Below are 72,089 nucleotides of genomic sequence, written 5' to 3'. Positions count from 1 at the left end.
TCGACTATACGTTGTCGTTGTTACCAGTCTATAGTATGGTGCAATTTATCACATAATGCCTTAATATAAATCCAGTTTAAGGTAATTAGTACATCAGTAGTTCTTATAGCGCTACGATTTAGTACTACATTAATTTTCCCTGTACACATATTTAGTGATATTTTCACTTAAACTATAAATGTAAAAACTATATTTTGATAATGATAGTTACACTTGGGAAAAATTACACACTTTTACAAGAGACGAACATATGGAACAGTTAAGTCTTGGTAGAAAGACTACATAGAGAATCAGTTAAGTCTTGGTAGAAGACTCCCAGTTATAATAGTAGGAATCATAGGGATTCCTAGGGTTTTTCAAATGTTTACAGTTGTTTTACAAACATTTTCATACTTACAGTTCATATACAAATTGTTACATACAAATTCTTACTTACAAATTCTTACATACAAATTAAGACACTAAATACTTATGATCTCACTAGCTTCAAAGCTGATACTCGCTTTCAAAATTACTTGTATCCTCAGGTCATCATAGACAGGTACCGATGCAAGGAGAAAGGAAGATGGAGCTTGTTCAAGACTCATCTTTCATTTTGATTTATGCTTTAGTGTTTATTAAAAGTTGATAGAACATACTTGTATAATAATTCTATTATTAATGCAATGGATGATGTTGTTGCTTGTTTACTACTTTTCATTGTTGTGATACTGTACATGACGTCCTCCACCCCAGAACGTTTCCGCCGTTCTTGGTTTTGGGGTGTGACATACGATATTATCGTCTCATAATCACTCGTGATAGATTCCATGAAGTGATTCATGTGAGCGTGGGTTTAGTCCAATACTAAAATATTATTTCAAGAGCACTCATGAATGTTTGTAGCAAACTTTTGCAATGTCTAACTCCTTAGACAATCTTACAAAAACCCATTCATGACAGTCTACTTTCATAACCTACTTCCAAAGTATGATTGACTGTGGATAGTTTGAACAATATCATTATTCTAGAAGTCAAAACATGCAAAATGAAACAATATTAAGCAATTGACAGAAGATAGTAACTTTAGTTATAAATAAAAGCTCCTTTTATTCAATCATCAAACATCAATTACATTTAAACTATTACAAGTTTCTAAATATCTATCTAATCATTAAAACTAAGATCATCCTTCAGCCCGATAGTCCTAGCGTGATACAAATGCTTCACCCTACTCAGTCCCTTCGTAAGAGGATCTGCTGGGTTTTCATCTGACGATACCCTTTTCACTACGAGGAGTCCTTCTTCTAGTCGATGTCTTATGAAGTGAAATTTTTTGTCTATGTGCCTGGATCTAACATGATCCCTTGGTTCCTTGGCTCAGGCGACTGAACCCTCGTTGTCACATAAAATATCCATAGGCTCCTTTATAGCCGGTATAACTCCAAGGTCTCCAATGAAGTTCTTTAGCCATATTTCCTCCTTCGACGCTTCACTTGCTGCTATGTATTCTGATTCGCATGTTGAATCAACTACAGTCTCCTGTTTGGAACTTTTCCAAGTCACTGCACCTCCGTTTAAGGTAAATACCCAGCCCAACTGAGAGCGGAAATTATCTCTGTCGGTCTGACAGTTGGCGTCATTATACCCTATCACTCTCAAGTCATCACATCCACCGAGGGTAAGGACCCATGCCTTATTTATCCGCAAGTACTTAAGAATGTTCTTTACTGCAGTCCTGTTGGAACCTGAAAGTGAACCTCTAGCAATCCTAAGTACATATTCTAAAGGCTGTTGATTCTGAAGGAAGATGTGATCCGGAACCTGTCCGAAGCTGGACAAAAGGAGTGAAGTATTTTGAAGAGGAATACATTTCGGAGCTGATCATGAAGTCCGGAATGTATGTTGATCCGGACCGAACCTTCATCTCCGTAACATTACTTATACAGAATGTAGTGTCTATGTATTTTGTGCATTAATTACTTTTGTCTTTTATTGTGATTTAACGTTTCATAAGACTTAGTTTAAAGTCGATTTAGGACAATCAGAATGTCAGACTTGTGTCTTTTGTCCGGTCCTATGTAAACTCTTGGGTTAATTCACTGTAACATTCTCTCCTATTTATAGGAGCATTCAATACAAGTCAACAATGGATCTTTCTCTTACTTTTGGCATTTACTCTTATCACATTAAAAACATTCTTCTTTTTTTCATTAAATTGACGTTACCTTGATCATTATCTTCCTGTTCTTATTTAATGTCTTGATCATTTATTGAACTGATTATCTAAGACTTGACTAGTGTTTCCAGTCTCGACTTGAACATCCATTATTAAGAAGACATTGATCTCAAGCATTCACTCAAGGTTTGAGTTCTCAAACCTTGTCCCTGAGCAAAGATCTTGTTCTCACAATTGGTATCAGAGCTTGAGTGGTTGTCCTTTGAATCCATAAGATCATATTATAGTTGGTTTGAATTTACCTTGGTATTTCAACCATTTCTGTGTTAAGGATAAAAGTTCTTCTATATACCACATAAGCTTGAAGATATGTTGACTTCAATGGCTGCTACAAATCCTCAACAAATGATTTCAATGCAAATCACAAATAGCATGGGTGGCCCTACACGTGCCCCACTGCTAGTTGTGGAAGAATATGATCATTGGAAAGTTAGAATGGAAAGGTTTTTACTAGCCAAAGAGAAAGGTGAACAAATATATAGATCCGTCAATGAAGGCCCTCATGTTCCAGTAAGAACAGTTGTAAGAGATGTAGTTGCTCAACTAATTTGAGAGGATGAAGCTCGTCCAGCCCCTCTAACTGCAGATGATGTTAAAAAGCTACATGCTGATCAAGTTGCCTTCTCAGAAATGGTGTTTGGTGTTCCTCCATCACTCTTTGAGCACATCAAGCTATGCAAATCAGTCAAAGAAATTTGGGACACTCTTCAGGATCTGATTGAAGGTTCCGAAAATATGAAGGACAAACGGCTCACCTCGGTTGTCAATGACTTTGACTCATTCACTACTACTCCAGCTGAATCCGTCGCCTCAGCCTCCAACCGATATCTAATCGTTTTCAACAACATGACTGCTCATGGGATTGTTCGAACTCCTCTCTAGTACAATCTCAAGTTCAGTAACAGTCTTGGTAAAGGATAGGGAAATGTAAAGTCTTGTTTTCAAAGCAATGGTTCCTTAAAAAAATTGAAAATCTATCAACTTTTTGATGAGCTTCAAGGACATGAATCAAACGTTGCTCAAACCATAAGAGAACTTTCCGGAGGACCACTTGCTCTAGTCAGTTCTTTTGAATCAACCATTCCGAACCCATCTGCTCCGGAAGCTTACAAACCTACTGTTCCTTTGACTCAGTCATCCTTAACTTCTTTACCCACACACATCTATCCTGACAATGATTCTTAAACCTCGGATTCTGAACTCCATTTCCAACAAGAGTTTGCCTTACTGTCAATGAAATACAAATGTCCTTTCAATCCCTCTTACAAACCATACCAAAAAAGATTCAACGCTCCTCACCAAAACCATCCTCAGCCATATTCTGCTCCGGAGCCAAAACACACTTCCGAAAATCCTCCTGCATACTAGCCTAACCTCACCAAACCAAAATCAGCCCAGAATCTTCTCAAAATTCCAACTCAGAAAAACCAAAGATCTTGTGTTATAAATGTGGTCATGCAAACCATTTTGCAAAAGATTGTCTAGCTGATGCTCCACAAAAATCAAAAGTCAAAGACTCAGCTTATTATATCTGAAAAGCATAAGAAATGGCTGAAAGTGAGAAGACATTTGTCACTATAGTTTCAAGAGATATCGTAGGATATTGGTCATCTGGAGATGATGAAGATTTGGTGTCTGGAAGAAATATATGTTTGATGGCAAGACAAACAGTTGAATGTGATGAAGGTTATTGGTCTTCTTGGTCCGAAGATGAAGATGATGTTGCTAAACCTCACTACTACTACATGGCTACTAACGATCCACCAGGTCGAAGCATTGTTCAACAGGTAAAATCCATGATTTCCGATAACAATTTAGATTTGACTTTATGTGAACCTTATCTGACCCAAATCCAAACAGATATGAACACCATCTATAAAGACTATGAGTCTGCCATAGAAGCTAGTGAGAAGAAAGACTATGAACTAAGTCATCTTAGATTACATTTTGAGGATAAGAAATTGAAAATCGAGTCTCTAGAGCATGAACTTGTAATGTCAAAAGATAGATGTATCATTTTGAAAGATAAATTTGAAATCACTTATTCTGAACAAAATATTTTCATTTCTGATAACAAACGTCTCAATGCCAAAATAGATGCTTTGCATAACTCTGTAGACATGCTTGAAGCTGACACTCGGATGACTCATAATTTTCGTCATCCGTGGTCCAAAGCTTCTGGTCTCAGAAGCGAGTTTCCGAAACCAATCGTTAGTCCCCTGAAGGAATTGCAAAATTTGAAATTCATGGAAGAGGTTCCGAACATCAAAAATTCGGACACTCCTGTTTCTCCATTGTCACCCCTTCCGGAGGATAAAAGATCTTTTGAGTCCCTAATTCCTGTGTTCCAACCAATAGTTTTCAAATGTCCTGATTCCACGCCTCTTACGCCTCTGATAAACTTGGACTTGAATCAGACCAAGAAATATCATTATATTCTTCCAAATTGTGTAGACCATGTTCCTAAAAGCAATCACGTAAACAACTGTGTGATTGAGGAAATTATTCCTGAAGCAACTGAAGTCAATGCCTCGGAATTCGTATGGGCATATTTTTATGATAAAGTTGAAGTCTCAAGCAATGTGTCCTCTGATTCATGTGAATCGGAATCAATAGGTCTTTCAAAGACCAAATTGGTTCCCATTACTCCTAAGTTTACAAATCCATCTAAAGGACAAACTTCTGGATCCTCTCCTCATCCAAAGAAGAAACCAATGTTGAATAGAAAAGATATTGTAGATCCTAAGGTAGAAGCTAGAAATGCTTTCAAAAAGGAAGACAAGATTAGACAAAATTCCAGGTTCCTTGCCAACTCTAAACCAAATTCATTTCGGAATCCTCGTGTCTTCACTCATAGTCAAAACACTTTTCTTCCTACAAGGATCCTGAAAAGACCTTCCGAATCTTTTGCTCGTTCGGAATCTAAGGATGTCCTTTGCTCAATCTCAGCTCAAGCTCATGTTAATGTCAAAACCATTCAAAATACTTCGCCAGCACCTCCAAAAGTTTCATCTGTCTTTATTGCAAAATATGATGCAACAATTTTTAAACCGAGAATTTCAATGAACAATGTGTCATCAAAGAAATCCACAAGTTCAAAACCAATGTTTCAAAATCTTCAAACAAAAATCTTGTGTGGAAATTCAAAACATCTGTTAATAAAGCAACTGTCTCTGAGATAACAAAAAGTGTCAATCCTTGGATACCAAAGTTCCGAAGAAGTCAGCTCCTAACCCACAAGTAGTTGAATATGACTACTGGATAGATGAAAACACATTAGCATTCTGTATTTTTCCAAAGAACTCAAGTAATCTCACCAAGAAACACGTAGTTGTTCCAAAGTGAGAATTAAAGTCCAAAGTCCATGCCTACGTCCCAAACTCTAAATCGGAGCCTAAAAGCTCCATTGTTCACTAATTTTGCAGGCACTTTGTGCTTCAGAACAAGAAACAATATGGTATATTTATAGTGCTTGCTCCATGCACATGACGGGGCAGAAGGATTTTTCTGCGAGATTTAAAGCTTTCTCCAAATGCTGGTTATGTGACGTATGGAACCAACTCCAATTCTCAAATTCGTGGTTATGGAACTCTCACCAATGGAAATGTCTCTATCTCACAAGTTGCTTATGTAGCTGACATGAAACATAATTTGATAAGTGTTTCCCAGCTCACTGACTCAAGTCGACGTGTTGAATTTTACAAAAAATATAGGTATGTGATGATTGAAGATCGAAAGAATTTTTGATAAAGTCTCTTCGCAACAAAAACATGTACCCACTTGACATCAATATGATTATTGGCAAACCGCAACTCTGCCTTCTCTCCAAGGTTGTTTCTGAAGTCAGTTGGTTATGGCACCGAACGGTCGCAGATCTGAGCTTTCAGTACATGAATGATCTTGTATCAGGTGAAATGGTAAGAGGTTTACCTCTTCTCAAGTTCAAAAAAGATCATTTACGTGCTGCATGTGAGTGTGGTAAGCAATCGAAGAAGGGTCATCCTATTATCATCGAAAAATCCATTTCGGATCCATTAGAACTTTTAAACATTGATCTTTGTGGACCATCCATTGTAGAATGTCTTCATCATAATAAATACATTCTTGTGATTGTTGATGACTGTACAAGGTACACCTAGGTATTCTTCCTAAGGCTGAAATCTGAAACAGCCTCTGAGCTCATCAATTTTACGAAAGGAATAGAAGTTCTTATCAAACTCCCAGTTAGAAGAATCTGAAGTGATAATGGTTCGGAATTTGTTATTTCCACCATTGAGAAGTTTCTTACAGAAAGAGGAATCTATCACAACCTCTCAACTCCCTACACTCCACAACAAAATGATGTAGTTGAAAGACGTAATAGAACACTTGTTGAAGCCGCTCGATCAATCTTGAACTGTCACACCCCCAAACCAGAACGGCGGAAACGTCCGGTGGTGGATGACTTCATGTATAGTATCATAACAACGAATATAATAGTGAAGAAAGCAAACACAACCATCATCAATATAATTGAAAGAGTTACATCATAGAGTAAGTTTACATGTTTCATAATCAATTACATCATGATGACAAAATAAGTTTTGAGTTTAACGCCATAGCGTCCCGTCCTCGAAAGCAGTTGATTACTTGTTTAGTGATTTCCTGAGAATACAAGTTGTTTGAAAAAGTGTCAACACAAAGGTTGGTGAGTTCATAAGTGGTTTAATTGAGAAATAAACTGTTTTCCTTGTAAAAGCAATTAAGTTGTTCCAAAAAATCCGATATTTTCCTTAAAGACTGAATTTAAAGTTGCTATGTTATGAAATAGTGCATCCTAAAATTCCCTATAGTTTACTTCTATAATCTCCAAGTATATATAAGTTAAATAAAATTAAAGTTAGATAAAACGACGAATGTAATGGGTCTGCCCTAGGCCCACAAGCAAACAAGGAACAGGAAATAAAGCGGACCCACCAATTCTAAGTCAATCATGACTAGATTCTATATAACTCTAGCATATACACTTAGAAATTATAGCTAAAAACTAACAATTCTAGATGGGATGTAGTCTTAAAACCAAAGACCGAAACCAAATCCAAGGGTAGTGTATGAAATAGTAGTAGTGGCTGTGAACAAAAACTATATATATCATAGTTCATCGAATAGTGATAGTAGTAGTGAACATGAACTATGCATATTATAGTTTATCGAATGTGATGGTGATGGTGAACATAAACTATACATATCACAGTTCATCAAATAGCGATACTGGTAGTGAACATGAACTATGGATATTATAACTTATCAAAATTGGTGGTGATGGTGAAATCCCTTATTGTAATAAGTTCCTAGTGTAGATGAAACATAAACTACACCTATTATAGTTTATTATATTGTTTAGAATGTATATGCAACCTAATTATACCGTTTATAATTAGCGTACTTACTTGTGGGGGGTGTAATAGACTTATCTATAATTATTATAGTTTGTCATAGTTATTCGTAGTGGAAGTAACCCCCTTTTTGTATATGTGATACCTTTAGTAATGTGTTTATTAAGTAAATGAATCATAAATTATATTTGTTATAGTTTATCAAAATAAGGGTAGTTTGTAGTATTCATAAACTAGATTTGTCTTAGCTTACCAAATGTTTGTATGTAATGGATGTACATTTGTTTATAACAATTTATCAATTACTAGCCTTAATATAGCAAAAAACCATTTGTTAACTGATGTATGTCTATATAACAAGACAAAATGACATATATGGTAGTAACATATCATCACATGAAGGTTACACACCTTGCTCAACAAATTACAAGGTGTAAATGAAATTGAAAGCATTTTTCTAGTATTACCATTTCTATTAGGTTTTAGAAAATTCATTGAAAAATCATTAAAGGTCCAAATCAGAATCCGTAAATTCTGAGAGTTTGGAAAATGAGTCTAGTTTGGTCGTAAATTTTAACATGATTTTTAGAAACCTCCAACTAGGGTGAAACAGATTATAATCATAGACTGGTCCGGATGTTTTCTAGAAAATGATAGGTAGTTTTGTAAAAATCACCATAAATGGTAGAAAAATCGTGTGGAGATGTGAAAGTAGTCATTTTAAAGATAAGAACTGGAACTACTTGCACCTAAAACAGTTTTGAAAACTAAAATGTTTAAGTGGACCAAAATAGTCCCTGAATGGAGTTCAACTTTTCTGATGAAGGGTGTTAAATGAGTTTAGTTGTGTTTTTGGTGTTTTAACTTGTATCCCCCCCCCCCTTAAAACTTAAGAAAAACATGAAAAGATAGGGTTATGAACTCACCTTGTGTGATTTCAGTGGATAGATGTTGAAGGAGAGAAGTGTTCAACTCAAGAACACTTGAAGGTTGTCTTGAAGATTCGAGAATCTAACACAAATGTGATGGAATTTGTGTAACTAATCTATGATTTTGAGTAGGAGAATGTGTAATAATCATAGGAGATTGAATTATACTTACCAGGAGTGAAAGAAAACTTGATGATCAGCCTTGGAATCCCGAAATTGAATGAGAAAGTTTGAGAGAAAAGTTGTGTTTGATCTTTGTGGGAAAGGAGAGAAGTGTGTGAGAATGAGGAGAGAGAGGGGTTGTCCACCTATTAGGACGTGATTATGAGTGGGAAAAGTACCCTTGAATGACCAGGCATGGTGGGGAGGGGTGTGAGTTAGTCATGGAGTGGGGGTGGGTGGTTTCTTCTGTCATAAACTAAAGTGAAGTCAACACTCCACCTCAAGATTTTACATTAATAGATTTTATTCATAAATAAGGATTTTCCTAAAAATATGATGAATTTATTAATTTATGGGGTCTTATATGTCAAAATATGAGTTTGGGTGAAAATCCCCCGTTAAAATAATTAAAAACGTGCTAAAAACTGAGTCGTGGCTGAAAGCCGGTGAGAAATGAGAAATTCCGAAGTTCTTGGTGAGGGTGCGGTCATCAGTAGCCTTGGAACCGGAGTGGGTCGACTGCTGATGCGGATCCGTGGAGGAGGGATTGCAGTCCAAAGGGAAGACTCGATGCGGTTAGAAGGCGAGGCTCGCTGCGGCGCTTCAGGCTAGTCACTGCGCTTCGGCGCTGCGACTGGACGGCTGCGGTCCTAGGCTTGGTCTGGTCCGGTCCGACGGTTGCGGTCTCCTTGGCTACGGCTTCGGATGGTGACTTTCGCCTGACTCTTTGACCTCGGTGCAAGGACTTGGCCCCTATTGAGAGGTTTCAGCCCTAAGGGACTATTTTCCTATGTATCACTCCTCCTTGAGTGATTTTTCACCAAGATAAGTGCCAGGATGCCCTCAAATGATCAAAATAAATCAAAAGGGGTTTTGAGGGAGATTTGGGAGAGATTTCACGTATGGAGAGAGATTTGGGAGAGATTTCACGTACGGAGAGAGATTTGGGAGAGATTTGACATACTTGGAGAGATTTCTCATATAGAGAGAGATTTGGGAGAGATTCCATATTCTTGGAGAGATTTTACATATGGAGAGAGATTTGGGATAGATAGAGTGAAAGAGATTGAGAGAGACTTCTTTTGAGACCTTTTTGAGTGTTTGGCTCTGTAATTCAAGGTTCATAAACCTCGTTAAGTCTTGTTATGACTATCATATGCCCCCGTGGGTTAAGGAATAACGTTTTATCGAGTAGTTTCATCACTTCCCTGATTAGGGTTTAGAGTTTCCGAACACGTAAAAACTTTCAGCGATACCTTGCATTAAGGGTTCGAGTTGTTTAATAAGAAACATAATGAAAACCCTAGTATACAAGGGTTATATGAGTTGACCGATTTGACTTTGTTGACTTTAGTTGACTTTGACTTGACTGGAAATTGACGGTTGTCACATCATCCCCCCGTTAGAGGGAATTTTGTCCCGAAATTAGCACTTTGACTGGGACTTCCAAAATTTTGAGAAAAGATGGGGGAAACTTTTCGTAGTACCAAAAATTGATATGGCGGTGACCAATCCACCTGATGTTAAATGACGACCTTGGAATTTCTTACTATAACTTGAGCTAAGTCGATTAAAAGGAGTTTATTATTTTGGTATGATAGTGTATTCTTCGCATGCGTTTACACTCTCTATTTTATTCTCGTTATTACCACTATGAATATTTCAGGTTGTAGTTAGTGAGTACTAGTATTATGAATGCTTTAACAATTGGTGATGAAATTTGTATTGTAAGTCCTACCGATTTGTTTATAATCGCTAGGTGTAAACCGGTCGTATATAATTAAGATTGCAAGGGCAGTCGAATGAGTGACTCCGCCTTAAGCCCACAACCAAACAAGGAACAGGAAGTAAGGCGGAATTATACATTCCAAGTCCATAGAATCTTAATGATATATGGCCATAACATTTACACTAGCCATCGTAGATTCACTAGTGAAAACCCTATGTTTTTATATACGTGATACGACTTGCTTCGTTTCATCGCGTTTGGGAGATTTATGGTTGATAAACCCTAAATTGACCCTAGTTTTAGTAAAATTTAAATCCTACATGTGGTGGTCAGGAGTGCATACCATTATTCATGGGTGGTTCTGGGGAAGTTTCTCCATCGGTGATCATAAGTACCCTTCCACCGTTACCAACATTCCTTATCCTTGGACAGTCTTTCTTAAAGTGTCCTGTTTCACGACACTCGTAACAAGTTGGGCTTGCTCCAACGCCGGGGAACTGGTTGAGGGGTCGTACTGGTGCCCTACAGAAATGGGTAGTGTGTCCCTTTCTGTTGCAATTCATGAAATGCAATTCTTTACAAGCCCCAGTGTGATGGAAGCTAGACTTTTTACATTTCTGAAGGGTTCCGGCATATCGATTTATGGGTGTGGGAGTGGCACGGGTGGTGGCAGCATGAACAACAATGATCTGTTGCTTATTGGTGGGGGTCTTGGGCCGATCGATTCCTCTTGTTGTCCCAAGACTTCCTTTTATTGTTTCTTTGGCCATCTAGCTCAGGGGTGGCTGTCATAGTGCCATGGCTGGCCCTATGGTCGATGAGTTGTTGTGCCAACTCCTTGGCACTATCAAAGGTAGTTGGTCTTGAAGAAATCATGCTAACTTGAATTTGGGGGACACAATCCCCAGAGGTATCGTTCCACCTTATTTTCCTCAGGAGTGACCATCACGGGGCAAAGGAGTGCTAGATCACAGAATCGGTCGGTGTAAGTTGCAAGGTCAGAGCTTGTCATCTTGAGATTCCACAGTTCTTGCTCTAGTTTTTGTACTTCGCCTCTTGGGTAGTACTCTTTCAACATCAGTGTCTTCAAGTCTTCCCAGCTTAAAGACTTAGACACTGCAGGCGTTAGTGCCTTAACTTGGCTTTTCCACCAGGTAAGGGCTCGGCCAGAGAAAGTGCAAGCTGCAAATTTGACCTTGCTTGCTTCGGGGTATGCTCAGACCTCGAAGTATGATTCTGTCTTCTCGAACCATTGCATCAGAGTGATAACGGCCCCGCTTCCATTGAAAGAATCTGGTTTGCTATTGATGAATTCGTTATAGGAACATTCCCTCGTACGCCCCGTACTGTCCCCATGGTTAGAGTTCGTGGCACCAGATCCAGTACCACCAGTACCATTCGTACCAATTTGCGACATTGCGGCAGCTAGGGCCGCGGTTACAACAGCTTGAAACATTGTGGGATCAAACTGCTGAGGTGGTGGTGGAGGTGGTGGTGGTGCTACGCTGCTGGAAGGTCTGGACTTTTTCTTTGGCTGCATAGTCCTATCATAGTTTATAGAGACGAACAGATGGTAAGTTTCTAATAGTAGTGACAAGTCGGATGTTATCAAGCCAGACTTTTCTGTATTATGTACCGAATTAAAAGTATTTTGTATGTAATTCATAATAAAGCCCCTATGAATGAATTTAGTGGTAGTGACTAAAATGTAACTTGTGATTTGTTTCGTGCCTGATCCCCTCCTAAGATCACTTGGTATATACCAGTCGTGTATAATTAAGGTCCAATAGGCCGTCGAACTTAATGAGTCTGCCCTAAGCCCAGAACCAAACAAGGAACAAAACCCAAGGCGGAATCACCATTTCTATGTCGATTATCTTTTTATTACACTCGACCTTGAGGTATACATTAAGAATTATTGGAGTTACCATAAGTAAATTGTTTGTAATACTGAGTTATGAAATACGTGGAAAATTCCTAATGAATTTTAATACAAGCCAATTTCTTTAATATAATTTAGTGTATAGGGTTCGAGGAAATTTGTCCTTCTAATAGGTCTACATCTCATTAATGTAAGGAAAAATTTTGATAGTGCCACGATTCCCTTGAATAGTGTAGTCTCCGGATTTTGAAAGAATCGAATGTCTCTATACATTTATGGGGGTAGCCGTTAGATGCATTCTAGTAGATCAAGTCTATACCGATATGTCAATGGTGTACACCCTACTTGTGGCGAGTGATGCTCTGTGGGTCATAGAGTAAAGACATGAAAGTCTACATTGCTCTAACCTCTTCCTTGTTTTTTGTCATTCGATGATCTATCTTTATTACGCATTTTCTCTAACGCTGCTTGACGTCCGCGATACTCTTTAGTATCGGCTCGAGTCGCGGGTACTTCTCTCTGAAGGCTTGAATGTGGCTCCTGATTTTTTCATGGCCTCCATCCCGGTGACGAAGGAAAGTTGTGGTGATCCTGGTGGTAGTGCCTACCTTCATGATTCGGCTAACCGATGCTCGTATTTATATATTCCGACGAGCGATGCGGTACACTATGGAAAGAGGGCCCTGTCTACTGATCCTTCTCAATTGAGGTTGTAGAAGCCTCTTTCTATACTCCATAGGGGGTGTTTGATCTTGTTCCAGGTTCTATCTCTTAAGATCTATGGTTCATCAAAGTGTCTGACCATGGAAGTTTCGTCGGGGTGGGGGACACTGGAGGGTGTGTTGCAGACTTCGGGCTTTTCGCCTATTACTTATTTAGGATTCTCTTCAGGATTCTCTTTGTTCTAGCCACCATTGTCCCAGTTAGGAGAATAGAGGTCTCTCGGTAGTTGGGTTCCCTCCACGTTGTTCGTGCGAGAACAGGGGTCGAAGAGATAGTTAATAGACGTCTAATCCTATAATTACCTATAGGGGTGATCCTTATTAGTTACTTCTATAATCACATAGTGCATACCAGTTATACATAATCTAAGATAAAGTAGACCTTCAAATAAATGACTCTACTCTAAATCCACTACCAAACAAGGAACAGGAAGTAGAGAAATAGTCATTGATTCTGAGCCTATAATATCTTTCATTATGTATAACCTTAGCGTATGCACTTAGTCATTTTAGACATACTAATAGGGGTCTTTAGTTTTCACATAAGTTAGTTATAGTTCCAAAAAATACTCCTATAGTATTTTAAATGTTTGTCTTATGATCTCGATGTTTCTTCGTAGATAGAGCTGGTAAGTTTTTAGATTTTTTGCAACATCATGAGCATTCCTGGGCATATGCTAATCACTTCTGGGTGAGACATAGTTGATCAGGCTATGTCATTCTCAGACCTGACTATACATCCCCAAGCCTACTCGTACTGTTCAACAATCACCACTTTTGTTCCATCCCATCATGATACTGACCCTAGTACGTATGCCTGTGCTCCTACTTTTCAACGAGAAACTATTTGTTTCTAAAAGTGTAGTTATTTGGAAAATGTTAAATCAGAGACTTTTAGTCCCAATGTATTTATAGTTTGTATATTTTATATGGTTCAATATATTTAGTTCACTATAAACAATGCTCTGATACCAATTTGTCACACCCCCAAAACCAGAATGACGGAAACGTCCGGGGGTGGATGACTTCATGTATAGTATCATAATAACGAATATAATAGTGAAGAAAGCAAACACAACCATCATCAATATAATTGAAAGAGTTATATCATAGAGTAAGTTTACATGTTTCAAAATCAATTACATCATGATGACAAAATAAGTTTTGAATTTAACGCCTTAGTGTCCCGTCCTCGAAAGCAGTTGATTACCTGTTTAGTGATTTCCTGAGAATACAAGTTGTTTGAAAAAGTGTCAACACAAAGGTTGGTGAGTTCATAAGAGGTTTAATTGAGAAATAAATTGTTTTCCTTGTAAAAGCAATTAAGTTGTTCCAAAAAATCTGATATTTTTCTTAAAGATTGAATTTAATGTTTCTATGGTATGAAATAGTGCATCCTAAAATTCCCTATACTTTCCTTCTATAATCTCCAGGTATATATAAGTTATATAAAATTAAAGTTAGATAAAACATCGAATGTAATGGGTCTGCCCTAGGCCCACAACCAAACAAGGAACAGGAAATAAAGCGGACCTACCAATTCTAAGTCAATCACGACTAGATTCTATATAAGTCTAGCATATACACTTAGAAATGATAGCTAAAAACTAACAATTATAGATGGGATGTAGTCTTAAAACCAAAGACCGAAACCAAATCCAAGTGCAGTGTATGAAATAGTGGTAGTGGCTGTGAACAAAAACTATATATATCATAGTTCATCGAATAGTGATAGTGGTAGTGAACATGAACTAGGCATATTATAGTTTATCGAATGTGATGGTGATGGTGAACATAAACTATACATATCACAGTTCATCAAATAGCGATAGTGGTAGTGAACATGAACTATGCATATTATAGCTTATCAAAAGTGGTGGTGATGGTGAAATCCCTTATTGTAATAAGTTCGTAGTGTAGATGAAACATAAACTTTACCAATTATACTTTATTATATTGTTTGTAATTTATATGCAAACTAAATCAAAAGTGGTGATGATGGTGAAATCCCTTGTTATCATGATTTTTAGTAACCTCCAACTTGAGTGAAACAGACCATAATCACAGACTGGTACGGATGTTTTCTTGAAATGATAGGCAATTTGTAAAAATCACCATAAATGGTAGAAAAATTGCGTGGAGATGTGCAAGTAGTCATTTGAAAGCTAAGAACTGGAACTACTTGCACCTAAAACAGTTTTGAAAACTAAAATGTTTAAGTTGACCAAAACAGTCCCTGAATGAAGTTCAACTTTACTGATGAAGGCTGTTAAATGAGTTTAGTTGTGTTTTTTGTGTTTTAACTCGTATTCCCCCTCCCCTTTAAAACTTAAGAAAAACATGAGAAGATAGGGGTATGAACTCACCTTGTGTGATTTCAATGGATGGATGTTGAAGGAGAGAAGTGTTCAACTCAAGAACACTTGAAGGTTGTCTTGAAGATTCGAGAATCTAACACAAATGTGATGGAATTTGTGTAAGTAATCTATGATTTTGAGTTGGAGAATGTGTAATAATCATAGGAGGATGAATTATACTTACCAGGAGTGGAAGAAAACTTGATGATCAGCCTTGGAATCCCGAAACTAAAAGAGAAAGTTTGAGAGAAAAGTTGTGTTTGATCTTTGGTGGAAATGAGAGAAGTGTGTGAGAATGAGGAGAGAGAGGGGTTGTCCAGCTCTTAGGGCATTATTATGAGTGGGAAAAGTACCCTTGAATGACCAGGAATGGTGGGGAAGGGTGTGAGTTAGTCATGGAGTGGGGGTGGGTGGTTGCTTGTGTCATAAACTAAAGTGAAGTCAACACTCCACCTCAAGATTTTAGATTAATAGATTTTATTCTTAAATAAGGATTTTCCTAAAAATATGATGAATTTATTAATTTATGGGGTCTTATATGTCAAAATATGAGTTTGGGTGAAAATCCCCCGTTAAAATAATTAAAAACGTGCTAAAAACTGAGTCGTGGCTGAAAGTCGGGTGAAAAATGAGAAATTCCAAAGTTCTTGGTGAGGGTGCGGTCATCAGCAGCCTTGGAACCGGAGTGGCTCGGCTGCTGATGCGGATCCGAGGAGGAGGGATTGCGGTCCGAAGGGAAGACTCGATGCGGTCAGAAGGCGAGGCTCGCTGCGGCGCTTCAGGCTAGTCACTATGCTTCGGCGCTGAGGTTGGACTGTTTAGGTCCTAGGCTTGGTCTGGTTCGGTCCGACGATTGCGGTCTCCTTGGCTGCAGCTTCGAATGGCGACTTCGGCCTGACTCTTTGACCTTCGTGCAAGAAGGACTTGGCTCCTATAGAGAGGCTTCAACCCTAAGGGACTATTTTCCTATGTATCACTCCTCCTTGAGTGATTTTTCACCAAGATAAGTGCCAGGATGCCCCCAAATGATCAAAATAAATCAAAAGGGGTTTTCAGGGAGATTTGGGAGATATTCCACATTCTTGGAGAGATTTCACATACAGAGAGAGATTTGGGAGAGATTCCACATTCTTGGAGAGATTTGGGAGAGATTTGACATACTTGGAGAGATTTCTCATACGGAGAGAGATTTGGGAGAGATTCCATATTGTTGGAGAGATTTCACATATGGAGAGAGATTTGGGATAGATATAGTGAAACAGATTGAGAGAGACTTCTTTTGAGACCTTTTTGAGTGTCTGGCTCTGTAATTCAGGGTTCGTAAACCTTGTTAAGTCTTGTTATGACTGTCATATGCCCCCGAGTGTTAAGGAATAACGTTTTATCGAGTAGTTTCATCACTTCCCTGATTAGGGTTTAGACTTTCCAAACATGTGAAAACTCTCAGCGATAACTTGCATTAGGGGTGCGAGTTGTTTAATAAGAATCATAATGAAAACCCTAGTATATAAGGGTTAGATGAGTTGACCGGTTTGACTTTGTTGACTTTGGTTGACTTTGACTTGACTGGAAATTGACGGTTGTCACATGAACTATGCAATCCTACCTCTCTATCTTTAGGCTGAAGTTGTATCCACTACTGGTTTCACTCAAAATCGAAATCGAAGTATCATCAATCGACGTCTCAACATGACACCATACAATTCAATGAATGGTCGAAAGCCAAAAATCTCGTTCATACATGTTTTTGGATGTAGATGCTTCATCAAAAACAACCGTGATCAGCTTACAAAGTTCCAACCTAAAGCTGATGAAGCTATCTTTCTTGGGTACTCTTCAAAATCCAAGGCTTACAAAGTTCTCATCTGAAGAACTTGTGTTCTGGAAGAAAGATTTGATGACAACTTTGTTTGGAATTCTGGCCCCTCTCACGTCACAACTCATATCATGGAGTCTGATGCTCCTCCACTAGGATGTCCGAACCCTCAAACCATTCTCGATGTTGACTTTGTAACCCTCTTTGGTCCTTCCGAAACCGCTCTTGATTTCGAATCTTGATCAAGACGATCTCTGATTCCAATACCTCCTTCGGAAGCCCGAGTTTCTCACAACCTCTCCAGTCCACTTCCGAGCCTACCTCCAATTGATTCTGAACCGTTTCAACCTTCTCAGGTTAAGGGGGGAAATAATAATGCAAATACCTCTCTTGAATCAAATGTGGATGGCTTCCAAGATGCAGCTACTGATTTCGATGACTCAAATCCTCTCAACATTGATGAAAACGAAAATTTCTTTGTGTTTCCTTCTGCTGATGATGTTAACCTCTCCGGCTCAATAGTTCAGGGGGAGCACCATCCCAATATTCAAATCATTTAGGGGGGGGGGGGGCAAATCAATTCTACTGTTGATATAGGATCTTCGGCTGCACAAGAACTCCCTCGATTGCATGTTTTGACGAAGAATCATCCTCCAAACCAAGTAATAGGCAATCCGAATGTTGGTGTACAAACTCGCTCAACTACCAACGTCCAAAATGAATGCCATTTTCAGCATTTATATCCATGGTTGAACCCAAATCCATCAAGGAAGCATTAGAGCATGCTGATTGGATTACAGCCATGCTGATTGGTTAACATCACCCTATTGTTGGTACAATATGGGTATTTCGCAACAAGCTAGACGATGCAAGAGTTTTCATCCAAAATAAGGCAAAATTGGTAGCTAAAGGTTTTACTCAGATTGAAGGTCTTGACTACGACGACACTTTTGCTCCTATTGCACGACTTGAAGCTATCAGAATCTTTCTTGCTTCTGCTGCCCACAAAGCCTTCAAAGTTTATCAAATGGGTGTTAAGAGTGCTTTTCTTAATGGTGAACTTGACACTGAAGTATACCTTCAGAAGCCCCCCGGATTTATTAACCTTTCCTTTCCAAACTACTTTTATAAACTCCAAAAGGCTGTCTACGGACTCAAACAAGCTCCTTGGGCTTGGTACGAGACACTCACCGATTTTCTCAAACGCTCAGGTTTTCAATGAAGTATACTTGATCCCACTCTATTCAGAATATGAAATGGAAAGCATCTCATGCTGGTACAAATTTATGTGGACGACATCATTTTTGGATCTATGGATTTATCTGTGGTTTTGGGAGAGAGGAAGTCACTTTTGGGCCTTTGTATTCCTTTTTTAGCAAGAAGAAGGTGGCAAGAGCAAGGAGGAGGTGAGATTCCAGCAGATCCAAAGTCCAGAGGCTTCATTTTGAGGTAATAGTTCGAACCTCCTTCAGTTTTAGGGTTGATCTTTAGAGTTAGGGTTTTCTAACCCCTTTGGAGAGTGATTATGTGAAGCAAATGGTCCCTCTTCGAGTTTGTGCCTTAGATCTGGACTCAAAGAGGTCCAGAGACCTTAACCCTTGGAGCTCTTTGGGTTATTATGGAGCTATTGGACCTAGGTTGTCACTTTGGGGGCCAAATCTCCTTTATATGCCTTGTGGGGGTTGTACAAGCATCATGTTTCGAACTTTACATGACATTCATGCTTGGGAAGGCCAGATCTATGGTTTGGGAAAGTAGATCTGACCGCAGAAGGTCAATAGAGTTTGTGCATGGCATGAACTCGCCGAGTTGTTCTTGAGACTCGGCGAGTAGAGTAGGGGTTTCTCGTGGATTGTTCAGCGAGTAGACTCGCCGGGTTGGGGGATGACCCAGTGAGTCAGGGAGAGTAAATAGGGGGCTGAGTCAAGCCTGAACTCGCCGAGCTGTTCTTGAGACTCGACGAGTTGATCGTGGTGGCCCCGTGATTCATGACAGGTGGAGCTCGTCGAGTTAGGGAAGTACTCGACGTGTCTAGAGAGGATCCGAAGGAGTCAGTGAACACGTAATGACTCGTCGAGTCGCCCTAGTGCGCTCACCGAGTCCGGTCAAAGTTGATCGTTGACCATTGACCAGAGTTAACCAGTGTTGACTTGATAGGGTTAGTCAACCTCAGTTGTGAAAGTGTTAATTAGAGATATATTGTGTTATAGGAGGATTATAGCTCGGGGGATCGAGCGCGAGTGATTTCTGAGATTTGCGAGTTATCGAGATACGCGAGCTGAGTCTTCTCACTATACTTTACCTTGAGTAGTTAATCAGAGTTATGTGAATGAGTATTTGTATGCTATATGTATGTTATGTGTTGTACTGCATTATTTCTATGTGATTTATGTTGTGCATGTTTAAAGAGTTGGAACCAGAAGGTTCACAGAGTTACAACCAGAGGGTTCACAAAGTAGGGTCCACGGACCCACAGAGTTATAGCCACGAGTGGCTAATATGTGTTGTGTGTGGTATTTTGGGGAACTCACTAAGCTTTGTGCTTACATTGTTGGTGTTATTTGTTTCAGGTACTAGTGACGACCGTGGAAAGGCGCCAGCTTGATCAGTACACACACACGAGATTTTTATGTTATCAGATCTTGGGATTTTTATATGGCATGGATTGAGTTTCAAACATTGATGTTTTATGAATGTTAAATGATTTATGTTTTTATAAAATGCGAAAAATTGTTTTGAAAAATACGGTGTTACAATTTGGTTTCAGAGCCTTGGTTTGAGGGATTCGAGTACACCTTCGGGCGTATTTGAACTCAAACTGAGGATTTAAGAAGTATTTTCAAAAAGAGTAAAAGATTTTTGGAAAAACGTAGAGCAGAGTTATGTGTACGATCAGTCCGCGCCCGAACGGTGATTTCCCAAAATACCCTCATGTTATGTGATATTGATATTGATATGATGTATTCTCATGCTAGAGTAGGCTAGGTACTCCTATTAGGACTAGAGTGGCCTGATTTGTGATGCCTTAGCCTAGGGAGAGTTGAGCTGCTATGAGATGCTTGAGAGTGAGTAGGTAGAAGCGAGGGGCTTATGAGAGATCGGTTAGAGAGTGGATTATGCATAATAGAGTACTTGGAGCTTGGGATCCGAAGAGGAGGACTTGGGGTGTATTCTGATACGGTGCGGACAGTAGTATTGGGCCCGTACTACTGAAAGCACCGGGGCGGTGTACATCCCAAGCAAGAATCTTTGGAATGCCCAGGGATCAAGGAGGAATGAGTTGTCGAGTGTGAGTATGCTCGAATGAATTCTAATTTCTCGTATGTTGTATTTCAGAGGTAGATCATGGTGAGGACATGTCTTATGCATGAGAGCAGTGAGGCCAGTGATGAGGAGATCCACCGGATCATCCATGAGGAGGTGGCTGCGGCCATCAGGACAGAGATACCAGAGATGTTCGGGTCTATTAAGACCACGTTGATTGAGACTTTCGACGAGCGTTATGCCGCTCTTTCTAAAGCTGCTGTTGCAACGGCCACCGCAGCTATGGCTGCCGCGAGGCCGCAAGGTGGTGATGCGTTGCTGTTCCGAGAGTTCAGCAACACAAAACCGCCGGAGTTTGATGGGACCCAGGACCCGGTGGCAGATATGAGATGGATTTATGACATAGAGGGGTGTTTCTTCACTTGCTCATCTCCTGAGCATTTGAGAGTTCGGTTCGCGCTGAACCAGCTTCGCTTGGGAGCGAAGGACTGGTGGAAGTTTGTGACATCGAACTTTACGCCTGTTGAGCATGCGGTAGTGATCTGGGAGAGGTTCACTGCCATGTTCAAGGATGAGTACGTTCGCCAGGTGGAGAGGGAGCATTTGGCTCAGTAGTTTCTGACCCTCAAGCAGGGTACTGAGTTTGTTATGGTGATTACCAGGATGTTCCACGAGAGGGCGATGTTCTGCCCTGAGCACGTGTCCACTAAGCAGGCACGTATGAGCCAATATTTGAGTATTTTGAGGCGAGACATTTGGGAGTTCGTGGCGAACTCCTCGTACCGGACATTTGTCGAGCTTCAGGAAAATGCCCTGAAGAGGGAGATTGAGCTAGCGACTCAGGTCTGGGAAGAGGCGGAGTCTCAGGGGAGGGATCGGCGACCGACATAGTCCCAACCGGCAGCCAAGCGGGCCAAGCCCGCTTATCCCAAATCGGGGAGCCAGAAGGGCCGCAATTGTGGAAAGTGCGGAAAGGGTCATGATGGAGTATGTAGAGCTGGATCTTGCTACAAATGTGGCAAGGAGGGGCATATGGCCAAGGACTGCCCCATGGGGTTTGCAGTGTGTTTCCACTGCAACCAGACCGGACACCGGAAGGCGGAGTGTCCGCAGTTGCGGGGATCAGCTCAGGGAGCACCTCAGGGATCTGCCCCTGCTGCCATGACAGCTACCGAGAGTCGGCCAGTGAAGGCCGAGGCGCCGAGGGCACGAGGGAGAGCCTTTCAGTTGACCGCGGAGGAGGTCCGCGCAGCGCCCGATGTCGTGTCTAGTATGTGTTCTTTTGTGTGTTTATTTTGATGTTGAGATATTATGCTTATATTATATTATGCGTAGGTACTTTTCTTGTGAATTTTGTACCTGCCTTGGTGTTATTTGACTCGGGTGCGAGTTGGTCTTTTGTATCTTTGGCTTTTAGTCAGCATATCAGTGTTAGTCGTGAGGCATTGAGTCGGCCTCTGAGAGTTTCCATAGCTGACAAGAAGGTGATATATGCCACGGAGGTTCTCCGGGGGTGCGTGTTCGAGATTTTCGGTGTTGAGTTCCCGATTGATTTGGTTCCTATTGCGATGGGTGATGTCTGTGTCCTTGTGGGCATGGACTGGTTGAGCAGATTCAGTGCGGTTATCGACTGCGAGCGACAGCTGCTGACCATACGAGTCCCTAGTGGGGGAGTTCTTACGGTGAACGGCGAGGGTACACATTCTGGATCAGCGTTTTGTTCGGCCGCTAGGGTGAGGCAGTGTCTACAGCAGGGCTGTAAGGTTTTTGTGGCGTATGTGATGGATACGCGGGTGGATTCCGAGAGGCCGAGGTTAGTTGAGGAGGTTCCGATAGTGCATGAGTTCCCGGATGTATTTCCAGAGGAGCTGCCGGGTGTACCTCCGGTGAGGCAAGTGGAGTTCAGTATCGATTTGGTCCCGGGGGCCGCGCCTATCGCTAAGCTGCCTTATCGCCTTGCACCTCCAGAGATGCAAGAGTTATCCTCGCAGCTTCAGGAGCTACTGGGAAAGGGGTTTATTCGGCCGAGCAGCTCGCCATGGGGAGCGCCTATCCTGTTTGTCAAGAAGAAGGATGGTTCACACCGGATGTGCATTGATTACCGGGAGTTGAACAAGCTGACAGTCAAGAACCGTTACCCGTTGCCGATCGATGATTTGTTCAATCAGTTGCAGGGAGCATCTTGGTTCTCCAAGATCGATTTGAGGTCTGGATATCATTAGGTGAGGGTGCGAGATGAGGACATCCAGAAGACAGCGTTCAGGACGCGTTATGGGCATTACGAGTTTGTGGTGATGCCTTTCGGGCTCACCAATGCCCCGACAGTGTTCATGGATCTCATGAACCGAGTGTGCAGGCCGATGCTGGATCGGTCAGTGATTGTATTCATCGATGACATTTTGGTATATTCGAGATCTAGAGAGCAGCATGAGGAGCATTTGAGGGAGATCCTCTGAGTTCTGAGATCGGAGAGGCTTTATGCCAAATTCTCCAAGTGTGATTTTTGGTTGCGAGAGGTCCAGTTCCTGGGTCATCTCGTCAACCAGAAAGGGATATTGGTCGACCCGGCCAAAGTTGAGGCGGTGATGATTTGGGAGGTGCCGAGGTCACCCTCCGAGATCAGGAGTTTACTAGGGTTGGCGGTTTATTATCGAAGATTTATCAAGGATTTCTCTAAGATCGCAGTGTCACTCACCAGGTTGACCCGGAAGGGCGTCACTTTTTCATGGGGCCCCAAGCAGCAGGCCTCCTTTGAGACGCCTCGCTGAAGGTTATGCGAAGCCCCGATGTTAGCCCTCCCGGAGGGGATGGAGGACTTTGTGGTATACTGTGATGCATCGATCTTGGGGTTAGGAGCAGTGCTGATGCAGAGAGGGCATGTGATAGCATACGCATCGAGGCAGCTGAAACCTCATGAGACGAGGTATCCCACCCATGATCTAGAGTTGGGGGCAGTGGTGTTCTCCCTCAAGATTTGGTGTCACTATCTGTATGGGGTTCAGTGTATGATATACACGGATCATGACAGCCTGAAGTATTTAATGGATCAGCCCAACCTAAATATGAGGCAGAGGAGGTGGTTGGATGTGGTCAAGGATTACGATTGTGAGATTTTGTACCATCCGAGCAAGGCTAATGTGGTAGCCGACGACCTGAGTCACAGGGCGGAGAGCGCCCCATTGCGAGGTGTATGCTTACGATTGACTGTGATGGCTCCGGTGTTGGACACCATTCGTGGAGCACAGGCTGAGGCCGTGAGATCGGAGAACCAGAAGAGGGAGAGAGTTGTTGGGTTGGTATCGGAGTTCGTTACCGTTAATCGGGGGCTTATGACTTTTCAGGGGCGTATATGGGTACCGTTTGTGGGTGGGGCGTATACCATTTTGATGGAAGAGGCTCATTGGTCGAAATTCTCGATCCATCCTGGGGCCACTAAGATGTATTTGGACCTGAGGAGGGAGTATTGGTGGCCCTGTATGAAGAGGGATGTTGCGTGGTTTGTTGAAAGGTGCTTAACCTGTCGGAGGGTTAAGGCCGAGCACCAGAGACCGCATGGTAAGTTGCAGCCGTTGGAGGTTCCCGAATGGAAGTGGGAACAGATCGCCATGGATTTTATCACCAAATTGCCAAGGACTGTTAGGGGAGTCGATGCAATTTGGGTGATTGTGGACAGGTTGACGAAGAGCACCCACTTCCTTGCTATTAGTGAGAGCTCCTCTGCAGAGAAGTTAGCAGAGATGTATGTGAGGGAGGTGGTATCTCGGTATGGGGTGCCGATCTCAATTGTCTCAGACCGGGATGTACGTTTCACTTCTAGATTCTAGAAGAAGTTTCATGAGGAGTTGGGTACTAGGCTGCATTTTAGTACCGCATATCACCCCCAGACAGACGGCCAGAGTGAGCGGACGATTCAGACGCTCGAGGACATGCTCCGGGCATGTGTGTTGGATTTCAGGGGGAGTTGGGATACGTGCTTCCCCTTGGCGGAGTTTTCCTACAACAACAGCGATCATTCGAGCATTGGTATGCCGCCCTTTGAGCTGTTGTATGGGAGGAGGTGTTGGACCCCCATTTGCTAGGGAGAGGTCGGAGAGCGTGTGATGGGCAGTACAGAGATCATGCTTCAGACGACAGAGTAGATCCAGCAGGTCAGGCGGAGGTTGTTGACCGCTCAGAGTCGTCATAAGAGTTATACAGATAGACGTCGGTTCGAGCTTGAGTTCAGGTCGGCGACTTTGTGCTTCTAAAGGTCTCTCCTTGGAAAGGAGTGATTCGATTCAGGAAGAGGGGCAAGTTGGGGCCCCGATATATTGGTCCATTCCGGGTGGTCGTGAGGGTAGGCAGGGTAGCCTATCGTTTGGATTTGCCAGCAGAGTTGGGGCAGATTCACGACACTTTCCATGTGTCGCAACTGCGGAAGTGTATAGCCGATGAGCCGGAAGTGGTTCCATTAGACGATATTCAGGTGGATGCGAGCCTGAATTATGCTGAGAGACCAGTGGCAATCAGAGATCGAAAAGTCAAGGTTCTGAGGAACAAGGAGGTACCCTTGGTTTTGGTTCAGTGGTAGCATCGGAAGGGGTCCGAGATGACTTGGGAGCCGGAGCATGAGATGCGTGAGCAACATCCGGAGTTATTTGCAGAGCGAGACTTCGAGGGTGAAGTCTAGTTCTAGTGGGGGAGAATTGTAACAGCTCGGATTCCCAGGTATTATTCATTCTTATACTTTTGGAGATTTGTGACGAGACTCGGCGGGTTGGAGCCCAAACTCGCCGAGTATGATCGCGGCTATGGGCACTGGTTCCCATCTGGACTCGACGAGTCCATGTTGTTTAATGAAATCCTAATTCCCCGGGTTTGTAGCCTATTTAAGGGCACTTACAGCCTCCCATTGCGGCTACTAGTCCCTTAAGAGAACCCTAAGAGAGCTGATTCATTTTGGGAGAGAGGAAGTCACTTTTGGGCCTTTGTATTCCTTGTTTAGCAAGAAGAAGGTGGCAAGAGCAAGGAGGAGGTGAGATTCCAGCAGATCAAGAGTCCAAAGGCTTCATTTTGAGGTAATAATTTGAACCTCCTTCAGTTTTAGGGTTGATCTTTAGAGTTAGGGTTTTCTAACTCCTTTGGAGAGTGATTATGTGAAGCAAATGGTCCCTCTTCGAGTTTGTGCCTTGGATCTGGAATCAAAGAGGTCCAGAGACCTTAACCCTTTGAGCTTTTTGGGTTATTATGGAGTTATTGGACCTACGTTGTCACTTTTGGGACCAAATCTCCTTTAAATGCCTTGTGGGGGTTGTACAAGCATCAAGTTTCGAACTTTACATGACATTCATGCTTGGGAAGGCCAGATCTATGGTTTGGGAAAGTAGATCTGACCTCAGAAGGTCAATAGAGTTTGTGCATGGCATGAACTCGCCGAGTTGTTCTTGAGACTCGGCGAGTAGGGTTGGGGTTTCACGTGGATTGTTCAGCGAGTAGACTCGCCGGGTTGGGGGAAGACCTAGTGAGTCAGGGAGAGTCAATAGAGGGCTGAGTCAAGCCTGAACTCACCGATCTGTTCTTGAGACTCGACGAGTTGAGCCGTGGTGGCCCCGCGATTCATGACAGGTGGAACTCGTCGAGTTAGGGAAGTACTCGACGTGTCAAGAGAGGATCCGAGGGAGTCAGTGAACACATATAGACTCGCCGAGTCGCCCTAGTGCACTCGCCGAGTCCGGTCAAAGTTGACCGTTGACCATTGACCAGAGTTGACCAATGTTGAGTTGATAGGGTTAGTCAACCTTAGTTGTGAAAGTGTTAACTAGAGATATATTGTGTTATAGAAGGATTATAGTTCGGGTGATCAAGCGCGAGTGATTTCCGAGATTTGCGAGTTATCGAGATGCGCGAGGTGAGTCTTCTCACTATACTTTACCTTGAGTAGGTAATCAGAGTTATGTGACAGAGTATTTGTATGCTATATGTATGTTATGTCTTGTACTGCATCATTTCTATGTGATTTATGATGTGCATGTTTAAAGAGTTGGAACCGGAAGGTTCACAGAGTTAGAACCAGAGGGTTCATAGAGTAGGGTCCACGGACCCACAGAGTTGTAGCCTCGAGTGGCTAATATGTGTTATGTGTGGTACTTTGGGGAACTCACTAAGCTTTGTGCTTACAGTGTTGGTGTTATTTGTTTCAGGTACTAGTGATGACCGTTGTGACAACCTAAAATTTCCATTATGTACAAACTATATCACTTCAATAGAAGTCATAGCAGTCACAGTTAATTTTCAGACTTTTTCGTGTAAGTTTGAGTAATTCAGGGTTTACACTTCAGGAAATATCAGGAGAGTGGGTGCACTAGGGTTTTGTGCAACACTGTTATTCCAACACTCTGTTATATTAGAGATCATTTCAAGAATAAAAATATTTTCTGCCAAAAATATATGAGGACTATAAATAGAATTCTGAACCAAATTCATTCATTATTCACATTTCCAACTAGAGAAAAGCCATTTTCTCTCTCACGGATCTTCGGGTTTTTATCCTAAATCGTGATTACCTCTTTCTAGTAGTGTTAGAAAGCTTTATATGTGTTTATGACATGATTTAGAAGGCTGAATCACTAGATTTAGGAGTTTACTCCCCAAGGTGTTCTTGGGCGGTAAACTCCCGAAACAAAGCCTAGACCGACCCTTGTGTTATTCTACTGCCTTAGACTCATTTGTATGTGTATTAGGGACAAGAAAACAACCAAGAATCAACCAAGTTTGGGAGTTCACGGCCCAAGAGTATCTTAGGCCGTAAACTCCAAATTCAGGCTCAAAATGGAGGTTTTAAGGAACCTAAAGCATTGGACATTTACTAGGAATTGTTCCCACTTAAATCAAGGACCAAAACACATCAAAATCACCTTCCAAAGTTAGTTTACGGCCAAGACATGGTTCTTGGGCCGTAAACATGAAAGAAGGGCACCAAAGTGTGCCTAATGCCTTCATATGCTTTACGTAAAAGTCTAGAACCTATCCTACATATGCGAGAGACTTGAAAGCAACAAAAACACCATTCCAAGGGAGTTGGGGCCGTAAACTCCAAAGGAAATGGCCTTGGGGCCGTAAACTCCTCTAAGGAGTATTTCTAGACCTTAAACCCTTCCAAGAAGTTAACCACCAAGTTGGAATAATTCTAGGATTCATTTGGAACTTCAAAACACACAATACACCCATGGTTGGGCGTTTACGGCCATAAACTCAAGAGTTTACAACCGTAAACTCCAAGTGTGATGGTATATGGGGATTAAACTCATATATGGCGTCCTTTGGAACCCTAAACACAAGTGCCTTGTCCCACAATAGCTTAGATGCAATCCTTAGGGCTTAAAAACCTTATATAAAGTGGTTATTATGTCTAGGATGTCTTAACATTATCAATTAGTAATTTGAGACTAATTGAGTGCATATATGTGTGTGATTATATGTTCATTAGGATCGTAGTGTGTGTACAAGTCCTCACTTGACACCTAACAATCCTACACCGTCCAGTTCATCTAAACTACCAACTACAGGTGAGTTCATCCAGCTTAATCAATGTTTTAAATGATTTTAAAAGTTTTAATGGGGGGGGGGGGAATACAAGTAGAAAACAGTATGTTATTAAATCAATCTTATGTATTTTATAACTGTGTTTTCACTCAGCAGATTTCACATATTTCAAAAGGTGATACATGAAGTGGTTTTCTATCTTAAAATACCTTGATAACAAAAGTATTAGTTTTGAAATGTTTATTAAAATGACATCAAGTCATTCTTAATTATTGTTGAAAACTCCCAGATATCTTGCAAAACAATTATTTTTCCTTCTTGAATCAAACTATACTTATGCGCATATGTTCATTTATATGTTAGAGATCATAGTTTTCACCCTTCATTTAGTTTCCAATACTCTTGGGTAGCAAGAGTGCACAAACCTACGTAAACAACCAATTACCTTTCAGTTAACTATCATAGGGATAGTTAGAAGATATCAAACATTATTACTACTACAAAGAATCACACAAGAGTCAGTTCATTCATGAGTCTATACCAATACCTTACATGATACATGAGTACACTTACTTAGGATTACATGATACATGAATATGTTTACATATACTTACCTGTTACATGAACACACTTACATGAATACCATACAGGAACACTGTTACATAGGTGCATTATCCTGTATTTACTTACCTGGATACTTGTACTTAGAACTATGAGGATGATTTATTAGTACTTACTGTGTAAATTATCTTTCCTATCCCAGTTCAATGGGATATCTCGGCGGGACTTACCATTCCGAACCCCACTGATTAGCACTAGTGGTCAATGAATATCTACGGATGTCTAAGGTTGTTACTTATTTAGTAGTCAGTCACGGGACTAACCATCCCTTCGTCCAACTGTTGCAACAGTGGATGAGATGTGAATCTTCGGAGGATCATTAGGTTAACGATCTGTATTAGGAGATCGATATCGGGACTAACCCTCCCTCCACCCTGCTGCCGCTACAGAGGATAAGGGGACACTCTTCGGATGTTGATATGGTCTATCTTTCGCTTCGGCGATGTCGTGTTTGTCCTGGTAACCCAAGATAAAAACACTTACATGATTATATTTTTCCTGTTTACTTTATTTTGTGATACTTTCAAATAAACGAGGAGTTAGACTAAGTACTCTAGTACTAGTCAATAGAAAGGAAAAGCTATCAAATTACTTACAAAACATTCGGGTCTTGGTAGAAGACTACATTGTCATAACAAAACATTCGGGTCTTGGTAGAAGACTACATTGTCATAACAAAACATTCGGGTCTTGGTAGAAGACTACATTTCATACTTATAGAAAATAAGGATTTTCTAGGGTTTTTCATACTTACATCAACATTTTCATTTAAAGGTTTACATGGCCTTCATAATAGATTTTCATAAGCAAGACAATGACACTTAATTACTTATGAATTCACCAGCTTTAAAGCTGATACTCTCTTTCAAAATAACTTGTATTCTCAGGTCAACAGTAGACAGGTACGATGGCCAGGTTTTGAGAAGACGGAGCAGACAAGTCTCGTCTTTTATTTTGATTGTATATTTTTCGTGTCTTACTACAATGAAAGAACACACATGTATTAAAACTCTACTTATAATGCAATGGATGATGTTGTTGCTTGTTTATTATATTACACTGTTGTGATACTGTACATGACGTTCTCCACCTCTGAACATTTCTGCCATTCGTGGTTTTGGGGTGTGACAACCGTGGGAAGGCGCCGGCTTGATCAGTACACACACGAGATTTTTATGTTATCAGATCTTGGGATTTTTATATGGCATGGATTGAGTTTCAAACATTGATGTTTTATGAATGTTAAATGATTTGTGTTTTTATAAAATGCGAAAAATTGTTTTGAAAAATACGGTGTTACACTAGGTGGTCGCTTGGTCAGCTGGTCATCCAAGATACAGAACTACATTGCTCTCTCTACAGCTGAAGCTGAATACATAGCTGCTGCCAGCTGTACATCTCAAGTTCTCTCGATGACATATGAACTCTTGGATTATGGTTACTGATTTCAACACATTCCTATCTATTGTGATTCTCAAAGTGCCATTGCAATCTCTCACAACCCAATTCAGCACTCCATGACAAAGCACATTGACATTCAGTACCACTTTATTAAAGATCATGTTCTAAATGGTGAGATCGAACTTATTTTTGTTCTATCTGATGATGAAATTGCTGATGTATTTACTAAGGCATTAGACGAAACCAAATTTGATGGTTTTTTGAACAAAATGGGTATGATGATGCCTAATCCTCAATTCTTTCAGGAGACATTTTTTCTTTGACAAAAGTATTCAGAAGAAAAATATGCTCCGAACTTAATTATTTTTTTGGCTACGAAACTATTTTCCCTCTAAATACATAGGATCCTTTTTCCTGTCTTTTTTAGTAATTATCCCTTGAGTTTTTGAGGTGTACAGTTCATTCTCTTCGTCTCGACTATCAAGATCGACTATCATCCGGATCACTATTTCGGAAATTCACTCCGAAACGGAATTTCAAAGTGCTCCGGAATTTTAAACTTGCTTCGAAATTTTCAAAACTTGTTCCGGAACTTCAAATTTGCTCTGGAATTTCAAAGTGCTCCGGAATTTTAATCTTGATTCAGAATTTTAAAAACTTGCTCTCGAACTTCAAATTTGCTCCTAAAATTCAAAGTGCTGTGGAATTCTCAAAATTGCTTCGAAATTTTCAAAATTTGTTCTGTAACACCCCTTTCATCCTCCGGATCATGCACTGTCCAAAACAGTTCATCCGGAATACCAAGAGATAATAAGATGAAACGTTTTTTTCTCAACGGTTACTTTTTAGGAAGATCCTTATCCAATCTTCCTCAATTTGCGTGACACGATTGCACGCTCTCTAAAATGGAAAACGAATTAACATTTACATTCTCCTCTTTTAGACCAATTGCCATGCTCATTCACCTCACTTTTCTAATCTCAATTTCCCAACATTAAATGCGACCCGATGGATTTTGGACCCTCATCATTACCTTTTGCGACCCGACCCATCTTTCCCTACCTATAAATACTTTCTTGCATTTACCTTTACCTCTTGACGATATCTCAACTCTAAAACCTCCCAAAAACCCTCCCAGTTCTTCGTGTTCTTCAAGCTTTCTTCATCTTCATCAATAGAGTCCTCTAAGAACCAAGCTTCAACTGCTCCAAAGAAATCCATAGCCAGGAATAAATCATCCAAAGGATCAAAGGGATCATCATCATCTGCAGATCAAGAACCCTTTCTTAGGGACACTACCCAACTGTTATCCTTGAACCCCCTTAACTACGACGAATCAATCGGAATTATGATTGAGTTCCTAGCACATCATCCTCTCTCCATTCCACTTACCAAAATCCCTAATCCTCCACTCCCTCTTTCTCATCTTCATCGTGCATTTACTAGCATCAAAATTGAAGATGATGTTTTGTTCGCCTCCATTATCGATGGTCGCACCATTCCTATCCACAAAGCAACCTTTCTCAAAGCCATTGGAGTTTCACAAAATCTTGTTGGTTTCAAAGTGGTGAAACCAACTGCTGAAGAGTTCAAGACATTTCTCAACTTCATCGGGTACAATCAAGATTATAGGGTAAAGGATTTCAAGAAAACTGTAGTTTCAGGGCTCTGGACCGTCCTTATGCACTTTGCATTCGTGGACTTACGGGCAAGCACGACGGTACTAATACCCTTAGCAAAGACTGGATGAATGTGGTTTTCAACATTTACTCCGGACGTAACAACGTTGTGGACCTTCTAGACATATTATGGCAAGACTTTTGCAAGTTTTCCATCAAAAGGAAACTGAAAAAGATTTCGAGCCCTAGATTTCGGGCCCTGACGATTGAACAGATCTTCAAGGAACTTGATGTCCCCATTCTGGTGAGCACCATTCCTCTAGGGGTATGTGTATCTTTCAAACTTGTTAAGGCTTACAAAATTCCGAACCAATCAACTTTTGGTCCGGTCAGACGACTTCCGGACAATATGTTGGCCCTCATTCCTTCTGGATCTCCCTTTTTGAAACACCATATTGAGACCTCGGTTGTGTTCAACCCAACACAACCTACCCCGATCTCAGTTGAGCCCACTCCGGAAGAGGCCATTTTCACTAAGTCCGGGCCTAAAGTTAAGCAACCAGCCAAACAAAAAGGCTTCAACCACCAAACCCATGGCTAAAAAGTAATCCAAAGTCAGTGCCCCCTCTCAACAGGAGAGCACCCATGACATTTCGGCTGATTTTGGCCGTCCGCACACCCCTCCTTACCACTCATCTGAGGTAGCCCTCAATTTTTCATCATCACAAGCACACACTCACAGGGAGTCTTAACATAGTACATCCTCACCCTCCCAAAAGGGTGATGTCGGTGTTGAACAAAGTTGCTTGCAGCCCCCCTGGAACACACCCACGTGTCACATTATATATCCCCATTTTCTCTTCCACACGCACACACTCCAGAACTGTTGTTCCGGAAACCAAGCATCCGGAAGGAGGAGCAGTCTCTCCAACTTCCGGTGCCACAAATGGTCTGATACCTGGAAGGCGTACAGGTCGACCAGGTTCTAATGATCCTTTGTAGAAAGATTATGTGAACAGGGCTGCATCAAGACATTCAGACCTGACCTGTGCTCAAGTTGAATTCACTCTCCTCTCCAAGAAGAACCGAGCTATCCAAAGCAATATGCCCTATGTCCATCCCTCTGATGATGACGTAATCAATGAACATACTTCGGAACTACCCCCAATTGTCACTCAGTAAAGCATGTTCCATACTGATCTGGAAGAAGAAATCTCAGAAGAAGGTATGTTGGATGGAGAAGCAACAACAGTTCCAGATGGTCATCTCATAACCTCCATTTCATTATCAATCCAAAGCATCCGCATCCAACTCTGCCTTTGACTTCAGATCCTCCTCCACTACCACTCCGGACGACGGCTCCAACTCAAATACTCAAGAATACGATGATGCTACTGATGGGTTTTGAGCATTCTAACACTTCCTAAGTGTACATGCAACCCTAATAACCTTGGATCTATGTTTGTCTATTTATCATGCAAAGTTGGATTTCCAAGGTTATATTCCTATCTAGCATACATGGGGAACAATTTTAACTAGAATGAAAGATAGAATAACTTACCTTGTTGTTGCTTGTATTCCTTGAAACCTTGTGAGCCTAGCACCCCAAGTGTGATACCTCAAATGCTTCACACAACACCAAATGCTCTTGAAAAAACTTATGAGAGAATACACACTTCTTAAAATCGGCCAAGCCCTCTAGTTTCTTAGTCTAGCCGATTTTGGTGGAGAATATGATTCTTATATAGTGTTGACACATCTAGGGTTACACCATGTAAACCCTAATGTGTCATGACTCTTCATTTCCATGACCCATGGGTTTGTAACTCCCATGGAGCATCCATGGAGCATCCTATGGGTAGAACCCATCTTGATAATCCATGGAGCCTCTTAGCCCACTATACAAGATATGGATGATTTACATAATCAACCCATATATTTAATTAGTTCTCTTTTGACCACTTAATTAATTCTAAATTAATTATTGATCAAACTAATCAAATATTATTATTAATATATTAGAACTTATAATATATTAATAATCTCCAAATGTTATTTCTCTCATTTAGTCTACCCAATTGCATGGTGCCATGCAACCCAAATGGACCATGCCGGGTCGGGTCAAGTACATACCAGAAATAGTTATGGACTTAGACACCTTATCCAACAGTCTCCCACTTCCGTAAGTCTAATAACTATTACTGCAAGTATGACTTCAGGAACTGATCGGCAATCGTAGCTCTTTTCAAGGTTTCTCGGAACTGAGAAGATGATGGTACGCCATTTAAGATTAGTGATCATATAATCCTCTGTTCTAGATATCAGCCGGGCAAATACATGGAACACTGTCTTGCTTATTGTCCAGCATTTGTTTCCCGATTTCCGATTTGTTTGACATAGAACTTAATTGAACACATCAACTTAGTTCTGACCAGGCCTGGTACATGGGTCAAAACAAAATCATCGAGGGGCCCAGATATCAGCATCTAATTCAAGAAGGAACAGATAAACTTCGACTCATATGTTTGTTCTACCACTCATTGAATTACACACAAGAGCACGATTTATAACATTGAGTTACCAATGCGTTTTTTCGTACAATCAATGCATAATCAACTTGTAAGTAACAAATCATATCTCTAGGTTTGAAGACTTATACGATATTACCGTCTCACGATCACTCGAGATAGAATTCCATGAAGTGATTCCAGTGAGCGTGGGTTGTGTCCAATGCTCAAAACTTATGAGCACTCATGATTGTTGTAGCCTTGTCCAAGACCTCTACAACCAAACATGACAGTCTTGATTCATACCTACTTCCGACATATGACTGACTGTGGAGGTTTGAATAATATGTTATACCAAACAAAAATTATTCTGGAAGTCAAAACATGCAAAAGAAATATAGTAAACGATCGACAAGAGATAGCAACACCTTAATCATAAATAAAACAATTTTTTATTCATCATCAAATGTCAATTACACTTTACAAATTTCGAGGTTATCTAACTACTAAATCTAATATCATCCTTCAGCCCTATGCTCCGAGCATGCTGAAGATGCTTAACCCGAGTCAGTCCCTTTGTGAGGGGATCTGTCGGATTCTCATCTGATGATACCCTCTTTGCCACGAGGAGTCCTTCTTCGATCCGATGTCTGATGAAATGGTATTTTCTGTCGATGTGTCTGGATCTCCCGTGATCCCTTGGTTCCTTGGCTAAGGCAACAGCACTTTCACTATCACAGAAAATTTCCATTGGCTCTTTAATAGCTGGTACAACTCCAAGGTCTCCAATGAAGTTCTTCAGCCACATCGCCTCCTTTGCTGCCTCGCTAGCTGCAATATACTCTGATTCACAAGTAGAATCTGCCACTGTCTCTTGCTTGGAACTCTTCCAAGAAATTGCTCCTCCGTTTACGGTAAAGACCCAGCCCGACTGAGAGCGGAAATTATCCCTATCAGTCTGGAAGCTAGCATCACTATACCCTACTACTCTCAAGTCATCACTCCCACCGAGGGTAAGGACCCAATCCTTAGTCCTCCGTAGGTACTTGAGGATATTCTTTACCGCAGTCCAGTGTGCCTTGCCAGGGTTCGCCTGATACCTGCTAACCATACTCAGGGCAAAGGCTACATCGGGTCGAGTACACGTCATAACATACATGATCGATCCTACAGCCGAAGCATAAGGTGTTCGACTCATTTCTGCTATCTCAGCCTCAATGCTAGGGCTTTGTGTCTTACTCAATCTGGTGTTACTCTGGATGGGTAACTCTCCTTTCTTGGAATCCTGCATGCGGAATCTCTTCAGCACCTTATCCAAGTAGGTACTCTGACTAAGTCCAATTAGTCTTTTACTCAGATCTCTCAAGATCCTTATCCCTAAAATATAGGCAGCTTCACCAAGCTCCTTCATAGCGAAACACTTCCCAAGCCAGGACTTTACTTCCTGCAGGGTTGGAATGTCGTTTCCTATGAGTAGTATGTCATCCACATACAATACCAAAAAGCTAACTATACTCCCACTAGCCTTGACATACACACAAGATTCATCTTCACTCCTAGTAAAGCCAAATTCCTTGACCTTCTCATCAAAGCAAAGATTCCATCTGCGAGGTGCTTGCTTTAATCCATAGATGGATTTCTCAAGCTTACACACTCTATTAGGGTACTTGCTGCTGACAAAACCTTCTGGCTGACTCATGTAAACATCTTCAGCCAATTTTCCATTAAGGAAAGCGGTTTTGACATCCATCTGCCATATCTCATAGTCATGAAATGCAGCTATGGCTAACAGAACCCGAATAGACTTAATCTTGGCTACCGGAGAAAAGGTCTCATCATAATCCACTCCAGGAATTTGAGAGAAGCCCTTTGCAACCAGTCTAGCCTTATAAGTGTGTACTTTACCATCCATGTCGGTCTTCTTCTTGAAGACCCATTTGCACCCAACTGTCTTACGACCTGGTACATTTTCAACCAAGTTCCAAACTTGATTGTCATACATGGATTGTATCTCGCTATCCATAGCCTCTTTCCATTTAGCAGACTCGGGGCCTGCCATGGCTTCCTCATAGCTGTTAGGGTCATCTTGACTTACTAGTGTCCCATCACTAATAAGTGTCTCACCTTCTACAGTAATATGGAATCCATAGTAATGCTCAGGTGCATTCCTAACTCTCGTGGAACGCCTCAGAGGTACAGGTTTGTCAATTGGCTCAACAGGAGTTTCCTCCTCAAGTTGAGGGCTAGAGTTTGAAGTTCCTTCACCGCTTGATTCTTGAATTTCTTCAAGATCAATTTGCCTCCCACTGTCTCCTTGGCTTATAAACTCTCTTTCTCGAAAGACTCCTCTTCTTGCTACAAAGACCACATTATCACTGGGTCTGTAGAAGAGGTAACCGAAGGATTGCTGTGGGTAACCGATGAAAATACACCTCTCGCTTCGGGGTTCGAGCTTATCATGAGTCTCGCGTCTCACGAAAGCCTCGCAACCCCAAATCTTGATGTGGTCTACTTTAGGTACTTTACCAGTCCACATCTCGTGAGGAGTTTTGGCAACTTTCTTTGTAGGGACTAGATTAAGGATATGGGCAGCAGTCTCTAAGGCATACCCCCATAATGAGATTGGTAGCGTAGCTCGACTCATCATGGAACGAACCATATCTAACAAGGTTCGATTACGCCTCTCAGCCACACCATTCAACTGTGGTGTCCTGGGAGGTGTCAATTGTGAGACAATCCCACATTCCCTAAGATAGTCGAGGAACTCTGAACTAAGATACTCACGACCACGATCGGATCGAAGCATCTTAATGTTCCTGCCCAATTGATTCTCGACTTCCTGTTTAAATTCCTTAAACCACTCGAAAGTCTCTGACTTATGCTTGATTAAGTAGACATATCCATATCTACTGTAATCATCAGTAAAAGTCAAATAATAACGATTAGCATCCCTTATGGCATGTTTGAATGGTCCACACACATCCGTGTGTAAAAGGTCCAACAAACCTTCACCCCTTTCACACAAGCTTGTGAAGGGTGACTTTGTCATTTTTCCAAGTAAGCATGATTCGCAACTATCATCTGACTTTAGGTCAAATGACTCCAGGACTCAATCCTTTTGGAGTTGGCCTATGCGTTTCTTGCTTATATGTCCAAGGCGACAATGCCATAATGATGCTTTATCCAAGTTATTATTAGTAGTAGAATCAATACACAAAACATTATTTCCTAAATTATCTACAACAGACACAGCTTCATACACACCATCACAAGGTAATGCTTTAACATAAAGAACATTATTAAAGAAAGCATCAATAGAACCAACTTCATTATTAAACGAAAAGGTAAACCCTTGTTTGTACAAAGCATGAAGGGAAATAATATTTCTTTCCATTCCAGGCGAGTAACAACATTTATTCAAATCTAAACTAAACCCACTACTTAGCGATAAAGTATAAACTCCAATCTTGGTGACAGGTAAAGCTTTCCTATTCCCCATGATCAAGTTTATTCTTCCTTGCTCCACATCCTCACTTCTTCTTAGTCCCTGCAAGTCACAACAAATATGAATACCACAACCGGTATCAAGGACCCAAGAATTAGAATGGGGTGAATTATTAGAAATGATAGTGTAAATACCTACATGGTTGGGTTTAACTTTCCCATCCTTCACATCCTGCTGGTACTTTGGGCAGTTCCGCTTCCAATGAGCCTTTTCATGGCAATAGAAGCATTCAGCCTCTTTTGGGTCAGAAGAAGGAGTAATGAAACCTCTCTTGGTTCCACTTGAAGAAGAGCCATCAAGGGTCCGAGCCTTGGTACCCTTCGAAGATCTCTTTCTCTTCCTCCCTCGACCTTTCCCGATTGCCAAAACCGGAGTTGAGTTTGGAGTAGGAGTGATAGCAACCGACTTCCCCTTAAGACCTGTTTCTGCGGTCTTGAGAAGTCCCTGAAGTTTGCTGAGGGTGACTTCTTCCTTGTTCATGTGATATGTCATGCGGAATTGATCATAGCACGATGGTAGGGAGTGCAAAATGATATCTATTGCAAGATCCTCCGGGAAGTTCACATTAAGCTTCAGCAAACGATCCACATACCTTTGCATTTTCTGCATGTGGCTCGTGACGGATTCCCCGTCCTTCATCATGGTTGTTATCATGGAGCAGATGATTTCATACCTCTCTTGTCTTGCACTTTGATGGTATCTTTCCATCAAGTCTTGGTGCATTTCATCAGGGTAGAAATCCTCATAAGACTTTTGGAGTTCCGCTGTCATCGTGGCCATCATGATGCAAGCCACTTTCGTAGCATCCCTTTCATGTGCCCGAAAGTCAGCGATCTCCTGAGGAGTTGCAGTGGTCTCATCAATCTCCTTAAGCTCCTTGTCAAGGACATATTCTTTGTCCTCGTAGCGGGTAATCATTCTGATGTTTCTGATCCACTCATTGAAGTTGGATCCATCAAAGGTGACTTTCCCACACAAGTTCATAAGGGTAAAGGAGCCATTAGGATTAGAGCCAGAAGCATTGTTGAAAGACATCTGAAGAAAAGGAACAAGATTTGTTTAGATATAAGAGAGTCCTTAATAAAACACCCAAATGTAATATTAAGGCTAGGATCCAATCACAATATAATATAACTTAGAAGAGGTATGCCGTAATCTAAGCTATATCATATTTGAAAGGTAGGTGAATGACGATTCACCAATTTCCACCACGAAAACCGCAATATTTAAGTATTAGGTTTTTTGAATGGTTCTTAGAAATTCCTAGATTCTTTGAGATTCAATGAACTTTTAAAAGGCATGTTTCAATCTCGAGTGTGCCCTCCAAGTTTTGTGACTGGGATACCGAGGATCACAGAACGAGGTGTGAAGTAACCATGCAAATCACTTGGTACCCTTAAAGTTTATCACTCAATCGATGTGCCAGTAAACCACACACGCTCCATCGATACTATAATCAACCCTAAGTCACCCTTTACCTCTTTTGTTAAGTTCAAGTTAGTGTGCCGGTTAACCACACACGCTCCACCAACGACTTAATCAAAGTGTAAAGTGTAATTTCATGGAATAGCACCTTATTCACATTTTCCCTAAAGTAACTAAGATTGGGAATTTAATAAGACATTTAGTTACTTTATAATATTCATCATACTTTGAATGAGAATTTGTAAGTCCTTGTCTTACCCGTTCGGCTAACGACCCTCCACCGGTCAAGCAAGCGGTGGGTGAGAGTAGACACCCATTAAGTCACCATTTTATAGGCAACAACCTTATACCCACCTTATAGACCGGCTTCGTGAATGAGGCGTACTAGCGGTAAGACGACTTTGTTCTTATACATATATATATATATATATATATATATATATATATATATATATATATATATATATATATATAATTATTAAATCATAATAATATAAGTATAAGGGTTGAATTTTAACTTTTAAAATTCTAAGGGTTGCAACTAAAGTTTTAACTTAACTTTACTTGTTCCAAAACTTGAGGGCAAGTTTTGTAAACTTTCAAAACTTTTCATTTCTTGTAACTTATGAGTTTAATAGAGTAATAAAATGAAGACTCTTCATTTTTCCTAACTCTTGTGTTCTTTAAATGGTTTTTAATCCGAGAGACTTTTGGTTTTCCATAACTTGAGGACAAGTTATGGACTCCATTAAAAAACATTATGATCAAGAATTAAACTACCACATAGGCTACAAATAATTCCTATGATCATCTAAACGTCATAAGAACAAGAATATGAACATGAACACCTTCAAGAATCAAAATCACATTTAATCTTTGTAATTTTGATAACTAGTTGTTGTAAATGAGTTAGAAAAGACATTACACCTCCTAAAACAGGTTTTCAAGTACCAAAACAATTTAGGGTAATGTTTCTAATCCATTTCCAGCAACTGAAGTCGAAATTCTGCACTCTGTCGACCCTACTCGCCGAGTGCATAAACCTACTCGCCGAGTAGGTTGAAGATACAAGTGAACTTGACGAGTCCTCCCCATGGACTCACCGAGTCCATCAGTCAGACAGCAAGATTTCGACTTTTTTCAACTTTTAAGCACAAATAACAAACAAACAAGCCTAGGCTCTGATACCACTGATGGGTTTTGAGCATTCTAACACTTCCTAAGTATACATGCAACCCTAATAACCTTGGATCTATGTTTCTCTAATTATCATGCAAAGTTGGATTTCCAAGGTTATATTCCTATCTAGCATACATGGGGAACAATTTTAACTAGAATGAAAGATAGAATAACTTACCTTGTTGTTGCTTGTATTCCTTGAAACCTTGTGAGCCTAGCACCCCAAGTGTGATGCCTCAAATGCTTCACACAACACCAAATGCTCTTGAAAAAACTTATGAGAGAATACACACTTCTTAAAATCGGCCAAGCCCTCTAGTTTCTTAGTCTAGCCGATTTTGGTGGAGAATATGATTCTTATATAGTGTTGACACATCTAGGGTTACACAATGTAAACCCTAATGTGTCATGACTCTTCATTTCCATGACCCATGGGTTTGTAACTCCCATGGAGCATCCATGGAGAATCCTATGGGTAGAACCCAACTTGATAATCCATGGAGCCTCTTAGCCCACTATACAAGATATGGATGATTTACATGATCAACCCATATATTTAATTAGTTCTCTTTTGACCACTTAATTAATTCTAAATTAATTATTGATCAAACTAATCAAATATTATTATTAATATATTAGAACTTATAATATATTAATAATCTCCAAATGTTATTTCTCTCATTTAGTCTAACCAATTGCACGGTGCCATGCAACCCAAATGGACCATGCCGGGTCGGGTCAAGTACATACCAGAAATAGTTATGGACTTAGACACCTTATCCAACAGTATCAGTGCCTAGTCTTGCTTGTTTGATACTTGATGCAAAATAGTGAAAAAAGTTGAAATTGTTGCTGTCTGGCTGATGAACTCGCCGAGTCCATGGGGGGACTCGCCGAGTTCAAGGCAAAATGCATCCTACTCGGCGAGTAGGTTCTTGCACTCGGCGAGTAGAATGATCAGAATGCAGAATTTCGACTTTTGCTGCTGGAAATGGACTAGAAACATTACCCTAAACTGTTTTGGTGTTTTAAAACTTGTTTTAGTTGGTGTAATGGTTGTTCTAATCCATTTACAATAGCATATATCAAAATTCCATGATTTTTTATGTGTTCATATAATTATTGAAATTTTGATGATCATGTTCATGTTCTTATGAATTTAGAAGATGATAGGAATTATTTGCTGAATTGTTTAGAATTAATTCTTGATCATTAATGTGTTTTAATGGAGTCCATAATTTGTCCTCAAGTTATGGATATCCAAAGGTCACTCTTCTTTAACACACACATTTAAACACATAAGTTACATGAAAATGAAGAGTCTTCATTTTTATGAACCTTTAATTCATAAGTTATGAAATGAAAAGTTTTGGATAGTTACAAAACTTGTCCTCAAGTTTTGCAATTTGTAAAGTTTCACACACTTTAATAAACTTTAATTCCAACCCTTAGAGTTTTAATAGTTAAAATTCAACCCTTATACTATTTATAACATTAATGGTTAATTATTATATATATGTATAAGAATAAGTCGTTCTACCGTTAGTAGGCCTCATTCACGAAGCCGGTCTATAAGGTGGGTATAAGGTTGTTGCCTATAAAATGGCAACTTAATGGGTGTCCACTCTCACCCACCGCTTGCTTGACTGGTGGAGGGTCGTTAGCCGAACGGGTAGGACAATGACTTTAAATCCTCATTAAAAGTATAATGATTATTATAAAGTAACTAAACCTTTTTAATTCCCAATCTTAGTTATTTTAGGAAAAATGTGAACATGGTGCTAGTCCATGGAATTCACACTTTGTACCTTACCAAGTCGTTGGTGGAGCGTGTGTGGTTAACCGGCACACTAACTTGGACTAGTAAGGATCACGAAGGGTGACTTAATGTTTGTCATAGATCAATGGAGTGTGTGTGGTTAACATGCACATTGATTAGGTGATAATATTAAGCGTACCAAGTGAATTAGCATGGTTATTCACACCTTGTTTTGTGATCCTCGGCATCCCAGTCACAAAACTTGAAGGGCACAATCGAGATTGAAACATGCCATTGAAAAGTTCAATTAATCTCAAAAGAATCTAGGAATTTCAAATCCAATTAAAACCTAATAATTCATTTTGTTTTTCATGGTGGAAATTGGTGAATCGTCATTCACCTACCTTTCAAATATATTATTACTTAGATTACGGCATCCCTCTTCTAAGTATAATATATTGTGATTGGGTCCTAGCCTTAATATTACATTTGGGTGTGTTATTAAGGATTCTATATATCTAATCTAAACTTGCTTTCTTCTTTCAGATGTCTTCCAACACTAATGGTTCGGGCTCTAGCCCAACTGGTTCTTTCTCTGTCATGAATCTTTGTGGGAGGGTCATCTTTGATGGTTCCAACTTCATGGATTGGATTAGGAACATCAGGATGGTTACTCGTTACGAGGACAAGGAATATGTCCTCGATAAGGAGTTAAAAGAGCTTAATGAGTCTACTGCTACTCCTGAGGAGATCGCTGAATTCAAGACACATGAGAGAGATGCTACTAAGGTGGCATGTATCATGATGGCCACGATGACAGCCGAGCTCCAAAAGTCATATGAAGATTTCTACCCTTTTGAGATGCACCAAGACCTAATGGAAAGGTACCATCAGAGTGCTCGTCAGGAGCGGTATGAAATAATCTCGTCCATAATAACTACCCGCATGAAGGACGGTGATTCCATCACAGCTCACATGTAAAAGATGCAAAGGTATGTGGACCGTTTGCTGAAGCTAAATGTGAACATCCCTGAGGAGTTAGCAATTGACATCATTTTGCACTCCTTACCTTCTTGTTATGACTAATTTCGTATGACATATCATATGAACAAGGAGGAAGTTACCCTCAGCAAGCTTCAAGGACTCTTGAAGACCGCTGAAACCGGTCTTAAGGGCAAGGCGGTTGTTACATCTACTACTCCTACTCCAACATCTACCCCTGTTTTGGCTATCGGGCAAGGCAAAGGGAAAAAGAGGAAGCACCCTTCGAAGGGTACCAAGGGAAAGTCTCTTGAAGGCTCCTCATCGAAGACCAAGAGCGGTTCTGTCACTCCTTTTGCCATTCCCAAGGATGCTGAATGCTACTATTGCCATGAAAAGGCACACTGGAAGCGAAAATGCCCTAAGTACTTGCAGGATCTAAAGGATGGGAAAGTGAAACCCACCCATGCAGGTATTTACACTATATTGTCTAATTACTTAACATATTCTAACTCTTGGGTCCTTGATACATGATGTGGTATTCACATATGTTCTGATTTGCAGGGCCTAAGAAGAAGTGAGGATGTGGAGCACGGGAAGATAAACTTGATCATGGGGAATAGGAAGGCTTCACCTGTTTCCAAGATTGGAGTTTATACTTTGTTGCTTAATAATGGGTTAAAATTAGATTTGAATAAATGTGAGTACTCGTCTCAAATGGCGAAGAATATTATTTCTTTTCATGCTTTGTACAAACAAGGTTTTACCTTTTCGTTTGATAATGAATGTGGTGGTATTAATGCTTTCTTTAGAAATGTGTTTTATTTTAAAGCGTTACCTTGTGATGGTGTGTATGAAACTGTGTCGATTGTAGACAACTTAGGAAATAATGTGTTGTATATTGATTCTTCTACTAGCCTAGATAAAGCATCATTGTGGCATTGTAGTCTTGGACATGTAAACAAGAAACGTATAGGCCAACTCCAAAAGAGTGGAGTCTTGGAGTCATTCGACCTTAAATCGGATGATAGTTGTGAATCTTGTCTACTTGGAAAGATGACAAAATCACCCTTCACTGGAACTTGTGAAAGGGGTGAGGGTTTGTTGGACCTAATACATACTGATGTATGTGGGCCATTCAAAACCGCCACAAGGGATGCTAATCGGTATTATGTGACTTTTATTGATGATTTTAGTAGATATGGGTATGTCTACTTAATCAAACATAAGTCAAAAACCTTTGAAAGGTTTAAGGAATTCAAACAGGAAGTAGAAAATCAATTGGGCAGGAACATTAAGATGCTTCGATCCGATCGAGGTGGTGAGTATCTTAGTACCGAGTTCCTTGACTATCTTAAGGAGTGTGGGATTGTCTCACAATTGACTACTCCCAGGACACCACAACTGAATGGTGTAGCTGAGAGGCGTAATCGATCCCTGTTGGACATGGTTCGCTCTATGATGAGTCGAGCTTCGCTACCAATCTCTTTTTGGGGGTATGCCTTAGAGACTGCCGCCCATATCCTTAATCTAGTCCCTACAAAGAAGGTTACCAAAACACCTCATGAGATGTGGACTGGGAAGGTTCCCAATTTAGACCACATTAAGATTTGGGGTTGCGAGGCTTTCGTGAGGCGTGAGACTCATGATAAGCTCGAACCCCAAAGTGAAAGGTGTATTTTCATCGGCTACCCACAGAAATCCTTCGGTTACCTCTTCTACAGACCCAGTGAGAATGTGGTCTTTGTAGCGAGAAGAGGGGTCTTTCGTGAGAGAGAATTTATAAGCCAAGGAGACAGTGGGAGGCAAATTGATCTTGAAGAAATTCAAGAAGCAATTGGTGAAGGAACCTCAGACACTAGCAATCAACCTGAGGAGGAAACTCCTGTTGAGCAAGCTGACATGTCTGTACCTCCGAGGCGTTCCACACAGGTTAGGAACACACCTTCGTTTTATTATGGGTTTCATATTACTACGGAAGGTGATACGTTTATCAGCGATAGTACACTGGTAAATTTAGATGAACCTAGCAATTTTAAGGAAGCCATGGCAGGCTCGGAGTCTGCTAAATGGAAGGAGGCTATGGACAGCGAGATACAGTCCATGTATGACAATCAAGTTTGGAACTTGGTTGACAATGTACCAGGCCGTAAAATAGTCGGGTGCAAATGGATCTTCAAGAAGAAGACCGACATGGAAGGAAAAGTGCATACTTATAAGGCTCGACTGGTTGCGAAGGGTTTTACTCAGACTCAGGGTATTGATTATGATGAAACCTTCTCGCTGGTAGCAAAGATTAAGTCCATTAGGGTTATGCTAGCCATTGCTGCATTTCATGATTATGAAATATGGCAAATGGATGTCAAAACCGCTTTCCTTAATGGAAAGTTGGCTGAGGATGTGTACATGAATTAGCCAGAGGGTTTTGTCAATGCAGAGTACCCTAATAGAGTATGCAAGCTTGAGAAATCCATTTATGGATTAAAACAAGCATCTCGTAGCTGGAATCTTTGTTTCGATGAGAAGGTAAAAGAGTTTGGCTTCTCGAGAAGTGAAGATGAGTCTTGCGTGTATGTCAGAGCTAGTGGGAGTATAGTTAGCTTCTTGGTACTATATGTGGATGACATACTACTTATAGGAAATGACATCCCAACCTTGCAGGAGGTTAAGTCCTGGCTTGGGAAGTGCTTTGCTATGAAGGACCTAGGGGAGGCTGCCTATATCCTGGGGATAAGGATATTAAGAGAAAGGAGTAAGAGACTAATTGGACTTAGTAAAAGTACCTACTTGGATAAGGTGTTGAAAAGGTTCAACATGCAGAATTCCAAGAAAGGAGATTTACCGATCCAAAGCAATGCCAAACTGAGTAAGACTCAGAGTCCGAGTACAGAGGCAGAGATAGCTGAGATGAGCCAATTACCGTATGCTTCCGCTGTTGGCTCAATCATGTATGCTATGACTTGTACCCGCCCTGATGTGGCCTTTGCTTTGACCATGGTCAGCAGGTATCAGGGGAACCCTGGCAAGGCTCATTGGACCGCGGTAAAGAACATTATCAAGTACCTGCGGAGGACTAAGGATTGGATCCTTACCCTTGGTGGGAGTGATGACTTGAGAGTATTAGGGTATAATGATGCTAGTTTTCAGACTGATAGGGATAACTTCCGCTCTCAGTCGGGCTAGGTCTTTACCTTAAATGGAGGGGCAATTTCTTGGAAGAGTTCCAAGCAGGAGACGGTAGCTGATTCGACTTGTGAATCAGAGTATATAGCAGCGAGTGAAGCAGCGAAGGAGGCGATATGGCTGAAGAACTTCATCGGAGACCTTGGAGTTGTACCAGCTATTAAAGAACCTATGGAGATTTTCTGTGACAGCAATAGTGCGGTTGCCTTAGCCAAGGAACCAAGAGATCATGGCAGATCCCGACACATTGACAGAAAATATCACTTCATAAGACACAAGATTGAAGAAGGACTCCTCGTGGCAAAGAGGGTATCGTCAGATGAGAATCCTGCAGATCCCCTTACGAAGGGACTGACGAGGGTTAAGCATTTTCAACATGCGAGGCGCATCGGGCTGAGGGACGATATTAGTTTTACAGATTAGATAGTTTTCCTGAAACTTGTAAAATGTAATCGACATTTGATGATGAATAAAATTTGTGATTTATTTATGAGTAAAGTGTTACTATCATTGTCAATTATTTACTATTATTTCAGTTTTGCATGTTTTGACTTCCAGAATAATTAATTTATTCAAACCTCCACAATCGGTCATACGTCGGAAGTAGGTATGAATCAAGATTGTCATGAATTGGGTTTGTAGATGACTAAAGGTGTTTAGACATGGCAATGGTTGCTACAACGTTCATGAGTACTCATAAGTTATGAGTATTGGTATAAACCCACGCTCACTTGTATCACTTCATGGAATTTATCTCGAGTGATCGTGAGACGATAATATCATATAAGTCTTCAAACCTAGAAATATGAGTTGTTACCTATGAGTTGGTTGTGCATTGATTGCACGTAAACGCATCAGTAACTTGATGTTATAAATCGTGCCTTTGTGTACAATTCAACAAGTAGTAGAACAAGCATATGAGTCGAAGTTTATCTGTTCCTTCTAGAAGTAGAAGCGATATCTGGGCCTGTCGATGATTTTGTGTTGACCCATGTACCGGGCCCCGTCAGAACTAAACTGATGTGTTCAGTAAAGTTCTTTGTCAAACAAATCGGAAATCGAGAAACAACTGCCAGACAATAAGCAAGACATAGTTCCATGTGTTTGTCCGACTGATATCATGAGAACAGAGGATTATATGATCACTTGTCTTAAAATGGCGCTTCATAGTTCAACACAGTTTTTGAGAGCTACGATTGTTGGTTGGTTCCTAAAGTTATATAGGCAAATACAGTTATTAGACTTATCCAAGTAGGAGTCTGTTGGATAAGGTGTCTAAGTCCATAACTTATTTGGTATATACTTGACCCGACCCGGCATGGTCCATTTGGGTTGCACTTCACCCGAACAATTTATGGATAATTTTATGAGAGTTATACACATATGTTTATTAATATATTATAAGTTATAATATATTAATGTGAAGTTATGTTATTTAATTAGTCTTAGTCTTAAATTAATTATGAATTAATTTAGAGATTAAAAGGAAGACTAATTAGATTATGGGCTATTGGTTTTATATGGTGTGGGCTAACACTCATTTGTTAATGGGCTAGGCTTGGATGGAAGTCCATGGATGATCCATGGAGCTTTTAACCCATGGATCCTTGGAAAAGGAAAGGTCATGGGTTATTAGGGTTTCACCCTAACCATGTACACTATATAAGCATGCTTATGTTGCATGAAATAGCCACTAGTGTGTGTGCTTGTGTGTGGCCGAAAATATAAGTGTGTGTACACTCTCTCAAAATTTTCCAAGTGTTTGTGGTGATTTGTGATTCCATTTGAGGCATTCACATTATTGGTGCTTGGCTCTCAAACTCCAAAGAATCAATCTCATCAAAAAGGTATGTAATCTCATCTAACTCTTTTATGTTTAAATGTTCCCCATGCCATGTTAGATAGGTTATGAACCTTGGAAAATTATTATTTTGCATGTATTTAGACAAACATAGATCCAAGGTTTATTAGGGTTGCATGCACACTTAGGAAGTGTTAGATTGCTCAAAACCCAACACAGTATTGGTGCGGTGCACAAGGCTCGTTTGAATGTTTGGAACGCTCTTTCTTGTTTCTCTTCCCAGTCAAAGGCTACACCCTTCTGGGTCAGTGTCATAAGAGGTTTTGCTATGCGGGAGAAGTTCTGAAGGAACCTGCGATAGTAGCCAGCTAGACCTAGAAATTGACGAATTTCAGTAGGTGTCTTTGGTGCTGACCAGTTCTCGATGGCCTTAATTTTGGAAGGGTCTACATGTATACCTTCTTCGCTAACAACATGGCCCAAAAATTCGACTCGTCGAATCCAAAATTCGCACTTGAAGAACTTCGCATAGAGCTTCTCCGATCGCAATGTTTCTAAGATTTTACGGAGATGTTGGCTATGTTCCTCTTTACTTCGAGAGTAGATGAGTATGTCATCAATGAAGACGATGAAGAACTGATCCAAGTAAGGACGACACACCCTATTCATCAGATCCATGAATACTGCGGGCGCGTTAGTTAATCCAAACGGCATCACTACAAACTCGTAGTGCCCATAACGAGTTTCGAAGGCTGTCTTGGGAACATCCTCCTCTAACACTCGTAGTTGGTAATATCCGGATCGTAGATCTATCTTCGAGAAGTAATTGGCTCCTTGAAGTTGATCAAACAAATCGTCAATACGAGGTAAAGGATAACGATTTTTAATGGTAAGTTTGTTGAGTTCTCTATAGTCGATGCACATGCGAAACGATCCATCTTTCTTCTTGACGAACAAGACCGATGCTCCCCATGGTGAGAAGCTTGGTCGAATGAATCCCTTCTTGAGAAGTTCGTTAAGTTGACTGGAATGTTCCTGCATTTCAGCCGGTGCAAGATGATAAGGAGATTTGGCTACTGGGGTAGCTCCCGGCACTAAGTCGATTCTGAACTCAACTTGGTGTTGCGGTGGTAAACTGGGAAGTTCTTCTGGGAATATGTCAGGAAAGTCGCGTACTTCAGGGATGTTCTGAATGTTTTTCATTTCTTGACATGTATCAACGACGTGTGCGAGGAATGCATGGTACTCCTTTCGCAAGCACTTCTGAGCTTGAATGCACGAAATGATGCGAAGGCGCGTACTAGGTTTGTCGCCGTAGATAATTAAGGTTTCATTGTTAGGAAGGTTAAGACGAACTGCTTTTTCAAAGCACAAGATGTCGGCGCGAAGAAGACTCAACCAATCCATAACGATGATAACATCGAAATATTTAATTGGGACTGGCATGAGATCTATCTTGAAAGTATGGTCATCTAAAGTTAAGGTACAACCTACGTATATGCAGTTCGTACTCTCTGTTTTCCCATTAGCCATTTCTACCGTGAATGAATTATCTAATGCGCATGGTTTTTGTTTAAGCAGGTGTGCAAATTTGTGACTTACGAAACTTCTCTCCGCTCCACTGTCGAAAAGTATGCAAGCATATGAGTTATCGAGGAGGAATGTACCAGTAACTATCATAGGATCAGCTACTGCTTCCTCGTGGCCTAGGGCCATAACTCTTCCTACTCCGCCAGCCGTACCCGCTTTAGGGCAGTTCCTCTTATAGTGACCCACCTCGCCACAACCGTAGCAAGTTTGTCCCATACCGGCATTAGGAACTTGGGCGGCTTGAGCTGTTGGAGCCTGGCAAAAACGGGCTGTGTGCCCCTTCCTGTTGCAGTTGGTGCATTGCATCTCCCTGCAAGGCCCGCGGTGGTGGAAGCTGCATTTGTTGCACTTCGGGAGAGATCCAGCATAAGTTTTTGCTGGTAAGGGGTTCATAGGGACAACGGGAGTAACAGTGGCAACATTGATTGCCACAAGTTGTTGTATCTTGGGGGATTCCTGCGAAGCCCCACTTTTCCTCTTTGACCACCTTTTCTTGTTGTTATTGGCCTTTTGTGGTTCGGGTGCAGGGATTGTTGGGTTCTGAGGTTTCCGACGATCAATGAGAGATTGTGCTATTTCCTTGGCGCTATCAAAGGTAATAGGCCTGGAAGCTATCACACTTGACTGGATCTGGGGTGACAGTCCCCAGATATATCTCTCTATCTTTTTGCTCTCAAGAGCAACCATATCAGGGCATAAGTTCGCTAGATCACATAACCTATTTATGTAGGTCGTGATGTCGGATCCAACCATTTGAAGACCCCAGAACTCCTGCTCGAGTTTTTGTATTTCACCTCGAGGACAGTATTCTTTCATCAGCATGTCTTGCAGCTTTTCCTAGCCAATGGAATACGCCACCACCAAAGTCAGATACTTAACATGGCCGTTCCACCATGATAATGCTCTGTCAGAGAAGGTACAAGCTGCAAACTTGACCTTATTGCCTTCTTGGCATCCGCAGATCTCGAAGACAGATTCCATCTTCTCAATCGACTGCCTTAACACCATAACCCCACCAGTACCATTGAAGCTGCGGGGTTTGGCGTTTGTGAAGTCCTTATAGGTGCATTCCCGAGAGTGTCCATGGCTTTCGCCGTGGTTGGAGGGAGGTGCACCTGATCCCGATCCACTAGGGATAGGAGCATTGATTGCTGACACAGCAGCTGCAACCGCCACTATGAAAGCTGCCTGGAACATGTTGGCATCGAAAGGAGTAGGTGGTTGAAGAGGTTTAGGTGGTGGTATCGGTGCTTCGTTGTTTGGGTTACGTCTTGTACTTCTGCGTGGCGGCATCTTTAACTATACGTTTAAAAGATGACGACATGGATAAGAATAAATGAACAATTAATGTGTTTCATGGACTAACTCCCCATAGCCCAACAACAGAATGAATAGAATGACTAAATGAAGAAGATAACATTTGGATAATAATTTCCATAAGATTAGATATCTGTCAATAATACTGGAATTACAGATGTAACAAGTTCGGGAAAAATGGCCTAGAAGTAGGCCTTACATCAACCAAGATGGAAAATTTTGACAGAATTAAGACTAGATCAAGACCTAACAGGTCTAGGATTTATAAACATAGGAAAATAGACCAAAGTTTTACATAAACTAGGTTATATCCAAAAGATGAGTTGACGAGATTCTATCGGCGACGAGAACTGCTAGCATGAGTTCTCGATCCCGACAGTAGACGTTCCATGTCCCTCATATGCCTGTCAGCTCTCACTTGCTGAGCTCGAAGTTCCCTAACTTCAGCTTGATTTTCGGCAAGTTCCCTCTGCAGATTTGCATTGCGGACCAGAGTCCTTTCATGAGCAGACTCTAGTTGGCGAATGTGGACAGTGTTAACACCAGAGTTGGCTTCAATCTCCGCGACCCGGTCAATAGTTGCTTGACCCAGTATCCTGTTTCTGGAAATTCTATGAACCATGATGGGTAGGACTCTATCAGCAGAACCTCCTTCGGTGAGGTTGTAGAAACTTCGGTCTCAATTGTAAGGAATGGGCTGACCTTGTTCCTGGCTCCATGTATTCAACTTCATGGCCCACGGGGGTGTGGGTCCTTGAAACACAGGGCGGGGGTTCAGGTTTTGGTTTTCAACATCTGGGAGTAGGTTGTTGACTTCAGGCTCCGAGTCAGAACCATCGGAGAAACCTTCAGCAAGGTGATCATCCAAAGAGATTTGGTGATCATCTTCTGGTTCTGCCTCTAGCCAACCATCATTGCCGTGGTTTGGGAAGTACGGATCGCCATGGTGAAATCCATCCATTTTAATCTACGCGAGAAAAAGGGATATAAGAAATAGCTAAATAGACGAACCGACTAAGATAATTACAGTAAGACCAAATACCCTTATGGTATTTCTTTATGGTTGTGTTGGTAAGTTTTTAGACTTGTTGTCATATCACAACCATTCTTGGGCATAGGCTAATCACTCCTCGGACCAGCATATTTGATCAGGCTATGCCATTCCCAATACTGACCATATATCCCCAGGCTTACTTGTGATATTCAACAATCGTAATACTTTTTTTCTTGTCATTGTGACACTGATTTTAGTATGAATGCATGCACGTATACTTTGTTAAATATTTTATTATTTAAAAGTATAACTCTTAGACAGAGTGTTTTCATCCCAATGTATTTATAGTTAGTATATCTTTTATGGGTTGATATACTTTATTCACTATAAACAATGCTCTGATACCAATCTGTCACACCCCAAAACCACGAACGGTGGAAACGTTCAGGGGTGGAGGACGTCATGTACAGTATCACAACAAAGTCATATAATAAACAAGCAACAACATCATCCATTTCATTATAAGTAGAGTTTTAATACATGTGTGTTCTTTCATTGTAGTAAGACACCAAAAATATACAATCAAAATAAAAGACGAGACTTGTCTGCTCCGTCTTCTCAAAACCTGGCCATCGTACCTGTCTATTGTTGACCTGAGAATACAAGTTATTTTGAAACAGAATATCAGCTTTAAAGATGGTGAATTCATAAGTATTTAAGTGTCATTGTCTTGCTTTGAAAAGCTGTTTTAAAAGTCATGCAAACCTTTAAATGAAAATGTTGATATAAGTATGAAAAGCCCTAGAAAATCCCTTATTTTCTATCAGTTTGAGATGTAGTCTTCTACCAAGACCCGAATGTTTTGTAATTAAAATGATAGTTTTTCCTTCAATTGTTAAGTACTAAAGTACTTAGTCTAACTCATCGTTTATGTGAAAGTATCACAAAATAAAGTAAACAGGAAAATGTACTCATGTAAGTGTTGTCACTGGTACTAGAACTAACACAACATCGCATTAAGAGAAATATGTAACCTAATGAACATCCGAAGATTGTCCAGAAAAAGTATTAATGTAAGTGTCATCGCTGGGTACTAAGAGTAACACAACATCGCAATAAGCGAAAGGTATAACCTTATGAACAATCGAAGATTGTCCACTTGTCCTCTGTAGCAGCAGCAAGTGGGTGGAGGGGTTAGCCCCAAAGATTCGTGAGAGAGAAAATGGATTTTCTCTAGTTGGAAATGCAAATAATGAATGAATTTGGTTCAGAATTCTATTTATAGTCCTGAGATATTTTTGGCAGAAAATATTTTTATTCCTGAAATGATCTCTAATATAATAGAGTGTTGGAATAACAGTGTTGCACAAAACCCTAGTGCACCCACTCTCCTGATATTTCCTGAAGTGTAAACCCTGAATTACTCAAACTTACACGAAAAACTCTGAAAATTAAATGTGACTGCTATAACTTCTATTGAAGTGATATAGTTTGTACAGAATGGAAATTTCGGGTTGTCACATATAGTTATGGGCTTACACACCTAATCCAATAAGTTTCACAACCCAAGACATTAAAGTCTGCTAATGAGGGAACTTTTCTCATCCACATCCCATGGGGTATTTTGGAAACCTTCTATGTAGGGACAAGATTGAGGATGTGGGCGGCTGTCTTTAAGGCATCCCCCATAAATGAATAGGAAGTCAAGCGCGACTCATCATAAAACGAACCATGTCTAATACGGTTTAATTACGCTTCGTAGCCTCACCATTTAATTTGTGTGTCCTTGGATGAGTTAATTATGAAACTATTCTACATTCCTTTAGATAGTCGTTGAACTTGACACTAAGATACGCTCAACATCTATTGGATCTAAGTATCTTTATCTTCCTGCCCAATTGATTCTCTACTTCATGTTTCAACTCCTTGAACTTTTCAAAAGCTTCTGATTTATGCTTTATTAAGTAGATATACCTATATCGGCTATAATCATCAATGAAAGTCACACAGAATCGATTAGCATCCCTTGTGGTTGATCTGAAGGGTATACACACGTCAGTATGTATGAGGTCCAACAAACTTTCACCTCTTTCACATGCTTCTGTGAAAGGTGATTTTGTCACCTTTCCCAAAAAACAAGATTCACACATACCATCTAATTTTAGGTCAAATGATTCTAAGACTCCGTCCTTTTGGAGTTAGGCTATATGTTTCTTGTGAATGTGTCCAAGACGACAATGCTACAAGCATGCCTTGTCTACACTATTAGAAAAGTCAATATTAAACACACTATTACCTAAGCTATCAACACAAGTCTATGTTTCATGCACACCATCACAAGATAAAGCTTCATCCACAAGATTGACATTCTTATAAACAAAAATTGAACCATTCAACACATTAAAAGAATACTTAAAACCTTGTTTGAACAATGTATGAAATGAAATAATGTTTCGCATCATTTCTGACGAATAGAAACTATACAATAAATCTAATCTAACATCATTACTAAGCGAAATTTATTAAACTCCAATCTTGGTTACTAGTGAAGACTTTATGTTTACCATGATCAAGTTTATCCTCCCCTCGCTCCACCTCCTTACTTTCTTTTAGCCCCTACAAATCAGAACATATGTGTAAAACTGCTAAAGATGGCTTTACTTTTCCATCCTTGATGTCATTCAGATACTTTAGGCAACTTTGTTTCTAGTGCCCCTTGTCTTTGCAATAAAAGCGATCAACATCTTTTGGGTCAGAAACATGGGGAATTACAGCATTGGGCTTGGCCTTTAAGCCACTACCAGACGACCCAGATTGGGCCTTTCCCTTCCAATCTTAAGATGACCTTACCTCTTCTTCCCTTTTCCCTATCCAATATCCAAGACGGGGGCACTAGCAGGAGTAGAGGCTATACTTTTACCCTTCATCCCTGCCTCAACTGTCTGCAACAAGTTGTGCAATTGGGCCAATGTATGCTCGGTGTTGTTCGAACGGTAAGTTAGGATGAAATGACCATAACAATAATGTAATGAGTTCAAGACCATGTCAATGGCCAATTCCTCATCAAAATGAACGTTGAGCTTCAGAAAACTCTCTATGTGGCGTTACATTCTTTGCACATAACTAACAACCGAGTCCCCATCCTTCATCTTTCAAGCCATGAGTGACTTGACTACATCAAACTTTTCTTGACGAGCTCGCTTATGGTACTTTTCCATAAGGTCCTTGTTCATCTCAAAAGTCTAGTCGTCTTCATAGTACCACACTTGAGATATGGTTGTGACCATGATGCAAGCCATTTTGGTTGCATCTACATAATGCTTCATGTAGGAAACATATTCTTCGGGGGTGGATTTCATTTCATCAATCTCAATGAACTCCTTTTCAAGGTCATATTCTTTTTCCTCAAATCGAAGCGCCATTTTGAGATTTTGCATCCAATCATTATTCTTTAAGCCATCCATAACAACATTAGAGTAAACGGAGAGCAGAGAGAACTTATGGTTGGAGGCTAATGACGCAGAAGTGTTTCCAGGAACAAACATCTGCAAAATAAGATAGTTTTAGTTAGATTTTAGGATACCTCAATGTAATAACCCTAAAATATAATATTAAGGTTAGGATCCAACTGTGAGAGTTCACAACTTAGAAATGGGATACCGAAATCCAAGTGTGAATTTCATAAAGGTAAGTGATTAACAATTCACTAATTCCACCATAAGACGAAATGAAACGAAGTTAAATTCCTAATTCTTTTGAGATATGTTGAAACTATTCAATGGCATGTTTTAATCTTGGATTATGCTCTTCTCTTTGTGATTTGGATGTCGAGAATCACAAACAAGATGTGAATAACCATGTAAATATGCTTGGTAACCTCGTTGTCTTTATCATTATCTATTGATGTGCTAGTAAAACATACACGCTCCATCAACAATGATAATTATGAGATACCCATTACGACTCTTAATTAGTTGTTACTAGTGTGCCGGTTAACGACACATGCTCCACTAACAATTTATAAAGTGTAACGTGCAATTTCGTGGGTTAGCATACTATTTACATTTTTCCTAAAGTAACTTGAGTTGGGATTTTGTAAAAATAATGTTCTAGTACTTTATTAATAGCATTATACTATTAATGACATTAACTTGTCCTATCAAATCCGTTCTGCTAACGACCCTCCACTAATCAAGGAAGCGGTGGGTGAGTGTGGACACCCATTCAACTGCCATTTTATAGACAGTTTCCGTATACCCCCCTTATATACTAGCTTCGTGAATGAGGCATACTAGTGATTCGACTGACCAATTCTTATACATATATAATATTTAACTTTTAATTAATATATATATATATATATATATATATATATATATATATATATATATATATATATATATATATAGACACCCAATTATCAAATTAATCCAATTAAGTAAAAATCATCCAAAATATGAACCCTGAAACCCTAAGGAAATTTCGAAATCAAAGGAGGGTGGCTAGGGTATTTCAAAACCCTAATCCTAATTTCGATTAGGGTTTATGGAGGATAGGTTTTTTCGAAAACTCCTCAAACCAAAACCCAAATTTCGATTACATTGGCCTTTAGGGTTTAATTGCTATAAACCCTAATTTGAAATTCAACTATTATAGCAACTTCAATTTAAAACAAAACCAATGGCTGTAATACCATGGGTTTTAGTAATATAAATAAACTAGAAAGACAATTCCTAAGTTCACATGCAACCTACTTTGGATCTATGTTTTAACTATTTAACATGTAACTTTGAATTGAAAAGACAAGAACCATAAGAGAATAGGATACTTTTGAAAATAACTAAATAGGGTTATAGAATCACATACCTTTCAATTGTTAAAGTAAACAATTGGTAATCCTTAGATTTTGATCTTCTTGGAAGCGTAGCTCCACAATTATAATGCCTCTAATGGAATCACACCCAAGAGCTAGCAAGAAGGAAACTATAGAGAGAGAAAAAGAGGGGAGGAGGAGGAGTATGTAATTTCGGCCTTGGGTTTCTTCAAAAAGAAGTGGCCGAATTTGGGAGACAGAAGGCTCCTTTTATAGTTGAGGTAGATAGGGTTTAAGGGATAACACTAATGTTCATTTGCTTAAGGCCCAAGCTAATCCAAAAGCTTTATCCAAGGCCCTTAGACGAAATCATTAGGGTTTCCTCTATGAATTTTGTCCACCTCCTCCAAGGAGGTTTTGGAACATTCCATCCAACTATTAAATAATTACAAACTAGTCCCTGTACTTTATAATTAATACAATTAACCCCAAAATCAATTCCAATTAATTTTTGGCTAACTATTAATTAAATATTATGATTTCTAATTAATATATTATTTTCATAACACATTAATAAATCATATATATATATATATATATATATATATATATATATATATATATATATATATATTAATTTTTTAATCTTCAAATAAATTAATTTCTCTCCTTTCATAATTTTTGTGACCAATTGTTAGGTTTTAGTGCAACCCAAAAGGACTGTGCTACTATCAATTCAAGTACATACCAATTATAGTTATGGGCTTAGACACTTAATCCAACAGATACATGTTATTTACGTAGCTCAGAGAGATTCCAAAGTCTAATGGTTGTAATAATGTTTCGAACAAATACTTTGAGAGTGACTTAGTGAACAAGTTTGCATGCTTCTTCTCTGATCTAATATGCACTTCACTCTTTTGAATTGTTTATTGTTCATATGTAAAGAAAAATTATAGTGATGTATGCATAGTGTATTTGTAAAATCCCAAAAACTCAGGCCAATTTTTTTTCATTTTTAAAATAGAATGAACGTCCACTTTTAAGAATTACATTAAGGTCGAACCAGTTGTTCATAAAAGAATATTCACAAATCATAAAACCGTTGATGTGTATGCGCAGTCCTGCCTTTGCAATCTAATAAGAACCTGTAAAATATTTAATTCAAAATTGTAAACACAAAGCTAACTGAGTTCCCCAAAATACCACATACGACAACTATAAGAGCACATAAATATAAAGGGTGTGTATCAACCCCCAAGTATGTATTGACTTTGTGTCCTGATCGACACCATCGAGTCTGCATCAACCCCGAGACAGTATCAACCACGAGTCTGTATTGACTCCATGTCCTGATCGACTCCATCATATCTGTATCAACCTCGAGGTCGTAGTGAATTTGAGGCCAAATCGGCTCCATATATACAACATACCATCATACCAGCAATAGTCATATAGACACATGCATCCTACATACACAATTCAATGGGGCGACATGGGTGCCTTCGGCCCACGAGTATAATCAGAAGACCCACCTCACATGTAGCATCTAAACACCACAAATCGTCTCCCAGTGACGATTGATCCTATAAGGCACCGAACCAAAATAAAGAGTACCGTCTCAGACTACACTCCAAAATCCTTAGTTTGACCAAAAGTCAACCAATACCGAAAGTCAATGGTTCAAGTTAAAGTCAACAGCCAACAACACTAATAGATGACCCTCACATTGTGACCAAACTTTGGTCACGTCGTGAGAATGAACTACCACATTAACCCTCCTTGGTCACATCATGAACACAGCAAGACAAGATAATTGTGGGATCCTCCATCGTCACATCGTGACACTCTCCTGATCATGACATGACCATAGTCTCAAGCATACTACTAATAGTTTGAGTCTTTAATCCATTAACTCATTAACTCCAACTTTCTAGAAGGCTTTCCCCTACTCAAAGGTCCGTAAAAACTATTGATTTTTAATAATACACGTCCAATGCATGTCTTGAACACAAGCTGGGTCAAAATAACCAAAATAAGATCCTAACTTCAAGCGTGGTTCCCAGAAGATCATGAATGATGAACAGACCATCTGGAGCCTATTTGATGCTAACAAACGAACCTAGTCAATTGAAACACTCAATTGCAATAATACCTCTCTCTCCAAACGCTAAGACCCAACTCATTGTGAAGCCAATTAAACGGGAACTTCCAAAATTATATCTACTAACCATCTCCATCAATGTACTACATAAAATCGGGAGCCCAACAATCCAAACTCTATAGACATACATAATGGCTACGATCATCCATTTTTCATTTTACCCCAAGTCTCTAACCAGGAACACCACTAAGCTTTGCATAACAACACTCAAAACATTTCCAATAAGGATTCCAACATATCCAAAATTTGGGAATCGCCTAAAAGTTCTCAAATACACACTTGACTTCCTGAAAATTCGTGACTAACCAAATGTTCCCATGAGCATGATCATGGTCAACACAAACTCCCGGGTGACACTCAAGCTCCCACAACAGATCAGGTGCACAACCATCTGTCAAAAACATCCAAAAGACTTATAACCACCCACATCACTAGTAACTTAATTCACACGAAACCTTATCATAAACTATACACGAATCCACAAGGAAGAAAACCGATTCTAAAATAATAATATATAATCAAGACCTTTACAGTCAAAGCCTTATAACTGTCCAAATCAACCTGTTCGTCACTGAGCTACCGGTTATAACACTATACTACATAAACACCCATCTATGCTATACGACTAACAAACCAACACATGGGTATCTACTCCACAACTATTGTCCCAACTCATGTAAGTGAAATCCATAATGTCTCACGACACGTTGTGATATCATCAAACAATTTGGATGAGACTCTCATGGTTCCTAACCAGTTTTGCCATCACCCAAGCACATACATGAAAACTTTCAACCACCACCCAGTTGGCCGACAAGCACACTGCCATCATCCTCTTGACGTGTAGGCACCCAACAATAACCCACTCAACACTTGCCAAAACCAAAGAGCCATACCATTCTGCAGCACACAACTCTTCCACAATCCAAACTGCCACCAACACATCATCAAATGAAACATGACCGCATATAACTAGAAATATGATAGATAGTTGGACGCTTGGAAGAACTTGAGAACACAACATTGAATACTTGTCTGGAGAAATCATAATGCTCTTCAGGCCAACTATACTTCTTCTGCAACATAACCTTACCCAAAGAGTGAACTACCAATGAAACGACGAACCTCAACCGCTAATAGACACATTCTTCTATTAACCAAAACAAGATCCCACAACTTAATGTAGCCAAACATATCCTACCAATGCACAAATAGACCAATAACCTTCCATATTCGGAGAAGAATTCCAAAAGTAAATAAAACGTTTTTCAAAACGCTGATTGAATCAATACAAATACCAACCCTCCATCACAACTGGACGAAACCAAACTTTGCTTAACCACAATAATTCCTAAAAAAGTAAACAACATTGCTCTATTATCCAAAATTCAAATAACTAAGGACAACTGCCACCTGAAACCCACTAGGAACAATAATTCCATAACCAAGCAATCGATAGAACACCTATATAGAGACCAAAATATACACTTCACAAAACTTGAGGAATGGTTGACGCATCAATTGCACCTTCAGCTGATACAGATTGAAGCCTTCGAATATCCTCAACTGATGATGAAGAAAGCAATAACCAATGATGTGAATTAGATTGAAAGCTAAACTCGTCGATTCCACACATACTAAACAAAGCCCATGCAAAAATACTCTTACCAAACTCTAAGGACGATGAACAATTTTTTAATCTCAACCAATGATAACTAACTCATATCTTGGGCTTACCATGATCCATAAATCTGATGCACAACTCGAGCGACTCTACGCTCCTTTATCAAGATCCATGGGGATTCTGAAAGGAACTATTGACCATAACAAGTTTGTAACCGATTAGATTCCCGCTGCAAAGACAATGCTTGTTCCCCTAAAAGTATAAACTTCACAATAACGTCCTCTATACTCACAGCATGAGCAATCCTTAAATTTCTGTAACCATGCACGACTTCGATAGATCGTTAAAATGAGTAACTTCTTACTCACGAGCACTTTGATGGTAACATACTTTCTTTCCCCCACGCAGCCATAAACATGAACCAAAATTTAGCTTACTTGAACGGCAGATTCCTATGAACCATCACGATGATACCATAAAAGCAGAACTAACGAATAATCCTCCAAGAAGAATACCTGATTCTTCCCCCACTTAGGATTCAAACCCTCATCAACCAATGTCTACAACACCTAAGCCTAAGACCGGCTTAACCATGAACATACTCAACTTGACTCTCAGAATGCATGAAACAAAACAAGATGAACCTTCGAACAAGAAATCTCTGAATCTCATATGGACACTTCGGCCATTCCCCTAACATTGCCAACTTAAACATAGTGAATATGATCAGAACACCATTGGATAGACTAAGCACCTTCCAAACTGATCTTACGCACATAAAACCTTACACTTGGAGAGTTGATCAACAACCTCATCTTCCTGTTGAAACTTCAGGAATCCCATACAGATGCTCAAACCATAGCTCCGAAAAATCCATCATATCTACAGAAAACTTTTACCCAATATAGGAACAACTCGATGTCTCTTCGTATACACCGGATCTTCTCCAATTCGTGATACATATTCTACTTGCAACATGGCCTTCACCCTAGCGAACGAACCATAAGAACAATCGTGTCACAACATTCCGTTTTTGTGACAAAGAGACGATTTGTTGCGAACAAAAATGCACGTTCTTTCAACAAAACCGATGAGGAGATCACCATCTCCTATCTTAACCATCGACTAACCCATATCTGCTTTCTCCTCCCTCGAGTAAAAGAGGCAGGAAAAACGCCACAGTAATGCACAAAGTAACATCCCTTGTAATCAACTGACCACTCAGCTTTAGGATGCAATCCTAGCATCAATCATCACAACAAATTTCTTCTTGAGTTCCGTGACTCAAACTATTACTATTTCGAGCAAGGCCATCGATACCTCTGAATCATCTAACCCACACAGGTCTTCACTAACCAAACCCAAACTGCTATGAACACTAATATATAAATGATTACCGGTCTCAATCTGAACGATTATAGATGACAAGACGATGGAGACGGAGATGACTGCAATAAACTATAGTGCTATACCACACTATCTATACTCCACCAGCTCCTTTGAACCTTTTTTACTCTTCCTCATCTGTGTACAAATCTTGTGCTTATAGTAGCATGGGCCCATACTACCATCCACACATATCCGTACATGTCCCAAGAATTGCCTCAAAGTTCGAAAGTCACTACACCAAACCACTATCAATCTTGGAAACCCGTTCTGCCACAGGAACACAACGCCACTCATCCTAGACTCTCTCTTTCTAGGAATCTTCTCATGCATGATCACGTGCTAGAATGCTTTTCTACAAAATCTACCACTACTAGATGTATTAGTACACCCAAATGCTTAGTAAAACCATCGCAAACTGCCTAGATTCCTAACTTAGACTTCCTCATACATAAGTCCTCAAACCAGTACAATCTAGTACTTCCCCAAGATCACTACGAACACTCACCCCCACCCTGATATCAGCTACAAAAGAAACTCCTACCAATGTCAACTAACTTTCTTACAAATACATTACATGTAGCAAGGATTAAATAGTCCTTTGAGTGAAAGATCATGCACTACAATGTTTGAAATCAGACAACAGCTACATAATAGGCCAAATCAACCACTCAAAAACTATTTAATCATTGGCGCCTGCAACTTAATGTATTCTCTTAATAGCTAACGAACATCAATATAAGTTTCACCTAACACAAATCAATTAGCATTCGAGCAGAAAAACATCAGGTAAAAAGGCATAATAATGATCAGGGAATTCTAACATGTAATTCCTAAGGGTCCTAGGCCTACACACTATCTTGCATCTCTAACAACTCATGTATTATACACAAAAGGCATATCCTCTCACAAGTAGCAGCTAAACACCACAACTCTTCTCCTAGTAACGACTGGTCCTACAAGGCACCTAACACCAATAAAGAATACCATCTCACTATACACTCTAAAACCCTTAGTTTGACCAAAAGTCTACCCATGCCAAAAGTCAATCTTCAAAGTCAAAGTCAACATTAATCAACACTAACAAATAACCCTCACGTTGTAACCATCCTTTGTTCATGTCATGAGAATGCACTATGACGTAAACCCTCCTTGCTCAAGCCGTGAGGATAACAAGACTATATAATCGCGGGATCCACCATTGTCACATTCTAATACTCTATAGGTTGCGACATGACCACATTTTGAAGAATAATACAAATGATTTAAGTCCTTAATCCTGTAAGTCGTAAACTCCAACTTTCCAGAAGGATTTCCCCTACCCAAAGGACCATAAAAATCATAGTTTTTTTATTCATTCACGTCTTGAATTCAAGCCATGTGAAAATAACCAAAATAAGATCCTAACTTCAAGCATGGTGCCCAAAAGATCATGAAAAATCATATCAATAGAACAAAATACTATTGTGATAAGGTGGAATTATGAAGTAGTAAATTTATCACATCCAAAACACAATTCTCATTTCGTGGACCAAAAACACGCTTAGAATCTAGATCTAGCAACTTATAAGCATAAATATGGAAACTTGAATCATACCTAAGGTCCAAAAGATAGTTGGAAGTTGACATTTTTCTTTAAGTCTCCAAAACTCCATCTTGAAAGATCTTCTCTCAAAAATCCACCAAGAACTCCAAAAATGGATCAGAGAGGAGAAAGGAGGATCAAAATGGTGAAAGGGAGGCTAGGGTGTTTCTCAAGAGGCCTTAGAGGAGATGGATGATGGAAAAATACCTCAAAAACATGGAACCACACTTTAAATACATATAAAACCCTAAAAATTTGTGGGCTTTGGCTGCCTAGTTTTCACCTCATGACAACCCTCACGTCGTGGAACCATTCCTATCACATCGTGACAAAGGGTTTTCAATAAATTCCTCTCCAACTTCCAATATCCATAATTTTTTGTATCAACTCCATTTTCGATGATCTTTATATGCACGAAAAGGTATTCACAAGCCCCACAACCCTATGTAATTACTTTTGGATTAATAAATATTCAACTGAAACCGTAATCCATCCAAGAAGCCACATATATACTTTCCCTATTTTACCCTCTTTGCTTCGAAGCAAAATTTGATGGCTTTAAGCACTTAACTCAAAGTTATGAACATCAGATAACAAAAGTGTTATCTTCATATATGACAACTGGTTCGTTAGGATCATTAGCTAAATTACATCTACTTACCAATTATTATAGCTCATACCATACACACTCTCAAGTTACCTCATATAGCGTGAATAATACAGAGTGATTCATGTCAAACATAAGTATCGTATATGGTATTTAGGGAACTCACTGAGCTTTGTGCTTACATTTTTTAGTTTATGTTTCAGGTACTTCAGTTTTCAAATGGAAGAGTTGGGGATGATTGAAGAGCACATAACACCTCGTTCCACATTTTCTCAACTTACTCTGATTTGATATGATGATTGATATATTTGTTTAATTTGTATTTTGATGATGATGTTTCTGGAATACTGGTTTTTAATAATTTAAAAATGAAAATTTTAGGTCTTTTTTTTGGGATGTTACAAGTTGGTATCAGAGCCTTTGTTTGAGGGATTCGGACATACCCTTAGGTGTGTCTGAACTCAAACTGAGGATTGGCTAATGTTTTTGAAAAAGAAAAGTATTTTTTAATAAAAGGGGTTCTAAGATAAGAAAGATTGTGGTGCGTGCAATCAACCGAGCTCAAGTAAGTTTTCCCAAAATACCCATACACGTTATCTGATATGATTTGATCTGTGAATCACATGCTAGTTAGGGCAAAGGATCTGCTAAGTTTTTTGCATGATAGAATGCTACGAGAGATACCTTCTTATGCCTATTATATGAGCTGCTATATTTGCATGCTAGTGATGATTAGTCAGTCATAGATTAGCCTAATATGTGATGCCTTGTAGCCTTGGGAACATTAGATGCTATGTTGGGATGGGAATAGCTATTGGTATCAGTAATTTCTAAGTGTATTCTTTAAAAAGTTTATACGGTGAGGATCTTATACCCTAGAATAATTTATTTAGCCTTATTTCCTCTTCTTTATTTTGTTGTGGTCCTAGGGTAAAATCTTTTATATCATAGTCTATTTGATCCTATTATGTGTATAATTTACATGCCTAAGGCAACCGACAATGAGGGTGGAAGATCCTAGCATGAGTTGTGGTGTGTGCTTTCAAATGTTCTCTGATCATTCTATGGATTGGAGTGCTACTGCTTGAATTTTTCTTACTTCGTGGTTTGTGGGACTCTTAAGTGATGTGAGTTAGTTGTTAAGTGAAAATCTTAAGTCACATGTAATAAAGATAGAATAATCTCAGAGTGATGGATTTGACAGTATTGCACGGCTCTCATTTGAATCTAAACATTATAGGGATGACTATTTTACTCGAAAGATTATATAAGATCCGTTGCATGTGATTGTGTTAATGAAATAGTTAACTGACATTATGAGGAGTTCTTTAGCAGCTGATGGCATGGCAAGGTCGGAAACCTAGGAAAGCCTAGAGAATGCTTCAGTGGCTTTTGTTATGCTAGTTAGACAATGCTTGGAGTATGGATTTGAGAAGGTGACTTAGAGGATCTGGGATGATTCGTGAGGAAATTATGGGTAGATGTGGAAGGTAGTATTGGGCCTGTACTACTGAAAGAACAAGATCCATGCTCGAATTAGGGAATCTAGGTAGCCTGTTGGATGAGGATTCTTGGGTATGTTTTGATCTTCTGCATGTTGTTTCTTTTCTGTATGGTGTTGAACACTCGGGGAGGAGGTTCAGTTTCAGAATTAGGATTAGGTGCAGGTGATGAGCTGATCGATGAGCGCATGCGGGAGTTCATCTCCTTGGATAATACTCATGATATTTTGGAATAATCTCCAATGATCTTTGTTTCAGTCAAAGAAGGGATTTTGGATCTCTTGGATGATTTCCCTAGGGCCTTTCGAGCCATGATTGTAGCATCGAAGTTAGGGGCTCATCTGGACCCCAAGACTTGTGGATCCTTAGAATCCTTCAGGAAGGAAGATCCTATTGTTAATTCTTGTCATCTAGGGTCGGAGTTGGGTTATGCACCATGTTTTCAGGAGGTTCATTTCCATGAGTTGATTGTCATGGAGGTTTTGCTAGCCTTACGCGAGGAGTTTCCCAACATCTTTGGGCGTGTCACTGATGGATTGGTCGCCAGGTTTGAGATTCAGACCTTGGCTATTCAGGCGGTTGATGGGATGATTGAGGTAACCCATGAGTAGGAGATTGGTCAAAATAGGAGGTTGGGGAAAAGGAGATAGACTCATAGTCCAACTCGGCGATCAGAGAAATTGGACGTTGCCATAGCTAGCGTTAGAGACTCGAGAGGTCGTGGTGGTTCCATGTAGGATAAAGGGGCACATGAGGATGTGTGAAACAAGTCTAAATGCAGCAGGTGCTTTTGCATGTATGGCATCTTTTTCTTTGATCTGGGTATGAATTATCTCTGGTTTGGTTTTCTGTTATTATATGGGTTGTATCGTCAAGGGTTGTTATATGCCATTTTGCATGCCAAAAGTTGCTAGTGGGTCGTATTTTGATGAGCGGGAATTCAGTTGATCAGGAGGTGTTTCAGTTCTTTTTCGAGTTCAGTTCAGGGGTTTTGATGAAAAGATCTTCAGTCGAGGCAACAGGATTAGTTCTTCAACGTAGTTAGAGTTCAGTTGGGTTACCATTTGTTGGGTATGACCGACAGTTGTCCATGAAAGAACTTTTGGGTTCAATCACTATCGTTGATAGGGAAGGAGCGGTAGCAAGGAAATGGTGTCAGTCTCTCAAATTGTATGGTCATTGGAAGTGCTAGGGAATCTTATTATTGCAAGGATCGTAGATGATTATAATTCAAAAATTCATTTAACGATGGGAAATATGGGTGAAGATTTTCCAGTTGAAAGAAGGGATGATGGTCCTAAGTCACCAACATAAAGGAATTAAGGATTTACATTATTTCATGGGAAATGTTGATCGTGTTGTTGAAGTCTCCAGGAACATCTGTATGAATTTCAGAAGTTTGGCAATCAACGAGATCAGCTACTAGTGGAATGCTAGCATTGGTAAAATCACATCATAGTCGGTTCATGTTATTTGAATATTTAGGTTGGGAACCCATCAAATTTTATGCGATGAGAGAGCTTCGATGAATCCAAGTGGGGGAGAATCAATCGGGATTTCTGGGAGACGGATCAAGTGTGGAACTAAGGCAAGTTTCACATACCAGACGGGAGGAGAGACAACCCGAGTGGCTGTCTGGATTGAAGTTATGTCAGTTGGGAGTACAGGAAACTATCAACATCTGGTAAGCGAGTACTGTGTTATGAATAGCAGGCTTGTGGATGGATACAAGTTGGGGGTTGTATTAGAGTCTTGTTGTCTGTTCTTGTTTGGTGAAGTATTTGGGGTTCAAAGCATGACCCGAACATCTGATTGGATACAATTCGTTGTAGATTTCGACTCTTGATGAGTAGGGTTGTGATGGTTTGGGAATGGTAAGACCATGGTTAGTTGTAAGTGTTGAAAGACTGTCATGGGATCGTATCATTTGTTGGTCTGAGGTAGACTATCTTTGGATGGTCATGTGTATAAATGGGGATTAGTTCGTGCCTTGGGCATGAAGGTTGGGATTGTGTTAGGATGAGGACTATTAGGGTCCTATACGGAGTCGTGTTTGTGTAGCTCTAGACGTGTGGCACCCGTTGGCGAGGTCGCTCTGTGGTATAGTTTGGATGAGATCCAAGGGCGAGGCTCAGGTGTTTATGGCAATGCATTAGTTACTTGATAGTGACCAGTGTGTCGAAGTATTGGATCTTGGTTTGGAAGATTGAGTGTGTGGTTAGTGGATGGCACCAAGGGGATGTTTAGGCTAGGGAATCGTTGTCATTTGGAACCTAGTAGCTGGACCAGGTGCGAGGCTGGTAGTGTAAGCGTTGGGTTGGGAACCATTTATCCCTGTTTAGTGAGGGGTTGCCATGAATCAGAAGGTTTCGGTGGAAATGCAAGTGTAGATCCCTCGCGTGGGTATGTACAAGGTCTTCATTTCAATAGGATAAGAATTAAGGAATACTAAGGGTATCAGTTGAAGGGTTCATGGTTAAAGGATGGTTTCAATTTTGATAGTAGGTTAGGCTCTTGTGAATATGTTGTGGATGGGTTCTATATGTCTCGGGGTGAGGAAGGTATGGGGTTTCAGAATCTTAGCAACGGTCTGTTGGTGCGGCAGTTAAGGGAAGTAGTGACTTATTCAACGCTAGAAGGTTTATCTTCCAGTTTGTCTCACATTGCTCATTATATTCATGGAATTGTTATCATCAAAATGATCCTTCTCTCAAAGGAATATCTAATCGTTGTGTTCAAGAGAAAGGTTGCCGCTAGCAACATATAGTCTGTTATTCTGTTTTCTAGTGGGAACCTCATGTAATCAGAAGATGAGTAGTCAGTTTGAGTGATAAGTGTCACACCCGCAAACCAGAACGATGGAAACGTCTGGGGGCGGATGAATTCATGTACGGTATCATAACAATTGAATAATTGAGGTCAAAGCATTACATGAAACATCCCAAAAATCTACTCCAAAAATTTCGTTTTAAACCACATAAGAAAACCCATATTTCATAAAATGACATAATAAAATCCCAAATCGTGTAGCTCAAACAATGTATCATAATATTGTATCAAGATCATGTATCAAAATATCAGAGTCTAAAATGTCCCGGGCTGAAAACTCTGGTGTGTGCCATGTAGTAATCCCTAGCACTTCTCCTTGCTACCGGAAGTACCTGAAACCAAAACTGAAAACTGTAAGCACGAACCTTAGTGAGTCTCCCCAAACTACCACATACCACATATAATAACATACATTAGGCCTCGCCCACTACATCGGGCCCCGCCCGACATCAGACAAATCCAGCATCGGGCTTCGCCCACTACATCAGGTCCCGTCTGGCATCGAAGTACAATATACATATAACATATCAACAAACACATAATATAACACATAAAATAAAGATGTAAACTAAACCTTCCTCGGGCATACCTCGACGTTGTACCGAAGTCCGGAACACATAACAATACATGCAAGAATCACAAAGACATCAAGCATAAACACCTTCATCGGCCCCGCCCGACATCGGACCGATGTCCGGAACATATAACATACAAATGACATCGGGCTAACTCCAGCATCAGATCTGAGTCCAACATATGCTAACATACATAAACATGTCGGCGTTGGTGCCTTAGACCAATTCCTACTGGAAGAGGAATCGCCTATCAAGCTGGCTGCTAATATCTGAAGTGAGGAATCTCCGATGGATAGGGATGGAAATTTAACCCGACCCAATGGGGAACCCGGTTGACCTACCCCAATCAGGGACAGGTATTCCCCGTTAAAACATGTACCAGGTATGGGATCGGGGATCCCTATTAAGCTAAAATTGGGGATGGGGTCGGGGCCGGGTATAACAATCCCCAACCCGCCCCGCTATAAATTCACAAGGAACACTTTGTCAAAAACTGAAAATCCTTCTAAGGGTAGAATAACCATTTTACGCCTGATCTAAATTGGACCATGACCTAAGCCCAATTCCTTCTAATCTTTTCAAACTCATTAATGACCCACAATAGGCCCACTAATGGCCTAATTTTCTAAATTGGGCCAAACTCCTCAAATGGGCCTTCCCCTAAGCCCAAACATGTCCTTGGTCCATTATCTGACTTCTAATAGCCCATTTCAACCCAACATCTACTAAGCCAAAGATTGGCCAAAATGTCGCAAAGCCCAAAATCTGAAAGTAGGCTGAGCGTACTCCTCTGTACGCTACAAGTAAAACTTGCATGCCTTGTACGCTGCGCGTACTGGTGTGTACGCCCAACGTAATAATATGTTAAGCCATTATTTTCAAATCTACTTAATCCCTCAAGAAACTAAGTCCAAATTATAGATTTGATTCCAATAACCTGTCTTAACCCATAAAGTCGCTTACTTGATGGCTTGAAACGCACCAAGAAAGACTAAACTTGGAATGTAGCAACTAACTTCCATGGAATGACTCCAAACTTATAAATGGTCAAGAAAGGACCTTAAAGGTTAGGACTTGGAACTAAAAAGACCCCAAAACAGCACTACACTAGATCTAAGTATTCAAATAGAAAGTTGAACCCTCTTGTTTCTCAGCACCTTCGTCTTCCTATCGAGAATAGCCATTGGTCTCTCAATGTAGTATAGTTTGTCATTAACCTGAATATCCTCTAAAAGCACATCCGTTGAATCATCCACTATGCACTTCCGTAGCTGAGAAACATGGAAAGTGTTGTGGATCTAGTTGAGCTCTGGTAGAAGATACAATCGGTACGCCACCTTGCCCACCAGGGCTATAACCTTGAAAGGACCGATATACCTAGGGCCCCACTTTCCCCACTTCCGGAACCGGATGACACCTTTCCAAGTTGACACCTTCAGGAGGACCATGTCCCTGACTTGGAACTCCAAGTCTGATTGGCGTCTATCGGCGTAGCTCTTCTGTCGAGTCTTAGCAACAGTCTAAAGCCTGCTCCTGACCTGCTGGATCTGCTCTGTAGTCTTGAGTACTACCTCAGTGCTCCCCATGACACTCTGAACGACCTCAACCCAACATATTGGGATCCTACACTTCCTCTTGTAGAGCATCTCAAAGGGAGGTCGATCTATGCTGGCATGGTAACTGTTGTTATATGAAAATTCCGCTAACAGAAGATACGTATCCCAAATGCCACCAAAATCAAAGACACATCCACATAGCATGTACTCGAGAGTCTGTATTGTCCTCTCGCTCTGTCCGTCCGTCTGAGGGTGCAAATCAATGTCGAAGTGGAGACGATTACCCATCTAGTCATGAAACCACTTCCAGAATTTGGAAGTGAAACAGAGATCTCGGTCTGACACCATCGAGACAGGCACTCGATGTTGTTCCACTATCTCATGCACGTAAATCTCGGCCAGCTTCTTGGCCGAAATACTCTCATGTAGCAGGATTAAATGTGCACTCTTGGTCAACCAATCCATGACAACCGAGATTGAATCGACCCCACGTGCGGTACTGGGAAGTTTAGTGACGAAATACATGGTGATATCTTCTCATTTCCACACGGGAATATCAAGCGGCTGCATCTTTCCATGGGGCCTCTGGTGTTCTGCCTTGACCTCCCTGCAGGTCAAGTATCTCTCAACGTAACAGGCTACATCCCGCTTCATGCAGGGCCACCTGTAATCAGGACGAGGATCTCTATACATATTCGTCACACTGGGATGGATGGAGAACCTAGACTTGTAGGCCTCATCCATCAGAATTTGCCATACCCCGCCCAAGTACGATACCTAGGCCCTCCTATGTAGGGTCAACAGCCCCCGACATCATACTCAAAGGAGGCCACGTAGCCTATGATCCGCTCGAACTTCCGGCGTTCCACCATGAGATCCTCAACCTGCGTCTCTCGGATTTGCTCCAGCAATGGAGTAATCATTGTCATCCTTAGACAGATGTCTCGAATCGGGGCCACTACCGCCTTGCGGCTCAGGGCACCGGCCACCACGTTGGCCTTTCCCGGGTGGTAAAGGATCTCGCAATCGTAGTGCGTGTATATGTTACAACGGCCCCCATCGAGGTAATGTCGCCAAATCTTGAGGGTGAAAACCACATCCCCCGACTCTAAATCATGTGTTGGATAGTTAGCCTCATGAGGCTTTAACTGCCTCAATGCATAATCTATCACGTGACCCCACTGCATCAAGACTGCACCCATGCATGTGATAGAAGCGACACAATATACCACAGAGTCATCAACGCTGTCCAAAAAATTCAGGATCGGTGCCTCACATAAATGTTTTCTGAGAGTCTTGAAAGCTACCTGATGCTCAGGCCCCCAGCGAAAGGTCACCGACTTCTTGTTTAGTCGGGTCAAGGGGATTGCAATCTTGGACAAATCTTGAATAAATCTCCGGTAATAACCTGCTAAACCCAGGAAACTCTAAATTTTAGTTGGAGACCTCGGAACCTCCCACTGCATCACGACCTCTATCTTGGCCAGATAGACCAGAATACCCTTTTGGTTGACAAGGTTCCCCAGAAACTGCACCTCGTGCAACCAGAACTCACACTTGGATAACTTTGCAAAAAGAATCTCCCTCCTCA

Source organism: Lactuca serriola, chromosome 3 (genome assembly GCF_051521515.1).
Source record: "Lactuca serriola cultivar US96UC23 chromosome 3, Lser_US96UC23_V15, whole genome shotgun sequence".
NCBI classification, from domain to species: Eukaryota; Viridiplantae; Streptophyta; class Magnoliopsida; order Asterales; family Asteraceae; genus Lactuca; species Lactuca serriola.
Note: the sequence above shows the minus strand (reverse complement) of the source record.